General features: G+C 41.0%; 3 protein-coding genes and 1 non-coding gene across 5 annotated transcripts; 2 read left to right on the top strand and 2 right to left on the bottom strand.

Moving 5' to 3' along the window:
* The first annotated feature begins 21,786 nt into the window (after positions 1-21,786).
* Positions 21,787-30,491, top strand: LOC144536268 (uncharacterized). Its single transcript, XM_078279310.1, has 7 exons — positions 21,787-21,974; positions 23,123-23,325; positions 25,617-25,718; positions 25,883-25,978; positions 26,130-26,240; positions 27,673-27,796; positions 28,057-30,491. The coding sequence occupies exons 1-7, from the start codon at positions 21,947-21,949 to the stop codon at positions 30,096-30,098; spliced, it is 2,706 nt and encodes a 901-aa protein (XP_078135436.1). The 5' UTR covers positions 21,787-21,946; the 3' UTR covers positions 30,099-30,491.
* Positions 30,492-32,241: 1,750 nt separating this feature from the next.
* Positions 32,242-32,314, bottom strand: trnar-ccu (transfer RNA arginine (anticodon CCU)). The gene has a single exon. It is a non-coding gene; the product is annotated as a tRNA-Arg (tRNA).
* Positions 32,315-32,429: 115 nt separating this feature from the next.
* Positions 32,430-50,981, top strand: wdr45b (WD repeat domain 45B). 2 transcript variants are annotated; one of them, XM_078279840.1, is made up of 11 exons: positions 32,430-32,978; positions 34,293-34,367; positions 37,247-37,403; positions 38,045-38,146; positions 38,708-38,795; positions 41,306-41,400; positions 42,116-42,306; positions 42,736-42,821; positions 44,402-44,503; positions 44,630-44,751; positions 48,531-50,981. In XM_078279840.1, the coding sequence occupies exons 1-11, from the start codon at positions 32,955-32,957 to the stop codon at positions 48,635-48,637; spliced, it is 1,149 nt and encodes a 382-aa protein (XP_078135966.1). In that variant the 5' UTR covers positions 32,430-32,954; the 3' UTR covers positions 48,638-50,981. The 2 variants fall into 2 exon arrangements, with proteins under 2 accessions (XP_078135966.1, XP_078135967.1); XM_078279841.1 differs by lacking the exon at positions 37,247-37,403 and having other exon boundaries at positions 32,436-32,978.
* Positions 50,982-56,747: 5,766 nt separating this feature from the next.
* foxk2a (forkhead box K2a) lies at positions 56,748-65,360 on the bottom strand. Its single transcript, XM_078279839.1, has 9 exons — positions 64,865-65,360; positions 62,942-63,136; positions 62,632-62,773; positions 62,234-62,380; positions 60,742-60,935; positions 60,443-60,645; positions 59,941-60,198; positions 59,662-59,844; positions 56,748-57,235 (listed from the first exon to the last, which is right to left on the bottom strand). Exons 1-9 carry the CDS (start codon positions 65,158-65,160, stop codon positions 57,009-57,011), a joined length of 1,845 nt encoding a protein of 614 aa, XP_078135965.1. The 5' UTR covers positions 65,161-65,360; the 3' UTR covers positions 56,748-57,008.
* Between the last annotated feature and the right edge of the window lie 6,729 nt (positions 65,361-72,089).

Below are 72,089 nucleotides of genomic sequence, written 5' to 3'. Positions count from 1 at the left end.
TTTAATTGTCCTACGTGCCACTGCCCGTTTTCCTTTGATAATCCACAACATTCTCTCGTGACAGATTCTTTTTCAGTGCTCTAAATGCCTTGTTTGGTTCTTTTTCAGCTCTGCTACATTCCTTATTCCACCAAGGTACCACTTTCTTCCTTCCCTTTGTTGTTCTTTGTGGAATACTCAAAGATGCTGCATTCAAAATGTGTTCTGTAATTTGCTTTGTGCATTCTTCTATGTTTCCATCTAATGTAACCAGGTTAACTGACTCCTCACAGCATGACCTAAAATTTCCCCATTCTGCTTTGTCAAAGCACCATCTAGTAATTGTAACCCCTTATTGGATACAAATGTCCGTATTAACTACAGTGAGAACTGGGAAATGGTCACTGCCTATGGTAGAGTTACTCTTAACATGCCATTCACACATATTCACTAAACTGTCTGATACCAGTGAAATATCCAAACATGATGTATTGCCCCTATTCACATCTATTCTTGTACCCTGTCCATTATTAAGGCATACCAATAATCTTTCTTCCATCATGTCTTCAACTATGTTCCCATTATGGTCTGTGTGAGTGCCACCCCATAGGCTGTTATGTGTATTAAAATCGCCACACCATATTTCTGTCCTGTATACAGTCCCTGCCATTTCATTTAATCTGTCAACAGTTAAAGTTTTGCACGGGTTATAAAAATTAATATGACCCTCTTTTCTTGGACTACAAATCTCAACCATTATACACTCCATATCCTCTGGGCACGGGAGCTCCCTATATGCCAGCCCATCCTTGAGAAAGGTAGCACACCCACCACCATTTTGATTATTAGGCCTATCATACCTTAAAGAACTGAACCCTGGTATAACAAAATCTAGTTGGGGTCGTAAACCAAGTTTCTTGTACACATACTACATCTGGAACAAATTCGTGAAGATACTTTTTAAATTCTTGACCATTAGCTATGAGGCTTCTGGCGTTCCACTGTAGTATGTCAATTACCATAATTAGCGTTCTAACCCTCAGCTTGCACATTTTCCCCATTTTCAGTTACTGTCAACAATTCATGTATCTGATCTGCTTTAATATCACTTATATCAAGGAATCTTTCTGCTGCCTCCACAATAGCCTTGATTCTATCACTTTTCTTTTTTAACTGAGATGCAACATTGATAGTGTGACATATGAAAGCCACAAAGTTTACCTTCTTCACTACCAATGTATCATCACCAACTTTGCACTTGTGATCACAAGTAACCTGTGTATGGACTGGAGTCTGCAGTTGGGCTTGATTAACTGATACTATGTTTCTTTGGACCATTCTACTGGTGTTTGTTATTTGATCCTGTTGCATACGATACTTTATTTAGAATCTTAACCCTCTGGCCTTCTCTGGCTTCTCTCTGCACTTCACATCCTCCAAACGCAGCACTATGCTCTCCTCCACAGTTACAGCATTTAATCTTTGCATCCTTGTCACATTTACCATACTCATGCTGACCACCACATCTAGCGCACCTTAATTTTCCTTTGCACTGCTGTGCTGTGTGTCCCAATCTTTGACATTTATAGCACCGAAGAGGTTTGGGGATGTATTCTCTCACACTGTAATTTATGTATCCCAGTTGCACTGACTTAGGGAGAGTTCTCTCAAATTGAACTACCACTGATAATGTTTCCTTTAATGCTCCATCTCGTTTACTTTTTAGTCGTATGGCTTCAATCACTTTACCTCCCTGAATCTCATTTTTGACATCTTCCATCAACATACTCAGTGGGACTCCAGAAATCACTCCTCTCACTTTTGCCATTGCTCCTGGGATGTGTGCCTTCATCCTTTCCCCTTGAAGTGAAGACATTTTGAGAATCTTTTCTTGTTGTTGTTTACTGGTTGCATGTATCAGTATTCTTTTATTGCTCATAAACTGAGCAAATTCAATTTGACCAATCTCTTTCTCAATCGCCTTGGTAAGTTTAATCGGGTGGTAATGTCCACCATCCTGACCAAAGTCAATAATAACTTTCCAAATGTTTTCTGGAGCATTGTCCACATTACCAGTTTTCTGTTCCTCAAGCTGATTAGCTCTCGATTTCTTGTTTGTATTTCCCTCGCCAATTTCACTATATTTCGACCCACTTTTCTCTATTTCTTTCTTTTAAAGGCCTTTTCAATCTCGATGTTCTGGATATCTTCCAATCCATGTCATCCCCATCTGAACTAGTTGACATGATGTAAATTGCAAAACTGAACGAATCAGAGAAGCGAAAGAAAAGTTGTGTCCTGTTCTCTTTATATATTTGATACTGTCCAACCAGTAAAACATGTCCTGTTCTGTAGACATGGTCCTTATTTATTTATTCATGTTGTACCAGTCCAATATGACAGTCAGTTGAAACAAACCTTGTGTTGTATTTGTTATGAATCTATTTTGATGCGTTTTTCAGTAACTTTTGTAATTTTACATATGTTTAAAAATACCGAAATTAATATTGATATCGCAATATTCATAATCGATATCGCAATATCACATTTTGTCAATATCGTGCAACCCAAAGTAACAACAACTGCTCAAACTAAAAAGAAATCAAAAAGTAAATAAACTCTACCTTGTTGGAGAAGCATCTCCTTCTCCTCGTGACGTTTCAGGACCTCCAGCCTCTTCCTCCTGTGCCCGTCCTTCGTTGTTTTTACCAATCTAAAGTATTTCTTGATATCTTGGTTTCTTTTAATTTCCTCTTTTATTTATTTCGACAGGAGGAGGAAATACTAGCCTTTGCTTATGCCTCTTCAATCGTCGCTCCAGTTTCTCGTGACGTCGCTGGGTCTTTAACTCTTTAATTTTCTGCCGCTGCTCGTCCCTCAGCTCCTGGCGACACAATTTTGGGCTCTTCCTCAGCTGCACCTGCTGTTCTTTTAGCAGCCACAACTGCCATTTTCTCTCCTGCTTTATCCCGTGCTTTTTCAGCCGTCGTCTCCGTTTACGGGAGGGACTGTCCTCCCCTGCCCTACAGGGAGACGGACTGCTTGGAGAGCTGCTCCTTTGGTCGCTCATTCTCATTCTCTCTTTAACGTGGCGTTACCTGTGCAGGGGATCTAGCAGTCTGCCCGCTGGAGGGGGTCTGGGTCATGGCCACCTTTGACACAGATGCCGTCACGGGTGGTGACACGATCAGTGTTAAATCCACCGCTGTCCTAGGAGCTGCATAAACAAATAAGAAGTCAACACTTAAAGACATGAAATCTGTATCTTTAAGAGAAAACGGCTCAAATCTGCAGGTTTTAAAACTGCACCACAAACAAATGTCATCTTCAATTCATGGAGATGAATAGATTATTTAGACATTAACACAAAATAAAACCCCTCCCAAACCCGTCCATTACAACCTAATAAATCAAATAATTACTAATAATATAATATAATAACTGCACTTTAACTTTTACTCGGTAACAACAACTGCTCAAACTAAAAAAAAAATCAAAAAGTAAATAAAATCTACCTTGTTGGAGAAGCATCTCCTTCTCCTTCAGGACCTCCAGCCTCTCCCTCCTGTGCCTTGCCTGCATTTTTATTATGGAGTTGAAGTATTTAGTAAATTCATTTCTTTTTATTTCCTCCTTCACATCTTCGTCACTGCTTGTCCACTAAAAAAAAAAAAAGATAATACATATTTTATTTTTTTAAACTTATATTTATTGTTGTTTTGTTTGTTTTTGTACAATATTGAAAAGCACAACAAGACATGGAACAAAGAGAGCACCTACAGAGTAGGGCTGCAGCTAACGATTATTTTTGGATTCTAGTATTCTAGTGATTATTTCATCGATTAATCGGATAAAAATGATTTTGCGTTATTAAACAATACCAAATAATGCATAACGGAAATACAGATTTTTATTAACACCTTTATTGGCTATCAAAACTAAGCCCATTTAGTGCATTAGTGTCACCTGACAAACGGCTGAAACAAATGAATAACAATACAGTAATGTCAACTTACTGTGGAATATGTATAACATATAAAACTAGAAAATTCCGCAAGAAATTTTGACAGTGTGCGTACTATTTGGTGCACATCTGAATAACACTAGCTAAGTATTAATAGTAGTAGCTGTATTGACGTACATAGGTCACACTGTCACTGAGAGAGACAGAATACAATTGTTTTAACAATAGCAATAGGGAATGGATGGCCTTACAAGACACCACAAGTGCAGCGTAGTACCACTTACCGTTTCTTTTGATTTTTTTTATTTCTCACAATGTATACTTCCATACTTTAAAAAGTGCAAAAGGCTACTAAAAACCAGGGATAATGTGGTAAAAATGTTAGAGACCTCAGAGAAAACAAACTCAACCACAAGGAATTACAGTTACATTATTTATTTACAAAAAATAAAAAATAGACATTTATAATTAATAATAAATATTTTTCATAGCATTGTCACAATGCTGGCCCCCCCTGGCAGTCATCGTCTATCTCTGAAAATTACACAAAAGGAAAGACATCATTAATGGCAATATTAAAGCAGCGACAATCAATTGTATTTTAATTCAGTCAGCACGTGTTAGCAGGAAGTGATTGTTTAAGGTTAGTTCACCCATATCATTTTACATTGTTCAACCATACCCTCAAAAAATCGGGCGGCATCAAGCCTTGTAATTTATGGCCTCGATGCTGTTTTCATGAGTCTGCCACATCATCAGGGTCAGCAGCTCCGGTGTTGTAGGTGTAGGGCTGGTGGGAGGTTGAGGGTGGTCGGAGGTTTGGGGGGGTGGTGAGGTTGTAGGTGACATCTGATAACACAACACAAAGTTTATGAAACTTATCAACTAATAAAAAGTAATAATCTAATCTAATCTAATCCGAAATATTCTTTTGCTGGATGTTGAGGAAGGCCTCGGCATCTAGCAAAAAATATCACAAATGTGATAAAAACTTTAGTTCATAAATGTTTATTAACATTTATTATGAATACTGATCTTGAAAGGAGGTTTCATTTAACTTACCGCAAAGCTGTGTAAGGAAATTTGAAGATGTGGAGAAAAAAAAAGTTAGTGCTTCTAACTATACAGTGCTATAGACCATTTGCAAACACGTGACCACGACCACGTGACCACGCCATGATGGACGGCAAAATCACCGGCAATAACCAAGGGGGTAAGCTTTGCTTCAGAACGCGAACCTCCTATGGCGCCATTTTGATGCTACCAAACGATAGCATTCCATTGACTGCCATTCATTTTGACATCACTTTGGCAGCGAATAACTTTACATCTGAAGTGTTTAAAGACCTTTTTTTGTCCATTGTTTATTTCTAAAGAAACACGACAATGTATAAAAGGCTCCATTACCTTGTATCTCACGTTATGGCTCCGTAGCAGACGTTTTTATAAAAAATAGGCTAACGATTGGGTCATAACCACGTGACTTATTGTCGCACAGACGTATAGTAAGAAGCTCGCAGGCAGTTTTGACTTACATTAGCTGTTTAAGTTTAATTACTAATGTTAACTAGCATTTTAGTTAGCAATAATTAGCCTGTACCCATATTATCTCCTTACATATACCTACGCTCTCCGTCTCTGCAAGATTCGGGAATGATTTGAGATTTCTCTTGGCACAGCTACCAGAAGACTTACATCTTTCAGACAGGTTGCTCACGTCACATTTACGTTGTCTCTCTCAGTTGGAGGCTGCGCAGTAACGCTCAGCGCTCACCGGAAAAGTGCTTCTAATATCCTTCACTGGTCTCCGTCCAGATCTGTTAGTCCAGTTTTTATACTGTCTATGGCAATAACAAGCTAAACAGTAGTAGACGAACGGAAAGTTTCATAGTTTCAATCAGTTTGAAATACATAATACTAAATAAACTGTATTTATGGCTTTATGGCTTCTTCTATTGAATAACAAGTTGTCGTGCCGTTATCGGTCATGGTAGGGAATCTGGTAGGTGCTCACAAAGAGCAGTATTTGGAGAAGTTGGAGATAGCAGGATTGGATACCGACCCTTAATTCTTCCTCCCTCCGTTTTCACGGACCTCATTAAATCGCCAAGTCTGCCCAACTTCAGTCCACACGTTCTGTACCACTATGTGGTAAACGGGGTATCCCCATATACTGGTGCTGATCTGTACCACTATGTGGTAAACGGGGTATCCCCATATACTGGTGCTGATCTCAAAGCTTTTAAAAGTCTGGATGCTTACCAGTTCTTTGTAACTGGCTGGGTTACAGGTACGCGAGGCTACGCTAACGGCAGGGGGGGGGGTACCTCATAATGGCAAGATAAGACATCAATCTAGGGTTTATTTTGTATTAACATCTATTCTTTACTTGAGTAAAGATTTATACAACACGTAGCCTATGTTTTTAGAGGACATGGTCGGTCGTGGCTACCCACATACCGTTGTTCACTGGGTGTGCCAATGCAACTTTCTAATGGATGCCTGAACGCATCCCAGCTCTGGGAAGTGCAGTCATTAATTATCTATCACACGTTAATCCATGCAGTAAATCACGGAGTGTCTATGATCAGTAGTAACCACACGTAATTGTAACATCTAGCCATCTTCTTATCTGTGATTATATTCGCTGTGTAGCCTATGTTAAGATTTGACCGGTGGATATTATGACGCGATGGGCAGCAGCTAGCGAGCAGTCCAAAGCTAGCTGCAGCTAGCTCGTCAGCTAACCGGGGTAGGAGCTCCGCAGACCCGCATTTAACTCGTTTTTTTGGCCTTTTTGAAGCTAGTTTCCGTGCTATGTCATCTTTAATTTAACCGATATTTTTTGTATGTGTTTTTGTATGTGTTTTGTAAATGATCAAGGGAACAGTTTTTTTTTTTTGGATATGTAGCTAGGTCAGTGAATAACCGATGTTAGTTATGTGGGTCATCATTGGGTTGGACCTGTTAGCAGGAACAGCTGGTTAGCACGGCAGCTAGCTAGCTGGTTGAGGATAATTTTATTTAAATTTAAAAACAGAAAGGCAATACATACACATGCTTGTGTTGGTGAGGATTACTCTGCAGATTGTGAATGTGAGAACACAAACACTAATGAAAACGTACACGTTTGGCTTGCCGTCCGTCTACAGCATAGCTCTTACGCCGTCCGTCATGGCGTTCATAATTTGCGCGAGTGGAGCGTGACGTCACGTGCAAAGGGTCTATAAGCAGATTATAACACATTATAGATACGGGCTTCATAGAAAGTGTTACCAAAAAAACAAAAGGGGTTGGGATCCCAGCCAAAAGGAACAAAAAATGGGGAAGTCACCAAGTAGTCCAGCAGCCCAGAGCCTTTTGATCAAACGAAAAGAGTACCAACATTTGAGCACAGGGGCATCCAGGGGATGACCTCTCATATGCAGATATGGATGTCTGCCGGAGCCCCACTGCTGCGTTTGGCCCCTGGGGGCCTCAAAGAAGGCTGAAAAAATGTGTTCGATCTGTTAGGAATTCGTAGGTGTACAGATCTAATTATTGGCAAATTATCAAAGATGTTTTATCAATATTAATAAAGTTATGAATATGGTTATTAATAACTTTAACAAATCGACAAACAATCAAAACGGGGCACCACCCTGGAACTTCAGGGGCCAATAACCGAACTGTCTCATTAGTGGTGTTCCCTTTTAAATACAGATCTTAACTTGGTTAATCTATCTGATATTCTTTAAAGGAACAAAAGGAAGGGTGAATTCGAGCACTGACCTGTGTTCAACCAGCAATTATTACAATAAGTACACAAATCATCACAGACAACTGCTATTTAAAAAATATAGTAGAATTTATTAACTTGTTATTAATCAATGGCCAATCAATAATCCTTTGATCAATTAAAACCAATATACCCTTTTTTAAAGTACAACAAAACAAAGCAAAAACAAACCAGCATGTGTCTGTATGAGTGTGAGTGTGTGTGAGAGAGTGCGAGGAGGAGGGGGTGTCGAAATGTAGTCTAGTTCAAAGACTACAAGAATGGCTACTCCCGTGAGCTGTACAAAACTATTTTGCCTCAAGAGGGCGGTAGTGGTGCTGGTTAGCTTTCAGGCTAACGTCTTACAGACCAAAGAACACACTAGCTAATTTGCTCTGGGCTAGTGGTTTAGCTATTCACGCATGTGTTTGCGTGTGTGTGTTTGTGTGCGTGAGGTTAGTGAAAGAAGAAAGGGGAAAGAAAGAGACACACTTAGATCTTAGTTATCGATAATGACCAGCCCTCTCAGTCACTCAGGTCTGGACTAACGTGAAATTAGGGCAGACTCTGAGAATTTCGTCTGACTTAGGGGTCGTTCATTATAAACACTCCGGTGTGCTAAACAGCTGATTCTCGGCAGAGATAAAACGGCTCCGCCGGTCTACACAGACCGCGTGGTGGCGTTCTTGTCGCCTTGCGGCTATGAACAGACAGACCGACTGAAATTATTATCTCGCTGAACAGTAACTAAACTTCGTGGAAGGAGCTAGCAATGTAGCATTTACAGTTTACCTAAGCTACATTATTCAACACATCGTCAACAAGTACCCTGATCAAAGATACATTCACAGCCAAACAGATTAATAATCAAAGCGTGCAGCCATAGCACTGTATTAATCAGATCACATTAATGGTAACACAAACAGCAACAATAGCAAATTACTCATTAATAAACACACTATTCCTCTGCCCAGAAAACCTTCTTACTGTGTGTTCAGTCCGTTCGTGTCTGTCCCTAGCTTTCCACGCTAAAACAGAACGGGTCCATGTCGCTCGTCAGCGGCAACGGAGAAACTTGCTGGACCCCAGGGCAGCGGGGAACAAGCCAGAGTCGACTTTGAAGAAACTACGGTGTCCGTGTCCGATTTCCTGTCTGTAATTGCTCTCAGCCACAGACTTGTCCTTGGTAGTAGTTTGCCTCCTCTTTAGGTTTTCTTTTGCAAAATTTGAAACTTTTCTTCTTTGGATGGGCTTCAGGAACCTTTTCTTGTCTGCCACACATTCCTCTTGGAACTTCACACACAGTTCATGGCCAGTGGATAGGCTTCCAGTCTGATACTCCTATGTCACTTATGATGCTGCTCTTCCCGTAGCTATATTCAGGAGGTATGGAGATGTTGATGCTGGAGAAGAAAATGATCACATGAGTCTGTAATTGCATTGATCAAGGCATCCCTAAGGTGACTGTCTTTCTGTATTCTGCTGGCCTGAAGCTGTGCAGCTGGCTGTTCCTCTGCCTCCAATCCTGTCAGACTCCGCAACTCTGTCACAGACATTCCTCGCAGACCTGAGGTAATACACCATCTTCGTATTGCATTGTGTGAATGAGTGAACCTCACAGTGCCCCTCATGGGTGATGCTGCATCTCTATTTACATTCTGCTCCAAGGTCAAGTATGTGGGGTCTGTATTTCAGGGGTGTTTGGTGGACCTTAAGCAGCAGAAAATGTGTCTGGCATGCTGATGGTTGTACTTTGTGGATGTGCACAGTTGGTTCAGAAACGGTTTGAAGTGGTACTCTCAACATTTAATCTAGGTCAATTGTATAATATTGTATATCGGGGCCGCATTTGAGGGGTGTCTGACAGGCCCTTTGCAGCAAGTAATTTGTCTGGCATGGTGATTTTCGGGTTCGGCGGGATGTGCTTTTTCATTTCAAGGTGGCAGACACATAAATAAATTACAAGGCTTGAGGTTGCTATTTTTTATTATTTTTCTGTGAGGTGAAAGAAACTGAAAGTTGTTATATCCAGTTGAGATGCCTTTTTTTTAAGATTACCAGATAGATAGATATATAGATAGAGTAGCACACCATTCCCGATCATTACACACGTTTTGATGTATTTTGTGTGCACATGTTGGCAACGCTCTGTGACTAGAAGCGGGACAAAAATGTGGCGAAAGATGAAGAATAATAACTAGAAAATTCCACAAGAAATTAGCAAGAAAAAAGTACTACAGTTTATTTTTTTATCACAATGTATACTTCCATACTTTGAAAAAAGGGGAAAAGGCTACTAAAAACCTGGGATGATGTGGGAAAATGTTAGAGACCTCAGAGAAAAGAAACTCAACCACAAGGAATTATAGTTAAATTATTTATTTATAATAATAAAAAAAATAGACATTTATTATTTATAAAGTTATTATTTAAGGTTAGTTCACCCACATCATTTTACATTGTTCAACTGTACCCTAAATTGTAATGGAGGAAATGAGTCCATTATAGTGTCCTGACTAATCTGTATAGTCCACAAACCTCTGGACACTACTTTTTTGTTATACCGTTAGAATACGTAGGAAAGCTTTTTTGCACACCTCTTTTGTCGGGCAGGGTTAGGGTTAGGATATGATCAAAGTAGCAGGTCTGCTTGCGTAATGGTCAGTGTGCAGGACTTTCTTATACCTTTAGAATAAAATAGTTTCCAATGAAAACTGTTCACAACAAGATATGTGAATTATAACAACCCAGAAACCCTGCTTTTAAGGTTTAGACAGGAATTATAGCGCTTTGCCAAGGTCCCAAAAATCTTTGAAAGGAGCCAGTTTCCCTAGATTAGCAGTTGTTGACAGTATTCTTGTAAACCGATTATATATTATTATAATTATATACCCAGTGGAGCAGAAGGGCAAAAAGCTCCCCACTAATAGGGAACGTGAGCTGGGTTTAGACAGGAATTATAGCGCTTTGCCTAAACTGTTTACAAAGTTGATTTTCCTTCCCCCCCTCCGATCACACACGCAGGAACTACCGAAGACGGCTTTGAAACCAAATGCCAAAAATGAACATATGTGAATGGCAGGCCAGATACGACACACAAGCGCTTTGCCCAGGTCCTAGAAAACGGCTCTATGGTCATTCTGTCAGCAGACACATGAAAGAGCATTGAGGCCATAAACTACAAGGCTTGAGGTTGCTATTTTTTTGTTCACCCACATCGTTTTACATTGTTCAACCGTACCCTAAATTGTAATGGAGGAAATGGGTCCATTATAGTGTCCTGACTAATCTGTATAGTCCACAAACCTGTGGACACTACTTTTTTGTTATACCTTTAGAATAAAATAGTTTCCAATGAAAACTGTTTACAACAAGATATGTGAATTATAACAACCCAGAAACCCTGCTTTTGATTTCCCCGCCCCCCCCATACATACAGCAATAATATGAAATGCAAAAATAACAATAGCAAAATTAACTGTTTTGATAACTAGTCCAACCTTTACTATTTTAACTATACAAATAATGAAATTGAACCTATTCCAAACCTTATCCATTCTGTCCTCTAATTCTAAATAACGAATGCAGTAAAATATGAAAATTTTGCTTATTCTGTGGGAACACTGGGAACCTAAAAAAAAAAAAAGAAAATAAAATGAATTGCTCCTTAATTAATGTATGTATTGATGACCACATACATACAATCTGCTTACTTACTGAGATGTCACACTGCAAAAACTGTGATCCTTTTTCAGGTTTCACCCTGTGAAATAAATCAATTTCAAATGATAATTAAACACCTTGTGTTAAAATACAAAAGTTTACAACCATCTAAAAGCAGAAACCTATGATTTATTTTTTGCCAAAACATGTTTTTTTGAAAATGTCCTACCTGAAAAGGTGACGTGATGAGGAAACTGGGTTGTGAAGGTGTATGAATTGTTTGTCTAGAACAGATAGAAACCAGTTAGCATCACAGCCATGTAACTGTAATAGCTTAACAAAATGTACTAGTATCAGAAACATTGATTCAAGTATTATTTATGTTGTCTATAAGTCATCATGTAAAATGTACTGCATAGAACTTGCACTGAAGGAAGAACTGGCTGCATTTTAATAAATAGTTAAGCTATATGTGATCAAATGTGCTGTTTTAGAAAAAAAATGAATGTATTACTAATGCCATAATCTAATCCTTCCAAACATTGTATAATAAAAACGGATCTTGTAGAAACAGTTTAAATTGTATTGGAAAGATGAGCATTACTCACAGGTAAAGAACTGCTCAAAAGCCGTTAATCTGTGAGTGGAAAAAAAACATTAAAATTTGCCAAAGAAATGCTCCATAGCTGCAAACATTAAAATGGTATTTTTAATGCTACTGACTACTCGCCAATAACTGCTCAAAGCCGTCAAATCGGTTATTGAAAGACAGCATTAAAAACTTCCAAAACAAAATGCCCTGCGTACTAACGTTAACTATAATACTATAACTATAATACTTATAATACATTAAAAGTTTGTTATGACAATTCCAGCTCTGAAAACTAACGCTAGCCATAAAACACACACACACGCGCGCACGCACACACACACACACACACACACACACACACACACACACACACACACAGATATACATGCGCACACAACCGCACATAGTCACACTAAGTAACTTCACAGCAACAGGTCAACATATCAGGGAAGAGACATGACCAACTGCAGTTAAAGGTTGCCATGATGACTCCTGTCTCTCTTCTCCTCCTGGTATTTCTGGTATGATTTAGTACAGTAGGCAGTGCGGCAGTTGGTGGAGATTAGGGGTGGAACGGTACACTGAAGTCACGGTTCGGTTCATACCTCGGTTCAGACATCACAATTTGGTACAATGGAGGGAAAAGCATAACAAAAATACAGAAGGCAATTTTTTTTATTGTGCATGTCTCAGGCTGTACCACCTAGTGTCATCCAGTCTCTCCCCTGAGCTAGCTGCAACAGCCTGAAGCGTATAAAGTAAGATGTAAACAATAAGTAGGCTACCCCACATCATCTCCAGACTCCATCTGGAACTTGTAAACAAAATAAGACAATCAGCTAGTAGTGTGATATGGTAGACAAGCGCTGCTCTCATATGTGAATGCACAGAGCAGAGGTGTTTTGTGGCGTTAGCTTCACATGCTAACAGTGGAGCTAGCAGCTAACAGTGGAGCTCATAGCAGAGCAAACAGCGAAGCAAACAGTGAAGCAAACAGCGAAGCAAACAGCGAAGCAAATGGGCCTGGAAGCCTTTTGTGGTCGAGGCAAGAAGGGTTACAGCTACAGTACATCCGTGTTTGGTTGTATGTGGAAGGGAGTAGTTTGCTTCGTGTGGACTCACTGGACTGACTCGACATGTAGGCGGAGCTTGGGAGCTCCAGAGCTAAGGCGGGGCTACAGATTAGGTGGCCCTAAGAAACACGTATGTAACAGTAGTTCCACATTACATTAATTCATTTGCACGCAAGTTTTATTTATTTTTATACCGTGTATTCTCCGTGTAAATTCATGTACCGAACCAAGACGCCTGTACTGTTTTGGTTCAATACGAATACATGTACCGTTTCACCCCTAGTGGAGATGGCTTCACTTGGAAGCTCACTGTGCCTCGTGGGAAAGTCAGATTGCCTCCCGAAGCACATTGTTAGAAAGGGCACAAGATTCCCTACATTTTGATATAAAAGTTATGTATGAAGATTTAAAACTGTGGATGGTATCGCAAGGTAAAGAAAATGTTGCTTCTGCCTTTTTCCACTCTGTCAGTTGGGCCCTGCCCTCTAAGTCTGAGCATTCCATCCCATACACACCAATGTAAAAATGGCAGAAAGACATTTGTTCTAAGCCTCAAAGAAGACTGAATATTTAAAAAAAGTACTAATGGGATTTGAAAGTTGAATACCAACCCTGAATGTATGAAAGATGTGGAACGTTTTAAAGTTTGAATGGAGTTTCTCGGTGAATGTTTGAATGAGTAGCTAGCAGTTGAAAATGTATGAAAATGTGTCAACTTTGAACATTCTGTCCATCCACTTTAATGGGGCAAAAATGCCCGCTAAACGTTAAATATTTCGGAAATTATGAATATTATAAATAATATAAATAGTAGCACTCGATTCTGAATCAAGCTGAACGTTTTGATGTTTGAATGTAGTTTCTATGTTGAAAAATGTGGAAGGAGTTAATGTGCAAAATAAGTGGTACGGAAGAATAAGAATAAAAATGTAGAATAACATAGTTGTGAATGCCTTCAGCATTCACACCAATAAGTATGGGGGCTAATAGTCATTCTGCCGATTGCTGCTATTGCAGCACATCGGCACACTGAATAACAGGAAGAAATAGCATTAATAATGCACAGTAGTACGTCAAAATAAGTAATTAAATAATAAATCAAATATACAAAATAAATAAACAACCAAGTAAAGCATCAGATCAGTCCAACAGTTCCATCAATTTGTATGTTTTCATTCTTCAGGAAGTTATAAAAAACGTCCCAAATCATCAATAACCTGTCAAGCCTGTTTTAGTAAAATAACTTATCCTTTCCAGTGCCAGATAGGAAGTCATTCTGTTCAACCATTCAGAGACTCCACAGACAGTGGGCTTTTTCCAAGACCTAGCAATACACCTCTTAGCCTCTAAAAGGCAAACACTCAGTAAGGATTTTTTATCATTTGAGAGCACCAAATTGACAGGGTAAATACATAACTTAGGATCAAGGCACTACTTTGCCAATAGTACGACCAACAAGGTTTAGTACCGCTTTCCAGAAGTGGGCAACCTGTAGACAGCCCCACATGCAATGAAGCAGTGACCCCTTCTGGTGGTTACATTTGATGCACGTATCGGGAATATTGGGGTTAAAGTGGTGCAGCTTGGCTGGTGTGATGTACTGTCTAGTCAGCCACTTATACTGTAAGAGTTTGGAATGCATGTTAACAGATTTGGTTTTAACCAGCAAGCAAGCCTCTGGCCATTCCTTCTCAGTAACCTTTCCTTCCAAGTAGTGGTGCACGATATATCGGCCGCCGATATAATATCTGCCGATATGGTCATTTTTTCACACATCGGTATCGTTCCGATGTCAAAATGTGCTGATGTGAATCATTCCTGTGTATTTGACGTGTGTGTAGGCTTAGATGTGAGTGTGTGAGAATTTAGATCTAAATCTGACCTGTGGAGGGCAGTAATACGCTTAACAGCGTCTATACTGCCGAAATCCTATAATAATAATAATAATAATAATAATAATAAGAAGAAGAAGAAGAAGAAGAAGAAGAAGAAGAAGAAGAAGAAGAAGAAGAAGAAGAAGAAGATGTGAGTGTGGGGGCGGGGATGTTTGTTTTTGTAGACGGAATCTGCGGCGAAGTGGGACAAAAAAAATCTACCGGGAAATTTCGTAGATCACCAGCCCCGTTCTCTTAATACATCCATGACCGGCCCTCGGAGGGCGGGGGAGAGATGAATGTTTGGAAATAAGAGGTTGCTGCGGCTGGCCGTACAGGTTAGTTTGACCAGCGGGCAGCAGGGGTGGCCGGAGCGAGCAGCTGCAGCGGCCGTAGCGGGCTATCAGACCGGCCGTAGCAGGCAGCGGCCAGAACGGGCGATCATTGGGGGACTGTAAACACCTGTTTCGTATGTTGTTTTTATATAATGTCGTTTTTATATATTTTAAATGTGTAACCACTTGAGCCACGGTGAAACGTTGTTTCGTGTATATGGTTGAAATGACAATGAAACACATTTGGGTTGAGTTGAATGCTGCCTCACTGTCTGTCTGTAAACGGTAGGCGTGGCTTGGGAGTGGAGTCTAAGCAGCGAAGCAAGTGCATTCTGGGATTTGGTGTCTTTCATCCATATGAGCCAAAAACACATTTTCTGGCTTATCTCGGCCTAGAAGGCACCAATTTCTATAATTTCAAGGGTTAGGCCTAACCCTAACGCCGCCTTCACACTGGCAGTTGAAATCAGCTCCGATACGGCTTTGAAACAACCGGAAATCATTAATTTCCTTTGGAGATTCGCAGAATGCATGCGAATGGGTCCAAACTGGGTCTGAACGAGTGCGGTGCGAAAAAAATTGTCAGTTGGTCATCCGGATGCGTTAAAAAAATTTAACTCTTGCGAAAGGCTACGGACGGTTCCTATCCGACAATTCCAGCGTTGCTATGGTACTGATAAACAAACCTGCTAATGCTAATTAGTTAGCTAGCAACAGACATCGAACTATTGACTATTGATTTAACCGACGTGACATGTCAACATCCTGGGCAACTTTTCTCCACGCAGCAGCCTTTCTATTTATATCTGTATAAGAGAGGTCATAGAGAATCGTACATTCAGACACTTATCAGTCGTTCTAGTCTCTCTGCCATTTTTGTGAGTCTCTTCCGAAGCTTTTCAATGGTGTAGTACGACGTCCGCTGGGGGCGTATTGCGTATTATGGAATTGATTTCAACTGCCAGTGTGAAAAGTAAAGTACTTGGCAGTTACTGTACTTACAGTTCAGAAGACTGCAAAAGCTAGTGTCTGTTCAGTCCAGTTTGTTCTGGCTCCATTTTCACATTTTACCTTTTTCAATACTTTTGGCTTTGGCCATTTAAGGCCTACTACTGTACTTTAAAGTTTTGAACTGTTGTACAATGTTCACAGAATACAGTGACTTGGTCTCAAGTGAGTTAGATGTTTATTGAGAATACTCAGGGTTGGCTTATTCATAGTGTGAATTCAGGACATACTTGTATCCTTTATAAAAATGTATTAATTTTTTCTTCTGAAAATCTGATGATAGTCATATTTTGCACACAGGTAACGGTGCCCAATATCAGTGATTTCTGAAAATAAATCACAAAAGTAAAAAAGAAAATGTGTTTTGGAAAATAGTTCTTTATTTGATTATCATAAAAATGTGTTTTCTATAGGGAGATATCGACATCGGTAAATATCGGTATCGGCCATAACAGCAATATTAATATCGGTTATCGGTATCGGTCACAAATTTCACATCGGTGCATCACTACTTCCAAGTCTATATTTTGTTTATGCGGCTCCTACGACAGCGGTGGATTTGGCATGGACCACGTCACCACCCGTGACGTCAGGACCACCCGGAGACCAGACGGCATCTGCATCATGACCCAGAACCCCTCCAGCTGCCAGACTGCTAGATCACCTGCACAAGTAACGCCACAAGTTAAAATATTAAAAAGAATATCAACAGATACAGACGTCTATCTCTGATCTCAAACGGTATTAATGATGCAGTAAAATGTTGAAATGAAAAAGATTATTTGCTCGTTTAGCAGGATTTGTGACTCCAACAGCACTATATATGGATAGATACCAGTGATACCACTTTATCTGAGCTGATCCTGGGTCAGACCCAGACAGGCTCCACAGCTGGAGCTGCAAACAGTTTGGGCTGTAAATGTTTGAATTTTCTGTTTCAGGATGAAGGAGATGCTGGAGGACAACAACAACAACTCGGCTGGTCAGTAATCATGTTCACACGTTCATACCACAACAGTAGCTCTATCAAAGATTTTCTGTGAACTAGAGTTAGCACATCACATGCTGCACCAACAGTATGAAACACTCCTCACTTCCTGTTTCCTAAATGGGCGTTATGTCTGGTGATGGTGCAGTGGATATGACACATGCCTTTGGTGTGGGAGATTTGGGTTTAATTCCCACTGCGATACATTAACCAATGTGTCCCTGAGCAACACACTTAACCCATAGTTGCTCCAGAGGTGTGTGGCCTCTGACATATGTAGCAACTATAAGGTGCTTTGGATAAAAAAAGCATCAGCTAAATGACATTTAATGTAATGTGTAATATTAGAAACTTACTCTGCTAAAAGTCATATTTATCATCAGGAACATTAGTTTTGTCAGGGCTTGTCTTAGCTTGTTGCCAGATCTGAAGAGAGTTTGTTCCTGAGACAGAAACAGGTCTGGAAAAAAGTACATTTTCTCCTGATGTGTCCGTCTGAAAAAAGCCATTTTAGTGTCAGAATGTTCTGGAGATATGTGGCTTGTAAAGAATGGCTCCAATATTTAGGTGAATATGGAGTGAAAGAATCTCTCATAATCTGTGTTCTCATTCACTTCTCCTGTTGGCAAGTTTATTTATATAGAGCACCTTCTCATATACAGGGGTTATTCAAATTGCTTTACAGGCAAATAATACAATGCAAGGACAGACACATTTCATGAAGTTACTTATAACAAATGTGAAACCTAAAATAATTAAAATGACTGTAAAATAGTTACAGTTGGTGCATGTCTTAGAAGCTGATTCCAGCAATGGGCAACATAATGGCTACAAGCTGTTTCACTGTTGGAATCAATACACTCAGGTAGGGCTGGGCGATATGACCTAAAAAATAAATCCCTGATTTTTTTTCACATTTGGTTTAGCTTGAAACTGTTGAGCTGTGTCTTCCTCTTCCTCCTAAACATACAGATCAAATGTATATACTGCATATTTTTACAGCAGTGTGTCTGCTCCAAACAGTATTGGAGGTTGGCACTGTGATATGAATGAACACCTAAAGTAAATATGTAATTACTAAATGCCAACATGTGGACTTGTGTTGTCTATAGTTAACTGAAGGGGCGTGAAAAGAGATGAGAGGTGGAGGAAACCCTGCACTGGTTTAAAAAAAAAAAAATGAGCGAGTCCTTCAGTTTTACTGATCCAATAACATCAAGAACTTCTGGCAGCTTGTGTGGCTATTGTTTGGGACAGAGCTCTTCATCTGTTGGCTACTTTAAACTGTTGTAATTTGCTCCTGAAAGTCACTCGGGCTGCAACTAACAATTATTTTGAATTGGTGAAAAATGTGGATCAGGGTTTCCCAAAGCCCAAGACGATGTCCTCAGATGTTTCGTCCACATCTCAAAGATATTCAGTTTACTGTCCCAGTGGAGAGAAGAAACTAGAACAAGCTGACATCACACAAGTTTCACTGTTTTTGATTCAAACGGATTAATGGATTTTCAAGTAGTTGAGATGAATCTAAGAGTTGAATGTTTGTAGTAGAAACCCCTGATGTTGTCATTGAACTGGTGCACTTCTCCATGTGATCTGGTTAATGATGCAGCTGCGTTGTTTGGCCACATGAGGACGCTGTTGTCCAGCATTAGCTTAGTTACAGCAGCAGAAGGTCGACGATTCGATCCCCAGCTGCAGCAAAGATGGATGTCAGAAAAAGGTAATTAAACAGAGACATGATAACTGGAGAACAGTGGGAGGTTTAGTAAACCATGTAGAAAGATATAGCGGTAATGTATCTAAGACAACTGAACACTAGTGCTGCCAGTTAACTTTTCGTAGACTGTGGTTGCACTCAATGGTTCTGGTTCAGATAACTATTATGATTTGGCACCATAAATAATATTTATGTGTGTATATATATATAAACATTTGTTTTTAATGAGTTATTAGTTTAATCCTACTTAAAGCCTACGTGACATTAAATGAATAATGTAGGATGGTTGCTTGACATTATCAAATCCAATGTTTGAATCCAGCTCTGCGAAGCTGCACTCTTAGCTGCTACCTTAAGCTCCTCTCTCTTCTTCTCTCAGCTTTGTTGTGAAGGGACATAGAAACTAACATTAGGCTAGACATTTATTTAAAAATATAAAAGTTTATTATATCAACCAATCGGGACATTCGTTTATCATCTCATAACAAAATAAGCTAAGGTGATTTCTATCAGCTTTCACTAACATAAGGTTCCATCTGATTGTTGCTCTAACATATTGACTGTAAACTATGTGTAATGTAGCACGAGTTAAGAGTCCCAAGCATCCCATCCCTGAGCCTCTCTTCTCTACAGAGACACACTAATGGACCGGATGTGACGTAGCTACGTTAGCCTGCTGCTGCTACATGGGCTGCTGTTAGCTTTAGCTCTTAACATAGCATTAGCTATATTATAACTATCCACAGGGCATCTGTCATCATAACTCATGTGAAGGCAGAAGGGCTTTCCCTCTCTTTCACATGCACTGCTCCGTGGGTGAGAATAGAAACAAAGTCAGGGGGCAGAGGGCATCGCTGAGGGCAACATAAATCAACACAAGATTGAATGATATGGCGATTTAATTTGATTTAACTTTACTTATGATGGGCTTATTATATTGATTCAGCCATAACAGGAAAAAAAAGAAAAAGAAAGAAAAGTTTAGTTTAGCTCTTCCTCCATTCAGGTCAACAATAGCCCATAGGTGTGCACATCCCTGCATTGGTCCATAAATAGAGATGTGATCAGGTGAAGCCACCTTACTTTGACTTAAGCAATGCGTTGTTCTGAGTGTCTCTCTGTGTCCTCAGGAGGCCATCCTGACCACCATGACCTCATGCACCATGGCTTTGGTTTCACGTTGCCGTTTGGTGATCTGGTGTGGGTTCCCTTCACATACACCCTGCAGACTTATTACCAGCTGGTCAGCCATCCCAACCCCCTGAGGAGTGCGATTACTATATTTGACAGAGGCGGACAGAAAATATACTTCACTATGAAAAAATTCCAAAAAAAATTTAAGATAATCTTCAAAAGTGTTTGTGCTTTGTATTTGTAGTTAATTTCTAACAGTTTGATTTGCTTTCACTAGCCATACAATCATTTTTATCTGGTGACCCTGTATTAAAGACCATCCTAAATGAATCCACAATGTTGTAAAAGTAAATAAAATATGAAAAAGTACACTGTATGCATTTATTTTCTCTGCTCAAAAATATTGCCGAACTTCATAAAGGCCTTAATATAAATTATATATATATAGTATTTTATTATGATTATAAATATATATATATACTAAACAAAATTATAAATGCAACTCTTGTTTTTCCCCCCATTTTTCATGAGCTGAACTCAAAAGATCTAAGACTGTTTTCTATGTACACAAAAGGCTTATTTCTCTCACATATTGTTCACAAGTGTGTGTGTGTGTGTGTGTGTGTGTGTGTGTGTGTGTGTGTGTGTGTGTGTGTGTGTGTGTGGCGCGCTGTGGCTCAGGTGCTAGAGCGTCACCTACCAATCGGTGGTTCTGGCCCTGCAGTCCCATGTCGAAGTGTTAATAGTGGCATGTGAATGTGTGTGTTGAGCAGGTGGCTCACTGTACGGCAGCCTCGGCCGTGTGTGTGTAAAAGCACTTTGAGTTGTCGTTAAGACTAGAAAAGCTCAGTCCATTTACACGTATGTGTAATTGAGCCTGTACATCAAACATGTATGTATAATGTTTTTATTTGATGTTTTTTGTGCTCTTTGTAAAAAAAAAAAACACCATAACACTGTGCATGTTTTATTTATTTTTATAAAGATGCCATGTTGGTTGGGTAATCAAGTTTTGGAAGATTATACCACTGGGCCTAAATTGCCCCCCACCAGGCTGAAGTCTCTGGGAATTATTTTGTAATGTATTTTTAAGACTTTTCAAACTAAAGTTACATTGGGACGGCTCGGTTGGAAACTTTTTTTCAAATCTCTCCAGTCAGTTTGTAGCACTGACTTAACAATGTAGGAAGGTACCCGGATAGCTCAGTTGGTAGAGCGGGCGCCCATTTATTCCTCGACGCAGTTGGTGCGGGTTCGACTCCGACCTGCGGGAAAAACAATGTAGAGCCCTATGGAATTTGTCTTTTAGCTTTTTTAAATTCTCAATTTCGCAGTTCTGTCCATGATTCTGTTATTACAGAAACTGTTGGGCTCTACATTAATGCTTACATCGTAATGACTGCCGCCTCTCGTAAAATAAAAAGACACTTGCCACCGGCCTAAACAACTTTTCTGGGGGAAACTCTGCCACCAGACTAAAGCTAGACTTGTATGTCTCTTGATTTATAAACAAATATACAAAGGATATGAAAAAAAATATGATAACATTTTTTATTGTATTGTTGTACGACAATTAAATCCAACTCAAGCTTTTTATTTGAAAATAGCAGATATACATGAGAGAGAGAGAGAGAGAGAGAGAGAGAGAGAGAGAGACTAAAAAGGAAGATGCGGAACTCATCAAACCCCGCTGCTGTCTCTCGTCGGATTGTTTTTACGGACGGAACGCAAGCCAACCGTTGACGCACAAAGATCTTCGCTCTCTTGAACACAACCACCTAGAAAATATTTAATTTGGCTTCGGTCAAGCTACGGATAGTATTTCTCTTACTGTAATGTCACTACAGTGAGTACATAGGATGGACGGAGGTATTCCTGATGTACCTGGTGAGTATATTACTTAAATATAATATTTATATAAACGGTCACAGGCAGATGTAGCTAGCTATATGGCTAGGCCGCAACGCAGCCCGCGCGCGGGAATAGCACTGAAAAGTTAGTCAGGAAATAACGTTAAGTATAGTTGAGGTAGCTCACTACATAACGCACAACATTAAAATGGAATTTAGGAAGCCATGGATATACCTTTGTTCACCCTTCCGTGGAAACCGGTAGCTAGGTTAACGCTGGCGTCACTACATGAAGAGGCAGTTTGGGATACGTGCTAATGCTAGCCATGTCAGCTAACGCTAGCTAAACGAACGCTAGCTGCGTGTTTTATGTGTTATCTACTGGCTTCCAGTGAACTGCGACAACCCCTACCCGTTTGCATGGTGTTTGTAGCTATATTTACAATGTATATGTGTGCCACCGGTTATCGTCGTTTACGTTAACATAAGGTCAATCTTACGTTAGATCACGGAAATAAAAGGGAAACACATCCGCTTCAAGAGCTTGGCATCAGTGTGTTAAATTACCATCACCTTAGACCACAGTTTTGGGATCAGTTTATTGATTTATGATTGGTGCAACGGGATGATGCTCAAGATGCTAACGTTAGACGCTAGCTTCACAGATGTGTGCGCTAATGGGTTTATTTGGGTTATCTGGGTAAACTGATTGCTGTAACGTTACTTCTGAACATAAAAAAAATAACACTTTTGCAAATACAGTTACGGTGTGAGCTATGGACAGTGGATTTGTTTGTACTTCTGGTGTAATTCTGTTACTGAGCTAACATTAACCATCAGGTTCTTTTGAAGAGGTAAAGCCCTGGCCACTTTTAGAAAACCCCGAAAGCCGTTTAACGGGCCTAAAAAATTTTTTTTCCCATACAGATAGTTTTTGTTTTATTTACATAGGGTTTGTGATATTCCCTCGGAAAATGGTTTTGTTACCCCAATAAAAATGAAGAATTTAGTTTACAGTGTTTACAATTTGAAAATGTAAGCCCTGGCAACATTTCTGTTGGAGAACCCATGGTATCTTGTATAAAAAAAAAAAAAAAAGTGTATCAATCTGCGAAATGAGTCTTGCTCTAATGTGAAAGTGGTGCCATGTCATCTTTTTTTTAAACTGTATTTCCCTGCGTGCAGGTCCCTCTCTTCCCCTCTCCACCCTGCGCCTCCTAATCCCCCCCATTCGGCTGGTCTCTGCAGCCATCTGGCAGACGGTGGAGCAGAAATTTGTGACGGATTATGGGCTGCTTGAGGAGTTTGTATTCATGGTGACGGAGATGGTTCCTCAACTTCTCTCCACGAGGCAGCGGGCCGAACTCATTTTGGGCCTCAGAGCACGGGTGAGGAAGAATTGAAGTTATTGTTTGGAATTTTTCTGGGGATAATGGGGCGTGGCTGCAGCAATTGGCAGGTAAGGCAGTATGATAACATGATGAAATCAACAGAAACACACTGGAATCTATTCAGCTTTATTGAAACTATATAATTAAATACAATTTAAAAAGCTACAATGACAAAACATACCTAAGACTTATAGACATACTCATATTTATACACAATTTTAGACTAGTGAGCATTTTTAATATGCAAGATAATCAGCTACTTCTTATTCCCAAACCAAACAATCAGAATACACCATTAAATGACACCCAATACACCAGTCTGCATTTTTGTATCAAGTTTAGGAGGGGGGGGCACACGTGTCAGCACTATGGCCAAATCTTGTTTATAGTTTCGGTATTATTGGGACTACAGAAGAGTAGCACAGATAAATCACATACCCTTGCTCTCAAATACTTTTTTTTTGTTTACATCGTAGTGCTGTCATTCACCACACATTCATCTCAACGATGCAGAAATTGGCCTCAAACAGCCTACAGTTTGACACTGATTTTATTAGACCCCAGGGCCCCACACTGCAACAATCTAGTTGCATTTTGTGACCATTTATGGAAACGCTACTACTACATTTTATAACTAGGAGCACAAATTCGACTTGCAAATATGCCCCCCCGTTTTGGTTTATTTTTCTCGAATCCTCGTGGTGTGAAAACACCAGGAGTGTGTCGCTGTGTGTTGTCTATTTGTTATCAAAGCATTTATCAGTAATAAGTTAAGATGGAAAAAAAATAGTGTGTAGTGTTGCATGTAGATTTAAGTGGTCCTCCAAAATTCTCAGTAGGTGCTCTTTTGATGTCTTTGTCCTTGTTGGGACTAATGTAGCCAGCACCACTCCTTTACAGCGGCTAGCAGCCTCTGCTTTTATGTCTACCTGTGTCTTAAGATGTCAATCGGGAGGTTGTCACAGAGCCACTGTTTTTGTTTTGCTTTGAGGAAAGACATTGCACCAGGACTGTATATAACTAAATCACTCATATATTGCATGCAAAACATTTTCAGTCAGTGTGCCAGTGTTCAATAATCAGAGACATGGTAGTTATTTTAGAACCGGGGCTGCGGTCCAATAGTCCTTTTTTAGCTTAGGAAGTATCCTAACGGAGAGAAATGACCCCGAAGTATCTCAATGGCAGCCATCATAAGAGCATAATTCTCTAAACTAAAGGCTTGGAAAGGTGCTTCAATGCCTACTTTCTTATCTCCTTTAGCAGAGGATACACTGGACCATCCTTTACCAAAAGAAAGGAGGTAATGCCATCCCACAATTCCTTGCAGCAGCAACATTAAAAGTGACTCATCACCATTTGCCTATTCATATTTAGAATATTATGGTGCGCAGTCGCACCAGCAACCATTATCCTGTCCGCACTGTGCATATTTTCCATAAGACCTCTTATTATTATAATAATAATACACACATCTTATAATAATAATAATAATACACACACCTTATTATAATAATAATAATAATAATAATAATAATAATACACATCTTATAATAATAATAATAATAATAATTAATTTAAATATCTTTCTGGCTTGAATGGTTTAATAAACTGATTATTGCAAGCAGTCTGCTCCTGTCTCTGACTCGTAGTGGAACCTTACAGTGAGCATGGCTTTACAGAACTGTGAATGAATGGATCGTTGAATCTAAAGTTACACAGCGCACCGACTATTGGTTTATTTTTTAACCCAGTGCAGCGTCCGAAACAAGTTCACCCATTCGCCCCTCAGTCGCTTATTTAGATATATTGGTTGTTGTTTTTTAAGTTACTACATATATATGATTTATTGGTGTGAAAATATGAATATTGTGCAGAGTGCGCGGATTGTCTCTGATGATGTCCGAATAATATATCCTGCTTAAATAATCCACCCAAATGGATTTTTTTTTCACCTCCCCTCTACAGTCCCTGGAGGCTATTGCTGTTGAAGTTATGTGTTGTATTGATGCGTGTTTTTCTTTAATGGTTTACTTAAATGATTAGAGAGGCTGCTTTCAGTTATTGTAAATTGTGAATTCTCCTTCACATCTTTCCTTGACCTAATGGCATTTTCCATCGCGGTTTAGGAAAAGACGTAGGACGTAATAATATTCGACCGCAGCCCCGGTGTGAATGGAAACGGAACAGCAGGCAGATGTGCACCTCTGGACTGTGTTGTTTTTTTTGTTTTTTTTCTTCTTCTTCCGAATCACTTGTTCATTGTTGCTGCTCTCCTCTGATTGCAGCTGATCCTGGAGCTGTGTCGCTCTGAGGAGACCGCTGACCTCCACATTATTCAGCCACATCTGGACCGAATGCAGAACCTCAGATCTCTGTGGAACGTGGAGGTGAGTCTAAACCTGTAGTCAACATGAAATATCTGGAGTCGCTGGTGGTTGGGGTTTTGCATGTATTCACATCACTGTTATGTCAGTAGTGATCTGTAGTGCTGAAGTGTTTGATTTTAGTGTGGTGTTTGTTCTGCCACTTTTTAAAGCATCTTTTGTTGCAGACCGATCATCCAGAGCAAGAAGCATCTGACTCGCATTTCATGGGCCTTGTCCAAAATCTACTGAGAGATCCTGAAGAGAGAAGAAACTTCTTCCAGGTAAGTTTTGGTTGTATACTTTTGTTAAGGTGATTGATGGAGTTTATATTGTACAGGGAACTCTTTGTCTTGTTTTGCCCCGTATTTGAGAAGTCATGTTTTGTATGGACGGCTCAGATATTTGACATGTATGAATTTCTTTGTGTCCCAGGATGTTTTCCCCGGAGACTTTGGCCCCACATATGACAAAGCAATCCAGACACTGATGTGGCTGTTTCTGTCCAGACTTGAAAAGCTTCTTCCCACCCAAACTCTCCAACAGGTAGACCCCAATGTCAATTCAAAAATATGTTATCGCACACAGCATATTTCTACTTCTGTGCTTTATATTTCTACTAGGGGTGGAACGGTACACAGAAGTCACGGTTCGGTTCAGACATCGCGGTTTAGTTCGGTACAATGGAAGGAAAAGTAAAACAAAAATGCAGAAGGCCATTTTTTTATTTTATTGTGCATGTCTCAGGCTGTACCACCTAGTGTCATACAGTCTCTCCCCTGAGCTAGCTGCAACAGCCTGAAGTGTGTAAAGTAAGATGTAAACAATAAGTACCCCACGTCATCTCCAGACTCCGTCTGTAACTTGTAAACAAAATAAGACAATCGGCTATAAAACTGAAAATACAGCATCTCTTATTTATGAAAGTGCAAATTACATAGAATAATAACAAAACTAAATTCTACTTCGACGAGACCTTCCCCCACAAAAGATAAAAGAAAGTATTCTTGCTGTTAAGTGCGACAGGCATACCTTTCTAGTTTCCACTCTGCCACGACCTCCTGTAGCTTCTCAGCTAGGTGAGTGCTTGTGTGCTGCTCATACAGGGGCCGCGTCTGTAGAACTGACGCTTTAATTTCCCACTCGGTCAATAAAATGAGCAGTTACCGTGAGAGAGCTTTCCATAGCACGCAAAGTCCAACCATCAGTCGTTAGTGAAACGGAGGGTGCAGCTGACAACTCGTGCTCCATCAACGTCCGTGTTTGGTTGTGTATTGAAGGGACAGTTTGCCTCATATGTGGACGGGATGGCATGTTGTAACGAGGTTTTGAGTACATACGGCAAATAGTTGAAGCCAGGTTGCTCTACGAGTGAATATAGGCGCATTGAAGATGACATGTAAATTCCTGTTGCTTCAGTTATTTTATTTTTTTTTGGGGCCCTATTTGTATCTAAAGGCTGGTTAAGCACTGTAGGGATGAGAAGTTGTTTTTTGTGTCTCGTTCCAGTGATTGGCACATCTGGGTGATGGCGTCGGATATGCGTTAGCATGTTAGATGTATTTCCACTACAGATTAGGTGTCCCTAAAGAAACGCGTATAACAATAGTTCCGCATTACATTAATTAATTTGCACATGAGTTTTATTTATTTTTATACCGTGTATTCTCCGTGTAAATTCATGTACTGAACTGAGACACCTGTACCTTTTCAATACGAATACGTGTACCGTTCCAATTTGCTTCACAGGAGCAGTTTAATTAGGTTTGGTGCTTTTGTTTTTGCATCAGATTGTCACAAGCACTGAAGGGCAAACTTAGCAACTTTTTTTTTTTTTTTTTTTTAAACTTAAAACACAGGCTTTCATCGCAGTGTGTTAAATCTCTTGAAAATGTCAGTTGTTTGAATGTATTTTGACCGTACATTTGGAAAGTGCAGTGCTGTTGCCTCACATTAGTTTTCATTTTGTCTTTGTCAGATTGCATCTCTGCTCGGGGATGCCTCCTCGGTCCTGAACGAGTGCATGGAGACTTTTGCTCAAACTGAAGAGCTCAAAACGTTGCTGGACACTCAGAAAGACCTCGGCCAATTACAGGACATTGGTGAGCTTATCAGGATTTAGCTACGCTATTCACAGAATATTATAGCTACTCAGTGCTCTATGTTTGGTCCAGAAACAAAACACTATTGGACAGTAAAATTCTTTTGAACCAACTCTTTTTCATTAGGCAAAGGTGTTTCAGTAGCAATATTTGCATACAACTTTATCCACTGGAATAGGCCTGAAGATAGTCGTAGTGCCTTTTTAATCGGAGTCTTTTATATTGTCATTTTTACACTTACTGTAATCTCCTCTTCACAGAATCTTACATTGTTGACAGTGGCATCCTGTCAGCCCTGTGTCTCCCTCCTGTGGAAAGAGTTGTGATCGTCAATGAACAAACGGAAACGGATGCAGAGAGCGGACTCATGTATACAGTCTGCACGGAGATGGAGGTGGAGTCTGAGAACAAAGAGGTGTACGTGGAGGGAACTGGGAACTCTGAGGAGTGTGTGCAGACCGAGTGGTTTGGTCTCGGCAGCGAGGTGAAAGCAGAAATGGACAACGTGGTGGTAACGGATCCTGTCGAGGGCGGCGTGGCCAGTGAGAGTGAAATGGCAGACGACCAATCGGGAACCCTGATCATCGGGGAGGACGGCCAGGTGTCGGTGCTTGAAGGCGCGGAGAAAAAGCCAAACAGACGTGGGAGGAAAAAGAAACGTCCCGAAGACGAGGACTATGAAGTGCAAAGCAAAACGAGACGCAAAGACGAAGATCCAGACTATGACGTCTTGTGGGATAGACCCGTGCGAAAGAACCGCGGCCTCAAGATGAAACGTTACCTGTCACAGTGGAGGAAATCGGGAAAGACCCAGGGCAGTGAGACTGCCAACAGCACTTCCCAAGGTGCAACCAAGAGCAACGACCTGGACGATAGAACATGCAAAGTGTGCGGCAAGGTGGTGAGTCGTGCCAAGTTCTTAGAGCGTCACATGAACCGACACTCGGAGGAGCTGCCGTTTTCTTGTCCTGTGTGTAAACGGTTTTATAAGAGCTTGCGTTACTTGCAGCAACACAGATGTCCAAATCAGACAAAGGCAAAGCCGGGCAGGAAAGCAAAGGTACAAGAGACTGCAGCCGATGAGGGTGAACAATCGTCCAGTGGGGTTCCGTGTGAGGCAACCAATGAAGAGCAGCCGTCCGGCAACACAGCCCAGGACCCCGATTACTCACCCCCTGCAGAAGGGAGGCCTTCCAAAGAATCGGGACAGAAAAGCCCGGAGGGCAACAAAAGTATGCTTGAAGGTCCGTTCTACTGTCCTCACTGCAGCGTCGAGTTTAAGTGCAAACAAACTTTTAGGTTCCATTTAAGAAACATTTGCTACAATGAGCAACAGGTGGATCCCGAGAAGCCTGAGGATGTTAAGCATTGTTTCAGGTGTAATGAATGTGACAAAGCATTCAAGTACAAATCGACATTGGATTCCCACAAACAAACCCACAACCCGCTCTACTGCGAGGTGTGCATGAAACTGGTACGTGACTCGGAGGCGTTAGCAATGCACAAAGAGTCCCACACTCCGTTTCAGTGTAACCAGTGTGAGGAGAATTTCCCTGTGTTCAAGTCCCTTCACAAGCACTACATCGACGTCCACAATCCAACTGAGCCCTTTACCTGCACCCACTGTGAGACAACCTTTGGCAGTTTGAAGCGATTCATCCGACACGAGTGGAAACACACCGGCTACCAGCCGTTCCAGTGTGCCCATTGCAGCAAAAGATTCCGATCGTACTCCGACCTCGTGGAGCACCAGAAGAAACACACTAAAGCGTATCCCTTCCTCTGCTGGGAATGTGGCAAGAAGTTCCGGCACGGTGTTACACTGACGAGGCACGTGGAGCGGGTGCATCACTCCGGCGAACCCGTGATCGAGAAACCCACGCCGACCTTCACCTGCGCTCAGTGCGGCAAGACCTTCACTTCCAGACGATGCCTTCTGAAACACGATAACTTCCACCACAAAGGGCTGCGTTTCCCATGCGAGCACTGTGGAAAGGGCTTCTTTGGGAAGGATGCTTTGGTGAGGCATACGTTGATTCACACGGGCGAAAGGCCTTTCAAGTGCGACGACTGCGATAAGTCTTTCCGATCCGCCGCAGAACTGAAGATACACAGGAGGTACCACACTGGGGAACGGCCATTTAAGTGCAACATCTGCGAAAAGGGTTTTGTCCAGTCGTGCTTCCTTACCTTACACATGCGAACCCATACGGGGGAGAGACCATACGTTTGTACGGTGTGTAGCAAGGGCTTTTCAAGCTTGCATGGCTTAAAACGACACAGGAGACTTGTTCATGCGTAGTTAATGTTAACATACTAATTCACATAGGGATTTTCTGGTAAACGTTCCTTTACTGAAGGAGGTCAGAGTTCAGCATTAGATTGCACACCAGAACTTGAGGATTTCACTTCAGCAGTGTGGATGTTGACTGAGATGGGGAGTTAAAACCAGGTTTTTCCAGTTGAAGGACATTTTCCTTAAAATGTTAGCCACATTACCGTCTCTGTGGCTGTCACAGCTTGGATGGTTGGAGCTGTGTAAATGTATAGTGCGTTATAAAAAAATGTAACTTTTGTATTTTTTACAGAAATGTTTGCTGTAGTTACATAAGATTTGTATGTATAAATGATATAATCCTTGATTCCTTGGGGAATTGATTTAATTTTCTTGAATAAATTGAACATTCAAATCCAAGTGTCTTTCTCAGGGGTGAGCTCATTCATATGATTTTGAGCATTTGAGTTGCTTGCTCATTGTTTCTTGTCAACAAAAATTTGGGCTGCAGGAAGGAAACTAATATTGTAACCACTAAATAGGTACTGTTCAGGTACATTAGGCCATTTAGTACTGAATCAGTGTATATGAATGTTGCTTAAAATTATGGTTATTAAATTACATATCTGCTCAACCATGTGAAAGGAAAGCTCTTGATTGGTTTGGGCTATTATGTGGAACAGGGGAGAAAGTTGCCTGGTTAATGTCTATTTTTTTTACACCCTACAGACATTTTGACATGTCACAGTAGAGAAAGCGCAGGTGTAAATAAAATGAATGAGTTCTAAAGTCCATTTAGCTCCTCCAGTTCCAGGATACTAACACTTGAATAGTATGGGTCTGTTGTTTATGTTATTAGTAACACCTTTGCTTTTACTAGTATAAGTCAAAATGCTCCGTATAAAACCATAGTACAGCTCTGAAAATGATTAGGAGACCACTCCAAATTCTTAAATCAGCATCTTTACATGCTTGGCTACCATTTCAACGCATGCACACTTCATTCTACTTATACTGATTAGAGGATCAGCTGAACCAAATCTTATACGACACTGAAAAATTATAAAAAACACTGCTGTGGCCATCACTATCCTCTTGCAATAGCCAGCCAGATGGCATAAACAGTGCTAATAGTACATGAAATGAATTGGAATTATAAAAAACGATCCTCCTAGGAGCAGGGCTGAAATTGTGCAAATCTATAATATCAGCTTTTATCAATGAGAAGCAAGGAAGAGCCCGGCTGAGGTTTGAAAATGGATGGTCACAAGCCTTCAAACAAAGCTGAGCTGCTTGAGCGTATGCACCAGGAGCGGCATAAAGTCCCCCAACAGCAATGTGAAAGACTGGCGGAGAGCATAACAAGATGCATGGAAGCTGTAATTGAAAATCAGGGTTATTCCATCAAATATTGATTTCTGAACCTAAGTTAAAGCGTTAGTATTGTGTTTTAAAATGAATATGAACTTCTCTTTGCATTATTCGAGTACTGAAAACACATTTTTGTTATTTTGACCAGTTGTCATTTTTTGTAAATAAATGCTCTAAATGACAATATCGTTATTTGGAAGAAGTAAGTAAGTTTACTCAAACGCATACCTATAAATATTAAAACCAGAACATTTTCAGGTGCAAAGCTTTACTCAGGAGGAAGAGATCCCCTGTATAAAGTCAGCCATAGCAGGAAAAGCACAGGTGTAATTAATCCTATTACCAATGGCTGCGTCATTGTCAGTTCAGGATTCTGTATTGCTGCCTCACAGGCGTTGCCTTCTAGGACACTTAAATATAATGGAGCAATCTTAGGTACAATTGTACACCCCCCCCCAAAAAAAAAAAACATGTTAACGGCATGATTTTCGAATTCATTTCATCCATCCAGTTGATTTGTATTCAATTCTTGTAATGCTGCCAATACCTTTATAATCAAGGCACATTAACGGTTATGTAAAGTGAAATTGCAGCACTAAATGAATGCATAAATTACAAAATAAGTATTAAATCAATAGCCTAGTTGACCGTTTTCCAATTCCATGTATGAATGATACTTGTACAAGTGTATTGCGGTAATTACTTTCTTTCTCCCGTTATAACGGCTATTATGTGCACATTCAGCAGCTTTGAATATACTCATAAATATATCAGAATAACTGAAACCACAAAAACTTCTCACCCCAGATGGGACTCGAACCCACAATCCCTGGCTTAGGAGGCCAGTGCCTTATCCATTAGGCCACTGGGGCTACATGTCAAAGTACTGTGGGTTGTCTCATTAAAAACATTGCTTTTCAAAGGATACGTATATTTCAGGTAGACTACTAAAATAGCTACATGTAAGCTCATGGTGAGATGCCACGTCACTCACCACAAAAGGCTCTAAACTATCAGTATTTTTCACTTGAATATTTTTAAATCGCTGGTAAATTAACTTCTCAGTCAACACTGGCGCTAACGTTAACGTTACACTTACGTTACAAGATCATCTCTACAGTATATTGACCTGCTGATGACAAACTATGATTCACAGGTGATTTACTCATCGAAAACGGCAAAGTCGTAGCTCCTTCCTGAAACCTTCCTCAATCTCAAATGCACTGCGATACGTTTGCTACCATATATATAATATATTATACCAATATATCCAGCTGACAGCGCGCTCTCTCTCCGCTCCAGACAGGAACCAGCCTCCTCCTCATCTGTTGTTTTCTCTCTGCCAGAAGCCGACTCCAGAGGAATGGTAGTAGTTAACAGTTAGCTCTTCAGTAGCTCTTCAGGCACCAGCTGGAGGATTGTTTACTTGTTAAAGTGATTAGTTGTCTTTCGGTTGTCCTGTTAAAAGAATGAATCTACTACCGTCCAATCCTCACGGGAACGGGCTCATTTATGCTGGATTTAACCAGGATCATGGTAAGAAGCGTCGTGGATGCTAAGCTAACGTTGCTAAACCAGATCGTAAATTAAGCGTAGCGTTATCTAACAACAGCTTTACATTGTTTATGCTTTTAAAAGTCTATGTCGATGCTGCTGATGCTGTGTGGTAGTAGTGACACCAAAAACGGTAACTTAATGTTAGCTTTAGCTGGCCAAATAGCTTCGTTGGCTCAGTTAGCCAGCTAACGTCACGTTAGCTTCTTGTTTTCAGCCAATACATACCGTTATGTCAGCTAACCTGACTAGATAATGTTAGGGGGACATACACATGTGGCCAAGTACTGAGATAAGAACAGTGTATGCAATTACTCATGTAGGTCATCTTAACTTCCAAGCTAACGATATTAGCCGACCATTGGTGACCGCTAGCGCTAGCTGGCTAGGTAACAGCTACCGTTATTATCGCGTTATTGGGCTTATGTTTGCTGCTGCTGCCCAGGCTTTTATTAGGCTGATCTGTTTCTGTTAATCTGTAACGTTGCATAATAAAACTCAGCACTGTTAAAATGTTTACATACATTTACACATGCAGGAAAGTTAAAGTATTCTTCTTAATTGGTCAGTCTAACTAAACATGAAACGACTGGTGCCAACTAGCTATGCCAGAACTGAGGGCGGTGTGACGTTATTAAGGTAAACTGACCAAAGGCCTCATATGAGCACTTGAACTACAGTATCTATCTATCTATATAGATAGATACTGTAGTATCTATCTATATATATCTATCTATCTATAGATAGATAGATATATCGTCATCATATGTTTACATACGTTGTGTGTCAGTTTTACATTAGATTTGATATAATTTATTGATCCCAAATTGGGATATTTCAGTGCTACTGTAGCAACATATAAGACACACATCATACATACAGAATATACAAGAAATAATAAATAGGATAGAATACAAGAACAACTATTAAAAAAAACGATACAGAGGATAGAATGTGCACTTGTATATACAAGTGGCAAATAAAAATGTACAACTACCTAAATAGTATTTATAAAGATGTTAGTAAAATCTATGTTTGTGCAATTTGCACTTAGTGCAGTATTGTGATGCATATGAGTCTTATCTAACACTCAGTGATGACCTGTTAAAAAAGTTGTATTGCCTGTGGTAGGAATGATATCTTGTAGCGGTCAGTGCGACACATGAGTTCCAGCAGAGGTTAATCATTTGTCCCAGGCTCTCTGTGTCATTTGAAAGATATTTGTGAAAAGCGGCTCCTCTGACAACAACTGTTGGGGATGGATTTCTGATGTTTCCTCACTGTGTCTCTCTCCAGGATGCTTTGCCTGTGGAATGGAGAACGGATTCCGTGTGTACAACACAGATCCTCTTAAGGAGAAGGAGAAACAAGGTAACATGCTCTGTAGACATCAACGTTTATATTTGCTAGAAAATACTTTTTCACATTGATCACATGTTCTGTTAGGGTGTATACCTACATACAAGTTCACTGAGCAGTCTGCCAAGTCTCAACAGTTTGATACAGTTTGGCATTTTCCCCCAGTGTAATGCAAGCCTGGTGGCCCACCGGGCCTAAGTTGCCCTCCACTAGGCCTAAGCCACTGGGGGGGAATTTAATGTACTTTTAAGACGTTTTTTAAACTACAGTTACAGTGGGGCGGCTCGGTTGGAAACGTAGGCATAGTCATATTTTCAAATCTCCAGTTAGCTTTTATCACTGACTTAATGTAGAGCCCTATGGAGTCTGTCTTACAGCTTTTTTTAAGTTATTAATTTCGGGATTCCATCCATTATTTGGGTGTCACTGAAACTATTGGGCTCTACATTAAGCTGCCATCAGTCTGTGACGGGCCCCAGCCGGGCCCTCATTGAAAAAAGACACTTGCCACCGGGCTAAACAACTTTTCTGGGGGAAACCCTGGCATCCATACAGTAATGGCGCTTTTCCATTACGTGGTACCTGCTCGACTCGCCTCGACTCTACTCGCCTTTTTTGGTTTTCCATTACGAAAAAAAGTACCTGGTACCTGCTAACAGGTACTTTTTTTAGTACCACCTCAGTCAAGGTTCCAAACGAGCTGAGCCGATACCAAAAGGTGACGTGAAAGCGACAGACGGGTGTCCTGAACAAACCCGCTATTTTTAAACAGTTTAACCAGCTGTTTTTTTTTTTTTTGCTGCCTCCAGCTTTATTTGAAACTAAATGTGTCTTCTGGCAACAACAACACACCTTCCACGTTTTGTGTGTGTGTGTCGCGTTAGGTCACGGCAGTTTACTGCGGCGCCGCTTGTTTTACAGTTCTGCGGAGGCTCCAGGCAGAGCTTTCGCCGTAGCCTACGTACACACACACATGCTGGCTCGACGCACACACCAGCGCACAAGTATAAACATCAGGCCACTTTTACATAGGCTACGGCGAAAGCTCTGTGTGGAGCCTCCACAGAACTGTAAAACAAGCTCAAGTGGCCTGATGTTTATACTTGTGCGCTGGTGTGTGCGTCGAGCCGGCATATAAGACGACCAGCCACGCTGAGGCAGTACTAAAATCTGCAATGGAAAACGGACGCACAGTGTGTCGAGTCGAGCAGGTACCATGTAATGGAAAAACGCCATAAGAAAACCATTAAGACATGATTTCCCGACCAGGGGCAAGCAACACTATTGAACTGTGAACACGTTTTTGTAATTACATTGCACATGTAAGTCATTTAAGATGTTGCATCACTTAATCGTTAACCGACATTGAATTAGGTAAATTGTTAGAAGTAACCTGGATATAACTCCAGTTAACCAGTTTTTACCAAAAGCCAAACCTGTTAGAAGGCAGAGCATGCACAGAATAGAAATCCAAGTTACCTAGCTGTTACCTGGTATCTGTCAGCACCTGTGAAGCCCTCTTATCAGGCTTGGCTATTGGTCAAAAATAGAACAACAATTTGAAAACACACAATTCACCATTATGGTGTCATTGATGCGTTATTATGGATCCCACGTAACTTCTAGGCAAGTCCCGCCTTACGAAGCAGCCCGATTGGTTGGGGTTAGGCATTGACCTCAGGTGGTTAAGGTTAGGGTAGCCGATTTGTCAGGGGATAGGACCTGAACAAATCGGGTTACGTTACCTAGCGTAGGCACGGACGCCTGGCCAATCGTAGCATGTGAATGCTATTGAAGGGCGGGTCTTGCCTCGAAGTTGCGTGGGTTCCATAATAACTAATAACACGTCATTGATGCATCTCATTCCTGTATGAACTGGTGTAATTCATTGAACTTGAGTGTTCAGAGCACATGATATGGACAAACTGCATCCAACGATTCCTTTTTTTTTTTTTATCAAAGATTCTGCCCATTATTTTCTCAATTAATTGAATGAGTTTGCGCTATGAAATGTCATAATGTAGTAAAGCCTGCCAGTTGCCAAATCCCAGAGCCCAAGCTGGCGTCATCATGTCTTGGTTTTTATCCGTCCCAACAGTCTAAAACCCAAAGATATTCAGTTTACAATGATATAAAACAGAAGCACATTTTAGGGGTTTTGAGAGGCTAGAACTAGGCAACGTTGGCATTTAGGCTATAAAAATGACTTTAACAATGAACCTATTATCAGAATAGTTGCTGAATAATTTTTCTGTCGATCAACGGATCAACACGCTGTGCCCGGTTTGCCGTACGTGTCACTAATGTCAGAGGAAAAGCTGTTGTATGTTTTGATGACATGGCGCCTGTCGCCCGCAGCTCTTTATCTGACATCCTGAGCAGTTCACTGTGGATTCTGCTCCTGTTTTACAACCCTTCATTTTGCAGCACTGTCGCTTGCAAAAAACAATCCGCCACATTTTCATGAAGGCGTTACAGTTACAGTATGATTAAGGTCTTGTTGTTAAGCGATCAGGGCGGTCAACTTCATTTTTCTACCTGATATCATCAAGAACGGTTTGGGCTGTTCTTTGGTCTCCTGGATATTTACTCTGATCTCATTTATTTCCTCCAGAAAAGTCTATAAGCCTTTATTATTATTGTTTCATCTTTTGAATTTGATGAATAATGACAAGAGGACAGGAGCTAGAATTTGAAATGTTGGCATACTTTTTGATGATTCACATAATATCCTTGTGCTTATGTATAATACATGTACTACATTTACGGTAGTAGTGCAAACAAAATGCAGTTTGTTGTTTGAATACAAATATCCTGTAGAAGAAAAACTATGCTTTTTGGCTTGTGACTGCAGAAATATAATTCAAACCAAGCAATTCTGCTGCACACAGGAACAAAGTATTGTGACAGAATTGAAACTTCTGAAGGATATAAGAGGAAGTCTTCCCCCAAACAAGGCTGGAAATGTGACTCAGCACATGACCGGCTCCAGAGTGACTTTTCTAACTCCTCGGATTGAGCTGATCAAGGACTCGTTCACAGGACCAAGTATGGTCTTTTTTTTTTTTTTTTTTTTTTTTCCTGTGCTAATCCATGTGCAGTTCTTTGACGGCAGTCTTTAAAGCCTCGTAGCAGTTCTCTTTCTTGTACATGGAGCGAGGGAGGCAGAGAATTTCTTGTCATTGTGGTTTTCTTGTGGAGGCCATTAGAGATGAATTCGCAAGGCAGTGTTATTTGTACAGCACATTTGAGCAGCAAGGCAACTCCGTGCTTTACGTAAAACATAAAAACATAAAGCATTAGGGAGCAGTTAAAACAGTTCAAAATATAAAAACAGCTAAAAGAGAATAAGACAGGTATGACATACAAGAATAAAAGTTACAGTGCAGTGTAAGAAATGAATAATTATTTAAAGAAAGGTAGCATCAAAAAGGAAAGTCTTCAGCCTTGATTTAAAAGAAGTGAGAGCTGCAGCAGACCTGCAGTTATCTGGGAGTTAGCTCCAGATATGTGGAGCTTAGAAAGTGAAAGCTACTTCTCCATGTAGCAGTGTTTAGAAGCAGTGTACATAATGTTACTTGAAGCACGGTTTACACTTAGTGGTGATGAAAAGGGCTGCGTTTCTTTTCTCAGTGTAACCCCTAAACTTGTTATTATCGATGTTTACTACCAATGACGTTGACTTTCAGAGTTCCTGGAGGGCGGGGTCGGCCATGTGGAGATGCTGTTCAGGTGCAACTATTTAGCACTAGTGGGAGGAGGAAAGAAGCCAAAGTACCCGACCAACAAAGGTATGTTTTCTCTACTGACATTAGCAATGCGGATTGCTGTTCTCTTCCCAACATCAGCAGTATTGCTTTATACTGAACTTATGCCAGGCTTTGGTTCTGATAAATGATGGCTTGCAGTTCTATTTTCTGCTGCTTATCCAGGTCTTTTTTATTTCATGAATTATATCATTAGGAAAAATATCAGCAAAAATATCACGGTATTGCAATTACAGCTTTAAAATGTATTATTTTGAAATGTCTGGGGGGGACATTGTATTTTATTTTTAGAGAGGGAGAGGGATGTCTAAACTGCACTTCCTGTTCTTGATGGCTCATAAAAAACAGCTCATACCGCAGGAACGGTATGACGGAACATTGGAGTGGCTTTTTCAAACCGTGGTATACCTTGAAACTGGGACCCTTTTTAGTGCTGAAAAAATGGGATATAATGAATGTCAGGTCATATCATCCCAACTGGTTTTCCTTCATACTGCGTGATACTGATATAAGTATGACACTTGGCATGTTTTGTTCATGCGGCTGTGTTGAGTATTCCCTTTTTTTGTTTTGTTGCTACTCTAGTGATGATCTGGGATGACCTGAAGAAGAAGACTGTTATTGAGATTGAGTTCTCAACAGAAGTCAAAGCAGTGAAGCTTCGGCGTGACAGGTAAAACGGCTGGTTTATGTGTCCAGGGCAGGGTTTTCCAAGGGGTCTTAAAAAGTCTAACATTTCAAAATCAAATAAAATTAAATAAAAAGTATTGTGTTCTAGGTCTTACAGGTCTTAATTTCCCTACGTCCATGTAACGCTACCTCTAATGCTCACTGAAATTATTTTTTTTTATTCCGTGGCGAGGTAGTTCAGTGTGCCGATGTGCTGCAATAGCAGCAATCTGAACACATTTTTGTCCTGCTACTAGTCACGGAGCGTTGCCAACACATGCACATAAAATACATCAAAACGTGTGTAATGACTGTGAATGGTGTGCTATCAGTTGAATAAAAGATTTGCCGCGCGTTTTCATGTAATCGGCAAAAAAAAACGCTGCGAAATTTTCCACAGACTTTAATGGGAAATCTTCGGGAAATCGCTTAACATAGCTCAAAACAACCCCTCTTTGGGGGCATACTGTATCGGCATACTTTAATGTAGAAAAATAATTAAAAGTTTAAACCGAAGACAAGACTTTGGCCTTTATTGGGCTGAATGGGCATTCTGATATCAAGCACGGTTTCTACCGAATCACAGTTTATGTATCGTCCAGTTTTCAGACCGTTTCGGATTCAACAATGTGTGTGTATGGGGAGAGCCAGAGGGGAGGACTGCAATTTTTCCTTTTTCATTCATTTCATCATACATCATGGTTGGTCAAAATGTAGGAAGTCTTGTGCCGGTCGCAGACATGTAACTATGGAATCCACCGGACTTAAACTTTTGGCTCTGTTCATACCAACTGCCGATAGAAAAAATGAAAAGAAATATCTGGAAGGACGCAGACGGTTCCCTGTTTGTTACCTGCTCTGTGCCGTTTGGACCCACGGTTTTTGAATTACATAACAAACTTAAGAGGTATAATTATCATTAAATGGACATGTTTGACCCATTAAAGATATTGTCTCCCCCTCCCTCCTCTACTCCCTCACTGCGGAAATCAGCATAGCAACAAGTTCTGACACACACACCTCCTATCAAGGAGACTCTTTACTGTAGGCCGTGTTGTCCTCTCTTTTCCGGACATGTCAAACAGCAGATGTACTGTTAGCCAGTGTTATTTGGATGTGCACCAAAGTAGGCACACTGTCAAAATTTCTTGCGGAATTTTCTAGTGTTTTCTGTCGCTCGTCCAAATGTAATTTCCTGTATTTTTACAGGTTATTTCTCTGTGTCGCTTTTATTCAATTTTAATACGTTTATTAACTTTGTAAGTACTTTTGTGACTCTGCATTTTGTTGTACTTTTATGTCGTGATATAGGTCTTAAAAAGTCTTAAATTTGACTTGGTGAAACCTGCAGAAACCCTGGTCCAGGGACTGTCATCGGGCATTTTTTGTCATTTGTGACAGTTGCAAAATACTGTTTAGATATCTTTTTGTGTCGGGCATACATAACTCTTTCTAACATGTTTCTCAGTCTTAATCACACAGTAGTACTGTGGTAAAGAGACGGTTGGCACGCTATGATGCAGGGACAATTAGGGCTGCACGACATCAGGAAAATATGCAATATCGCTATAACAATATTAAGTGTGATAAGTTAAGGGTAACTACGGGTTTTTTTCAACCTCTAAGTGACTGATGGGAACAACAATCTTTGACATTGGTCCAGTATTAAGCGAGTTCGCTGCAGTCGGCAGCGGTGAAACAAGCTACAATGTAAGTTAATAGGGCAATTGTCCAGCTTGTATTTACCTTCACAAAATTGCTCATTTTGCCACTGACAGACTCAGATTATTATTCTAAGTGTCTGACAACATAATGGAAAGGATCCCTACAGAGAGAGACTTTTAAAACCTCTTTGAGACCTTTCTGTTTAACCAGAAACAGCTCTGAAGTGTATTTTACGATGCTAAAATTATTGTTTTTTTACATGGAGTCTGGTGGGTTTAGCGAACGCAATTTCGCGGATGTTGTTATGTTTAAACAAAGGATCTTACTCTTTAACAGAAAGGTCGACCTCATTAGAAAAACTTTCCATAATGTTGTCAGACACTTAGAATAATAACCAGAGCCTGTCAGTGGCAAAATGAGCACTTATGTGAAGGTAAATACAAGCTTGACAATTGCCCTATTAACTTACATTGTAACTGCCGACTGCAGCGATATTGCTTAATACTGGACCAATGTCAAAGATTGTTGTTCCCATCAGTCACTTAGATACAAAAACATAGGAAAATAGGTTGAAAACAACGGTAGTTACCCTTTAACAGATAATAATAAAGTGTACCTAGTTCTGCCTTTCTGCTGCTTTCAGTATTCTGCTAAAATACAACAAATTGCTTGTTGAATCCAAAAAATGAAAGGCAATAATTTCCAACATTCTTTAATTGAACAAATTAAACATTAAATTGATTATAAAAAGCAGCACTAAAAAAAGAACGATAGTTATATTTTTTACGTGCAGTTTTCTGACATTTAGTTCAAATGTTAGCCTGTGTGTTGGTTCTCCTTTGTTCTCAGGATTGTGGTGGTCCTGGACTCAATGATCAAAGTCTTCACCTTTACCCACAATCCCCATCAGCTGCATGTGTTTGAGACCTGCTATAACCCTAAAGGTCAGTCCAAGACTTTTAATTACAGATGTTCTAATACCATTTATTCCTTTCCAATACCGTTTCCAATACCTGAACTTGTGTACCGGCCGGTACGGAGTACTGATCTGATACCAGTATGTTAAAAGCTGTGTGCTACTATCCCTGTATGGATGTGATAGGATTGCTATCATTGTTGTTCGGCCTGGCTCAGGTTAAACCTTTTGTGAAACCTAAAGAAACACAAACAATGAACACCATAGAACTTTTTGTTATCCAGTTTGATAGTCAGTCATAACGGATAAAGGACATACAGTAAATAAACTACATTTAAAGTAGATTTTCTTCTGCTACATTAGGTGGTATCAGATCGGTGCATAAGCGCCAGTACTTGTTGATACATATACCAGCATTTTAGGCAGTATCAGAGGCTTTTCTGATACTGGAATTGGTATCAGAACATCTCTACTTTTAATGAGCTTGTTCTCCTCTGTGCACATACTTCACCTCTGGAACCACACAGACTCTTTAACAAACGTGTACCGCATGGTGTAGCGTCTTTTAAACCCACGGAACATTATTTTAAGTTATAGTCAAATCTAGTCCCAAAGCTTTCCATTTAATGAGTCGGTATAAATGTGCCGCATCTTTTAGCAAAGCACTGGAACCATGAAATACAAATTGTTCATGTGCACATTATAACCAACCTTTTCCCTCTGTCCCCCCTTGTTCTCCTCAGGTCTGTGCGTGCTGTGTCCCAACAGCAACAACTCCCTGTTGGCGTTCCCTGGCACTCATTCAGGCCATGTGCAGATAGTGGACCTGGCCAACACAGAGAAGCCCCCAGTGGATATCCCCGCCCACGAGGGGGCGCTGTGCTGCATCGCTCTGAATCTGCAGGGCACCAGAATAGCTACTGCGTCAGAGAAGGTAAGCCATGCTGAAGAAGGGCTTGGCAATATATCAATATAAATCGATATGGTGATATGAAACTAGATATCGTCTTAGATTTTGGATATCCTAATATGACACGTGTTGTCTTTTCCTGGTTTTAAAGGCTACATTACAGTAAAGTGATGTAATTTTCTGAACTTTCTAGACTGTTCTAGCTATAGCCAACTTAGTCATTGTATCCACATTTCTGATGATTATTAATCACAAATCTCATTGTGTAAATATTATGTGAAAGCAACGATTACAATATCAAGCCTACAATATCGTTATCGAGATATTTGGTCAAAAATATCGTGATATTTGATTTTCTCCACATGGCCCAGCCCTATGCTGAAGTTAATTGAATGTTTTTTTGAGTTTCTATTCTTGCTGAGTTAATACTAATCCAATGCTGTGTTTCCACAGGGGACTCTAATTAGAATTTTCGACACATCTGCGGGTCAGCTCATACAGGAGCTGAGACGAGGCTCTCAGGCTGCCAACATTTATTGGTGAGCATTGAGCAATAACACTGTTCACATCTTTACCTTACAGCGTTACAACCGTTCTGTCCTTTTGTCCATGTCATCAGATGAAAACACCTAGCAGGGCAAATATTTCAAAGATGCTGATGACAAAACAAAAAAAACAATCAGCTTCTTCCACTTGACAACAAAATCGAGTACTGCTCTTCCCACAAGCACATACGGTATGTTGACAAGTTGTAGCTGCAGTGCGAGTTGCTACGTCAGACATGGACCATCACCACAGGCTCCACTCCAGTACTGTGGAAGGTGTATGTTACGCCTCTTTCATTCAGAGTTACTATGAGAGTGTTGGTGAACATTATATGCAGGGTGCGATTTCCCCCTTTCTGGTCTACATATACCTGCCTGTGTTGAATTACTTTTATTCCCGGTGGGGACAAAATGTATCCCCTCCTCAAAGTGATCAATGCTGCTTTACCGAAAGACCATATATTATACACCTAAAATAGCAGTATTTTAAACTAAGTAAAGCGGTGTAACGTGAACAGTCTATAGTGCTATAGAAGAATCCGAGCAGCAGTTGCTGGTTGTATTTAGCGTCCAGAGCTCCGGGACGCCGGCTACCAGCAGCAGTTGTTTAGCTGCCAATAGGTGACTGTGAGCCGGCCACAGGCACTGCCAGATGATGGTCCTTTCAGGGGCCGTGGTAGTGGAGTTCAGCCAGAAAAAGTGAGCGTCATGCAGCGCTGACAGTTACGTTTAGGCACAAAAACGACGCGTTTAGGAAAAAGATGGTGATGATGGTTTGGATTAAAACACTCCCGAGGAACGAATGAGCGTTTCCTGGGGGAAAGTATTGTGTTTTTGCCGCGATATGTCACACTGTGTTTCATGTAGACACCACATTGTGCTATTTCATTTTGAGATTATTTTCCATTGAATACTATAGTTCATAAAGTGTTTTGGCACGGCTGGCCGGGTATATCCATGGTGGTATTGGAAGGGGGATTTAATTCTTGCATGTTTTGTTGTGCATGATCAAAAAACATCCCCCCACCGCCTACATTGAAACCACAACAACAGCAGTTACAACTTCAGGTTTTTACAGCATAACATGTAAATGGTCCTGATTTAAAAAAAATAAAAATCTGAAGAGGGCAATACAAAAGCTGCTTTGCTGACGATAAAGATAGATAATAAAAGGTAATTATAAGCTTTGTTTCAAGCCAGGCTAGAACTTTTCACTTTTCTACTCAGTGTAGCAGTAAGTAAAGACATTGAATGCATTAGTGTCATACTTGGCGGCGAGGTCACACACTACTTTTTATTGCAAAGCTGCACGCTGTAGTACTGCTACTCACTCTGCAGCCAGAACTTTGCTACACTTAGGTCTTGAGGTTTTTTAGTTTTTTTACCAAGTGGACCCACTCTGAGAATGGACTTTAATGATAATCCTGTAATAATAGTAACCCTGTTTGTATAGGAAGTGTGGTCAGGCCTTTATAATAGTGGTGAGCAGTGTCACCACTGTACTATCTTGTGTCTCTGTGTTGATCTGAATGGATCTCAATTGTCATAATTTCCATCTGCTCTGTCTTTTTCAGCATTAATTTCAACCAGGATGCGTCCCTCATCTGCGTGTCCAGCGACCATGGCACAGTGCACATCTTCGCTGCAGAGGACCCCAAAAGGAACAAACAGTCAAGGTTAGTCTACTAGCACGTTAGCTAGATTAGGATAAATACAAAAAACAACTAAATGTTGATGTTAAAAAGTGAAACTGACTTTGCCTTCCAACCATGTCCTGATTGATTGTGTCCTTCTCTCTGCAGCTTGGCATCAGCCAGCTTTCTTCCCAAATACTTCAGCTCCAAGTGGAGCTTCTCCAAGTTCCAGGTCCCCTCAGGCTCTCCCTGTGTGTGTGCCTTTGGAACAGAGCCCAACGCTGTCATAGGTGAGTTCACTTTGGACTGTGCAGCTTTTCAGGATACAAGACCGTCTCATCTCGTCACTCTAAAGCGTGATTTATGCTTCTGCGGGGGCTCCACGCAGATCTTTCGCTGTAGCCTACATAAGTGGACTGAAGTTTATACTTTTGCGTTGGTGTGTGATCTCTTTAAGAGAGACAGCAGGGCCGTCGTGCGTTGCAGCGACGTGTAGTTACATTTTTCGAGAGGTGACGTCAGGCTACGGCGTAGGGTCGGTATCTCCACGTACCTATGTTCGTAGCCACGGCGTAGATTTAACGCAGGAGCATAAATCACGCTTTACTGACCACAGCCACTCTGTGTGGCGAGCAACCTCAGGGCTTAAAATGGCCACATAGGCCTGCGCTCTTCTCTGTCATCAGGGTACATCTACAACAATGTCAACAACAATATTTTTACACTTGTCTTTTTTTTTCTTCCTTCAATTTAAATAACGACTCTTCGTAGCAGTAGAGTACTGGTTGAGCACCACTGGTGGTACGTGAGCTGCCTCTAGTGGTACGCAGATGGAATCTCTGATATAGTTTTAAAAAATGAAATAAATTAATTTAAAAACAATACTATAGGACGTGGCCGAGACGGTTCAACACAAACACAAAAGCCACAACACGTATGCAAAAGCCACAACACGTATGCAAAAGCTACAACACAAACGCAAAAGCTAGTGAGTGTGTTGTTGACAAACAGAGGTGGCGGATGAGCAGGAGGAAAATTGTTGTATGTTTGAGAAGTAAGTGAAACATGGTTCCTTGCTAATTTATGATTACTGTCGCTACGTGATTGTCACAATTACTGTAAGCAATGTGTTGTTCAGTATCTTTTTTATTTTCATATGTATGAACGCTGTGTGTGTGTGTGTGTGTGGTAAGATGAGGACATGCAACAAAACCATAGTGTACAAATGGTAATATACAGTCTATGAACAAACCCTTTTACATGGCTTTAAATACAGTGTAACACAAGAGTCCACAGTCTGAATTCTATTTATTTATTTATTTACTTATTTTATTTTCCAGTAGTAAGCCCGAAGCAAGGTCATGGTTAAAATTCTGGGTTTATTTCATTCAGACCAACCGTGTATGACCGTGAACATAGACAGTGTATGTGTGTGTGTATGACATATTACGCCCCCTAACACTGTAATAGGCAGCATATTGACGGTAGCACAATTAGCATTCACTTTAAACATCCGTTTACCGTAGCCATAACTACACACACACACACACCAGTTACCAGTCGTGTGTGTGTGTGTGTGTGTGTGTATATATATATATATATATATATATATATATATAAAAACACACACACACACAAACTATAGACTTTAAACGTAGCACCCACGTGTTAAAAGACACTGGGCACCATTAAGATTAACGTTATAGCTGTAGCTTCTTAGCCTAAATGGCAAAGTACATACATATGAAAATAAAAAAGATATTGAACAACATTGCTTATTTGTGATAATCATGTAGCAACAGTAATCATAATTACCCAGGAACAATGTTTCACTTACATCTCAAACATACAAGAACTTTCCTCCTCCGGCTCCATTTGTCAACACACCACTCACTTCCGTTGTCGCTTTTGTATTTGTGTTGTCGCTTTTGTATTTGTGTTGTAGCTTTTGCGTTTGTGTTGTAGCTTTTGCGTTTGTGTTGTAGCTTTTGTATTTGTCTTGAACCATCTCGGCCACCGTATTATAGAAATACTACAACGTTTCCAATAATAATACTTAAAATATGGTCAGTTAAAAGTAATTTAAAATAAGTGTGTTTAAGTGTAATATTTTTTGTTTCGATATCAGCTACATAGTTACGTTCATGAACGGAGTGCGCATACATCCATAATTAGATGTGGTGGCAAGATGGTAAGCAGAGGTAAAATGAATGGTTCAAAAACACTGCAAAGTTAGGCTCTGAAATATTTGGTCATCCTGAATCTTCTATTGGCAGTTAGGGCCATAAGTTGTTAATCAACTAATAATTGTTGGCATGGTTTTAATGGTGAACATACATGTAGCAGAGTGAATCCTCTACTGTATCTGTGGATGGCCTTAGTGACTACCTTACCTATAGGCCCAGTAAGCAGTGGGGATATATTTGCAAATAATATGTTGGATTCATGTTAAGACTTTTGAAATAACGTTCAAAAGTTAACAATAATTTGGCGGCCTCCATGCATTGACTCTGAGGACCCCCTGTTGAAGATCCCTGTTCTAGTGAGTTCAACTTAGCAGATGAGAAAACTAAGAAAAGGTAAAATTGATATATGAATTCTGTAATTGTTTTCTCTTTTTGTTTTGCTTTAACCAATAAGTAGCGAGTGGAGTATCCTTCACAATGTTTTAGTCACGAAAGCTCTGGTAGATGACGTTTATGGCACTGATAAAGAAATATGTGGAAATGTGTTCTATAAGTCGACTTTAAACGAGATGTACAGCTGTGTCAATCTCATTCATGCATTATGCATCAAAATCAAGACAGTTAGCTTCCTAGCTATGTAGGAAGATGACATCCCCATTCTTAACCCTGCAGAGAGCCATCCATACTGTTCATTTTCTATAACCCATTTCACACGAGGTGCCTGACTGAACTGAATTTTGGTGAGGGAAAAGTGAAGCTGTATCAGTACTCGATCCCATCCAAACCTGTAGTCTGACTGCTGATGGTCTAATGGTGTTTTTGATATGATGGGGGCAAAGAGAAGAGATGTGGATTCTGACAGTGATATACAGTCAATGTCATGTCTTAAAGGGTAACTACCGTTTTTTTTATTTTCAACCTGGACCCTATTTTCCTATGTTTTTGTGTCCAAGTGACTGATGGGAACAACAATCTTTGACATTGGTCCAGTATTAAGCAAGAACGTTGCAGTCGGCAGCGGTGAAACAAGCTACATTGTAAGTTAATAGGACAATTGTCCAGCTTGTTTACCTTCACAAAAGTGCTTGTTTTGCCGCTGACAGACTCAGATTAATATATTAAGTGTCTGACAACATTATGGAAAGGATTTCTAAGGAGGTCGACCTTTCTGTTAAAGAGTAAGATCCTTTTTTTAAACATAAAAACATCTGCGAAATTGCGTTTGCTAAACCCACCAGACTCCATGTAAATAAACAGTAATTTTAGCATCGTAAAATACACATTCAAATTCAACAGAAACAAAATAAAACTATGAAAAGCCGTTTTGGGTCGTCTTTCCACTTTTCCAACCATCACAACTCTAGTTTTGGTTGAAATAAACACATAGTTTACTGATTTACAATGTGAAAATATGTTGGCTCTATACAAGTATTGCTTTTTTAAATGGAGTCTGGTGGGTTTAGCGCTAGCGACTTCAGAGCTGTTTGTGGTTAAACAGAAAGGTCTATATCTGTAGGGGATCCTTTCCATAATGTTGTCAGACACTTAGAATAATAATCTGAGCCTGTCGGCGGTAAAAACAACACTTTTAGTGGACCAAACTGACGATGCACATTTGCCCCATAGGATTACATTACAGCCCGGTCTGTGGATGCCGGTTACAGCAATCACGCTTAATACTGGACCAATTTCAAAGATTGTTTACATCAGTCACTTACACACAAAAACATATGAAAATAGGGTCCAGGTTGAAAAAAAAATGGTAGTTACCCTTTAATTAATTTGACTGTTCCTGATCTCTGCAGCATGGTCCACTGCATTCTAATAAAACTACAGAACTGTCAGGGTTTTCTGAGTTCCCACTCTGGTTTCTTTCTTTGCAGCTATTTGTGCTGACGGCAGCTACTACAAGTTCCTGTTCAACCAGAAAGGGGAGTGTGCCAGAGATGTGTACGCCCAGTTCCTGGAGATGACGGACGAGAAAATATGACCTTTGACCACACCCACACCCCGCTACCCCCCTCTCCGGAAACTTGCTATGACACAGCCTGGTTTGTTGTTTCTTTACTTCTTTTGGAGGAGATCTCCCAGGCTGCACTTCTCCTTATCTTGACAGACTCTGTAAGAGAGCATCAGAAGAAGGGAGGACAAAGAAAGAGAAGCACAGACTGGGCAGGGGGGGGAGACCCCTTACAGCCAAGAGGAACGGACGGAAGCACCAACAGGGACGCAGACGTTTGTCTGTCACAGACTCCTGAGGACTGTCTCTGGACAGAGGGACTCCCAAACCAAACACTAGCGAAAAGAGAGGAAGTTATTTTTCTGAACGGACGACATGCCGCTTTTTAAGACGTCTTCCGAAGAATTTACAAAAGGGCAGTTCTTTTTAATCACAGATGATTGTGATAGTTAGACGGATTGAAAACTATTGAGATTTTTGTCAACTTAACACCACCTTACCTAACTATAGGGAGTGCCTCGAGACTGGAGAGAATCTGTATGTGTGCACATATTGTTGTTGTCATATATACATGTGTGTGTTGTGTATATACCAATGTACCATATTAGGTGTCCCCAGAGCAGAATCCGAACGAGGTGACATAGAACCGTTTCTTATATTCACTGTACAAACACACCGCGCCAGACCGAACTTCTAACTACACGCAGCTGTACAGAATAGTAGCAGAAAAAAATGTCACATGTATATTTGTTTCCCTCATTACCTTTTTTTTCATACACTGTGCAATATGTTTTTTGTTAAGAGCTTGCGAAAGTTGAGTGTTTGTCGTCTCTACCTGACCACGAAAGCTTTAAAAAAATATTTAACATGTATTGGGAAATAGTTACGCATTTGCTTTCTCGCCGAGAGTCGTGAAAGATATGAAGCCGGTTATCTTAGCTTAGCATAAAGCCTGGAAGCAGCTCTGCCCGAAGGTAACGCCTCTAAAGATCACTAATTAAAACATCATACCTTCTTTAATCCTTACAAAAACTGAAACGTAACGCTGTGCTTCTACAGGGGTTATGTGCCCGACTATTTTTTGTTTTAGCTGGGAGCAGTGACTTCCCAAAGTTGTCATTTTTACACTTTTTTTTTTTTTTTTTTGTTCAGATAGACGAAAGAGAAAAGTGTTGGCATTGGACAGTCAGGCCAACTCTTTCCCCAGGTTTCCAGTCTTTATGCTAAAGTAAGCTGCTGCTAGCTTTAGCTTCATATTTAACCCTACAGACAATAAAGTGGTATCGATCTTATCATCTAACTTCCGTATTTTCCGCAATGTTGAACTGTCTTTGAGAGTTTGTTTCTGCTTGAGAGCTAAACACACGCACGCTTTCCATCTTAAATCACAAAAAGCTAATGGATTGGATGAGATTCAGCAGCCTAGATCAACTGTAAAAATGTGAATATTTAGAACTTGGTTCAAAACTGCACTTCATGTTTTTAATGTTAAGCCATTATTAAATCCAAAAGTCTCCTGAAGGATGATTGGTTTTGGTTGGCCAGTGTGGCTCTCCAGTCCCAGCTGTATGCTCACTTCTTATCCTGACAACACGTGTCTGCCTTGTCAGTGTATCTCCATGAACTGCTTCACCATGCCCCTCGGGGCATCCATCCATTCCAGGGTTTCCCCCAGAAAAGTTGTTTAGCCCGGTGGCAAGTGTCTTTATTTTCGACGAGGGCCAGGCTGGGGCCAGTCACAGACTGATGGCAGCATTAATGTAGAGCCCAATAGTTTCAGTGATAACAAATAAAGGACGGAATCGCAAAATTGAGAATAAAAAAAAAAGAAGCTATAAGACAGATTCCACAGGGCCCTACACATTAAGTCAGTGCTAAAAGCTGACTGGAGATTTTAAAATACATAAAAAAATAACTCCACCAGGCTTTCAATACAATGGGGGAAACCCTGGATTCTGCTAATGCTAATCAGGGACTCTGAAGTGCTTCGTCAAACCCCGTGGCCATAACCAGGAGATGTGTTCAGCGTGGATCCACCACAGCGGAAAATGTTAAAGTGGAACTGTGTTAATGTTTAATGGAATATTTCTTTCTTTTAATTTGTCCTGTTAATTGACAGCATTTCTCTTTCATTTCAAAAACGCATTTTAATCTTTGTGGCTTTCTGCATCAGATTGTACGACGGCCGGTGTCACTCTGTTGAACATGCACAGCACTTGGCGGTCACTGACCCCGTGGGGAGGCTGCACAAACTGAAACGCCAACTTGTGTCTGACACACTTGGAATGATTGTAAAACCTGCATTTACATTTGTGAATAAAATTTAACATCTGCTTTTACAGTTAAACTGTATGGGCTGATAACATGCCTACTATATTGTGGAAAACAAGTGCCTCTCTGTTGTACTGAAACTGAATAATTGGACTGGACCCTATTTTCCCATTTTTGTGTGTAAGTGACTGATCTGTGAACAATCTCAGAAGTTGGTCCAGTATTAAGCGTGAATGCTGTAACCGGCAGCCACAGACCGGTCTGTAATGTAACCCTATGGGGCAAATGTGCATTGTCAACTTGGTCCACTAAAAGTTCTGTTTATGCCGCTGACAGGCTCAGATTATTATTCTGCAGGGTTCATATGTTTTGAAAAAAACTGGAAAAGTTATGGAATTAAAAAAATGCAAAATTCCAGGCCTGGAAAGGTTTTGGAAACCTAAAAAGACCCAGAAAGTTTTGGAAAAGCAATGGAATTTTTTTTTTAACACAGTATAATATGTGATTAATAAATGTATTTCACGTCGTCCTAACCTCACCGTTATATCCGGGGAGCGATATTATGAATCCCACTATGAACCACATAAATTGTCATTCATTTTATTGTTAAACCTCTGAGGGGAAACTTTAACACAGATTTTTATTCTTATTGTATAATGTCGACTGACATTTTCAGGAATACATAGTCATGGAAATTTGCCAAAAAGTCATGAAAAAGTATTAGTTAAAATGCGTATGAACCCTGATTCTGACATTACGAAAAGGATCCCTACAGATATAGACCTTTTTAAAACCTCTTTGAGACCTTTCTGTTTAACCAGAACCAGCTCTGAGGTGACTAGCGCTAAACCCACCAGACTCCATTTAAAAAGCAATACCTTTAGCGTATATAGAGCCAACCTATTTTCACATTGTAAATCGGTAAACTATGTGTTTATTTCAACCAAAACTAGAGTTGTGATGGTTGGAAAAGTGGAAAGACAACCTAAAACAGCTTTTCATAGTTTTATTTTGTTTCTGTCGACTTTGAATGTGTATTTTACAATGCTAAAATTACTGTTCATTTACATAGAGCATGATAGCTTTAGCAAATGCAATGTCGCGGAGGTTATTTAAAAAAAATTAAAATAAAAGGATCTTACTCTTTAACAGAAAGGTTGACCTCCCTTAGAAATCCTTTCCAAACTTTTGTCAGACACTTATTATCTGAGCCTGTCAGTGGCAAAACAAGCACTTTTTTGAACATAAATACAAGCTGCACAATTGCCCTATTAATTATCTATTGCAGCTTGTTTCTCTGACAGCAGCGGTCTTTCTTAATGTCGGACCAATGTCAAAGATTGTTGTTCCATTAGTCACTTACACACAAAAACATAGGAAAATAGGGTCCAGATAAAAAAAAAAAGAAGTTACCCTTTTAGTGCCCCATAAACATTTTAGAGGGTCTTAAAGGAAAACGCAGACATATTGGGACAGAGTTAGATAAGTCCATACATACCCTTCTCATCTCCGTGCGTGTCGTAACTCTGTCTGACGCACCCACCGCTAGCCTAGCTTAGCACAGATCCTGGAGGTAACCGGCTCAATCTAGCCTACTGCTCCCAATAAGTGACAAAATAGGGTGAGGAGCAGAGAGCAACAACGGTGCTTTTCAGGTGTTGCCCTAATCACTCCGCCCAAGTAGCAGTGCTTCGCCTTCTGAGAATATAGCTATTGCATATAGCTATGACCCTATTTGTACAGACTGTGACTATACAAATCACAACATGTAAATAGGAAAATATTGGCGTTATTTTGTCACTTATTGGGAGCAGTAGGCCGGTTACACACTGGATGCGTCGCGTGAGCGTGTTGGAAGCGTTTCCAGGCAAAATAGAATAGGAAAAGCTGTTTGTCATTTTGACACTAATACATATTAATAAATGAAATGTTGATATTTTAAAGTCTCTAGGTTTTGATATAAATGCAGATATAAATGTAATAAAAAAAAAAAAATCGATTTTCTAATATTGCACCTGTCAATACAGAACAAAATATTCTGTAGCCTATTTTGCCGTCAATACTGCCGACGTTGTGTTTGCTGTAATCAAATCAGTATATATTTATGTTTAACATGGCATTTCATTTAATCAATGGGAAACATACATGTGTACAGACAAGGTTAGCAGCAGCAGCAGCACACGTGTCATACATGTTTCTGGTGTGTAAAGACATAGAAAAATCCACGTAGCCGCCACGCAACTGACAGGCAACAGAAACGCCACGCAGCCAGTGTGTAACCGGCCTTAGGCTAGATGGAGCCGGTTGCCTCCAGGATCTGTGCTAAGCTAGGCTAGTGGTGGGTGCGTCAGACAGAGTTATGACACGCACAAAGATGAGAAGGGTATGTATGGACTTAACTAACTCTGGGGGATACGGGGAATAAGCTAAGTCCCAATAAATCGGCATGTTCCTTTAAAGGGGCTGTACTTAACATTCAGAATTAATATCACAGCAAACAACTATTAGCCATGTCAAGATATAGTGGAGTAATGAATTAAGTCCCTCTCCCTCTGTGTGTGTTATGATCAGAGCTTCTCTGTGACTTGTGTGTCTGTAATGGATGAGTTGGGGAACGGTCTGTGAGAGACATGTGGAGGCAATCCCTGCCCACTTCTTTTTTTCTGAATAGCGAGTACAGCCCTTAAACGTCCAACTGAGATTAAATAGCTTTTTTGTCTGCTCCAGCAACAAAATCACTTGTTCTCCTTTGAGAACAAATCCGAAACCAGAAGGAAATTAAATTTGGTTTCATGATGGCGCCCCCCTAGCATTAATGTGGTGAAAGTTCCATCTACATAAATGTAGACCTTATTAGAATACAGCCAATCAAAATCTTGCATAAAGCAGTAGCATCAGCGTTGTATCAGAGGCAGAGCAGACAGCAGCTACACAGCCCAGCCCACGTTAGCTTCACACTAAAGTCTCCTTCGTATCCAACTTACAAACATGAACACGTCTCGTCCTCCACCTTAGCTTAGCTTAGCCACCAAACATTAACAGAGGAAAATCTAAAACAAATTAGCTACTGGCTGCTGTCAATCAAACAGACACGCCCCTCTAGCCCAGGGGTTGGTCTTGAAAATCTGATATTTAAAGTGCCCATATTATGAAATTTTTTTTTTTGGGGATTTGGGGTGTTATTTTGTGTCTCTGGTGCTTCCACACACATACAAACTTGGAAAAAAAAACAAACATCCATGCTGTTTTGAGTGAGATACGGGTTTCTGAAAATGTCCTGCCTTCAGTCTCCGGGTGAGCTGTTCAAAATCGGCAGGGCTTTTTATGTCACTAGCCGAAACGAGGTGGCGCTAGCATGCTAGCTTGTTCTGAATGTCAAAACACTGCTACAACCATAGTTCAACATAATCTACAAAAGAACTACTTACATGTCCCTGTTCTGCAGGTATTCCACGCAAAGTTGGAAGTGTGCCCTCGTTTAGAAGAAGTCTCCCGGCTAATCCTGCCTTGTACTTCTGAAGTTGTACCTAGCTTACCTAGCTACTGCGCATGTGCGACTGCCAACAAAGATGTTACAGCAGTGGGAGGTCTCACTCTGTAGCTTAAACAGAGACCTGACAGGGTGAAAAGGGGAGTGTTTTTTGAAAATTAAACCATGTAAACCGATCTGGTACAACCTCAAAATAACATTATGAACCTGAAAATGAGCATAATATGGCCACTTTAATATCTCCGCTGTTATACAGATAACGTAACCACCAGTTATTTAATGTTGTCCACTTCTCCCACTGTGAGGAAACTGAGTTTTTCCAAGGGGGTAAGCTTCTCCTCGGAAAGCGTAGCTCCTATGGCGCCATTTTGTTTCTAACAAGCCATCACCTCCTGTTAGCATTCCATTGACTGCCATTCATTTTGGCGCCACTTTGACAGCAAATAACTTTACATCTGAAGCGTTTAAAGACTATTTGTCCACTGTTTATTTCTAAAGAAACACGACAATGTATAAAAGGCTTCATTACCTTGTACCTCACGTTATGGCTCCGTAGCAGATGTTTTTGTAAAAACAGGCTAACGATTGTGTCATAACCACGCGACTTACTGTCGCATAGTAGAGAAATTACCGTACAGTACAGGAGAAGCTCGCAGGCAGTTTCGACTCACATTAGCCGTTTAAGTTTAATTACTAATGTTAACTAGCATTTTAGTTAGCAATAATTAGCCTGTGCCTATGTTATCTCCTTACATATACCTACGCTCTCTGTCTCTGTAAGATTGGGAATGATTGAGATTTCTCTTGGCACAGCTACCAGAAGACTTACAACTTTCAGACACGTTGCTCATGTCACATTTACGTCATCTCTCTCAGTTGGAGGCTGCGCAGTAACGCTCAGCGCTTGCCGGAAAAGTGCTTCTAATATCCTTCACTGGTCTCCGTCCAGAGCAACGGGATCTGTTGGTCCATTTTATATACGTCAATTAGTTTTTCCTGCGTGTCTCTAGAATGCCGAGGCATTTTTCGATACTTCAGAGGCAATTCGGTCGGTGCCTAAAAAGTGTTGAATTCAGTACCCAGCCCTAGATATGTTGCCTTTGTCTTCTTTCCTCGTTTGAACAAAAAGAACAAAATAAATCGTTCACACAGACCGATTGTGAGTTTGCATTTGCCCTGCAGAGAAGGCTTTTACTCAAAGAAATACAAACTAAGAGGTTATGCGTTTTAAATAAATTTATAAAAAAAAAAAAAAAAAAAAAAAAAAAAAAAAAAGCATTTACCCACTGAAGCAGAACGAACACCTATCACTTGTTTTTCCTCGTGTAACATAGAATACAATCTGAATAGACTGGTTAGTAGCCGGAACAGAATCAAATAATTAAGCCAAGAGTTGCCAACTTCAACACAAAAAGGTAAGAAACAGCCCAGGATGACGGGGAAAAAAAAACAGCAAATAAAATTACAAAAAAAGGGAAGAAAAAAACAAAACAACTAAGAGGGTTAAGTGCAGCACTGGTCAGAATCATACAGCGTAGATTCAGTCGAAATTTTCTTCAGTTCCATATTCAGATAATCTGCTCAAGTACATTGTCTCTAGATCCGTAACATGCAAGCTCAATTAAGTATATGGTCAAATACGCATGGGAATATACTTTTTTATCTCATAGGATATTTGTAAAATATGAAAAAACAAATCTGTAGATGAACAGTGATAACGAAATTCCATTTGCATGAATGAGCAGAAAAAGAGCATCCACTCCATAGATAGTGTTTTCTTTAAAAAAGGAAAAAGGAGACTACATTCATTTCACTGAACAAAGAGTCCACATACAAAAACAACAGAAAGAGGGTTCCCAAAATATCATGTTGGGATGTTTCAATGTTCTTAAGGACCCCACTTATAGCTTTTAGTTATCTTAATTATTACTAGATAGTATCTGTGCCTTGGGAAACGGAGAAACACTCAACAAAAAGATCCAAAGATACACTTGTACAACGGAATACTGCAAATCTACTCACAACTGGGTTAGGTAGGTCGACATGGAGGCTAGCTGCCGAAGATGGGAATGTCCACACGTACGTACACACATTTCCCTTTAGCGGAATACACTACTGGTGATTTCGCTTGGTTGCTTTTGTATATCGACACACAGTAAAAGCGCTTGTCTGTAATGCTACCAGGATGAGGCTCCGTTCCATCTTTAGGGGAGTTTCAGGACTCCTCGCTTGTCCAAAAAGTCATTTTGGATATTCTTGAAATCAGGATATTTTTTTGTAAATCTGTGTTCTCTGTCTTTCTTCCTGTGCTTCTTCTTCCGTGGCGTCTGGGTCTCAAGCTTCGGGGATTCACAGTCATAACAGCAACTCTTGTTTCCATTTTTTTTTTATTTTTTTTTATTTTTTTATTTGGTCTTTAGTTTTTGCATCGCGTTTGGTGGTCTTAAATATATGGAAGAGGATCGGGAGGGGGGGGGGTTGAGGTTTTTTAACATTCTGTAAGCCCTGCAGGTGTTTCCCAGTCGCTCTTCTGTTTTTGGCACCTTGGAGTAGATGATGGGGGGGGGAGACAGTGTGTGAGGCTCAATGCGTACAGGAGAGCAGGGGTCCGGAGGCAAACCGGGGGGGAGGGAGGGGAGGCTACTTGTCACCGATGTGTTCACTGACCCCTGCTTCTCCGGCTCTGTCCGTGGTGCCGTTGTTATTGTTGGTGGTGGCTGGAGCAGCAGCAGCTTTTCCCTCCCCCCCCTCCGTCTTCACCCTCTTTGATTGGGGTTGCTCCTGCAGCGCTCCGTTCTGCCTCTTGGTGGGGAGGGAGGCGGAGGCGGAGGCGTGGGCCGCCAGGAGGTGCAGAGGGTTCGCAACAGCTGGTAGAAAGAAGACAGGTTGTTGTTAACAATGAGGAGCGACACATGGGAAAGGGATCTGAGCAAGGGCGTAACTTTGGGTTCATCAAACGCTTCATTTTCTGCATTCTGGTGAATTATTTTTCTGCAACAATTTGTGCCTTTTCGGCATCCATTTATGGTGCAAATGTCTTTATTTTTGTAAAGGAAATTATAATAGATTTTTGGGATGGGTTGCCCTGGCCAGTTTGTCCCCCCCCCCCCTGTAAATTACACCTATGGATCGGAGTATTACACTGGATGAGGAGTGGGACCGAATCTGTAGGATTATTAAAACTATGTCACGCGATGTGATGGTGTGATGTGATGGTGCGCCTCATCCAGTTCAAGATGATGCATCGCTTCTATTGGACTCCCTCCAGATTGTTGAAAGACACACCAAATTGTTGGAAATGTAAGACAGAGGACAGCCAATTACTTCATGTCCTATGGTCCTGTGATAAGGTCCAGGTTACATGATAACCTATGTGGGATTGCAGGGACCCAGGTTCCATTCAGCCCTAGATTATTTGTTCTGGGAGATGGGTCAATCCTAAATGGGATGGATCAGCACACAAGAAGCTGGGTCCAGACTAGTTTAATGATCGCCAGACAGATTATTTTAAGAGGATGGAAGAATGAAGGGGTGCCATCAATCCAGGAGTGGGCTTGTGAGATGGCCAGGGTGGCGGCGTTTGGAAAAATGTCATATAAACAGTTTGCCAGATTGGATGTCTATATTAGAAAATGGGGGAAGTACCTGAACTTTCTGGAGGGCTCCTAAGAAGCTTTGTGCTGGGGAGAGACTGTATGATAGGATTATGGTGTTGGCATTTATACATATGTTCATGGTTTATGGTCTGTTTGGTTACTATTCTGTTGAATGGTCTGCAATATTGTAGTTACTGTGTCATCTTTTCTCGATTTTGGTCTGGGTGGGTGGTGACAGAGTTTCTGCAGGTTTCACTAAGTCAAATTTTAGACTTTTAAGACCTTTATAAGACCATTATGAATGTAGTTTAAGCCTTTATCACAACATCAACTAAGCCCTAAACTCATTGTTTTTTCAAGCCAAGTATCGCTAAAGCTGTATTTTCCCAGAGCTTAAGAATAAAATCTGTTTTATGTCCGTGGTACAATCGGAAAGAGACTCGCGCCAATACCACGAAAGCTGATTAAAAAATTGTTAATCACAAAAAAATACAATGAGTGACATCTACGGTGGCAGAGACAAGTATAAAGTCCCTTCTTGTAGCTTATATCTATAGGTTTATGGAATGATCTTTGACCTCTGTCTTGTGCTTTTATGACATTATAATGCTCTCACTTTACTGACCGTGCTTTGTCGTTTTCCCACTTTGCCTTTTCTGGGCTGCGTTTATTACAGTTACTGTAAGAACATGATTCAAAGACTTAACCCCCTCACGTGGGTCAATGCTGAAACATCCTTCAGCAAATACACACATTACATAAAGGACCCTAAAGCAGTGCATGAAAGAAGGCCGCTACATGTAAATTCAGTGCGAGTGCAGGATAGCGACCAACAGGCTGGAGGTGTACGTGCATGGCCATGAGCTGCAGTCCAGTGACGGAGGAGCTGCGCTATGAAAACAGGGTGTTTCACATTGCTGTCTGTGAGGAACAGTAAAGAAGAGAATACTGTCCGTCTTTGTAAATAAGACGCAGTATTCGTCTTTTTCATGCTGTTCCACTGAGCGATCATTGGTGGGGGTAACATACAAAGAAGCCCATGATGTGCCAGGAGATGCAGGGAAGAAGGAAAAGAAACACTGAATGTAAACCCAACGTCTGTTTGCAAGAAAACTCCACAGGCACGTGTTAAGAGCTCTGAGAGACAGGTGGCTGCTGGGAGAGGAGAGCGCCACTGTTGCTCTGACACCTGGAACAGTATTTGCACACTGCTTTGCTCTAGACCTGCGTTTGTGTGTGTGGTTAGGGTTGCACGACATTGACAAAATGTGATATTGAGCATGAATATTGCGATATCGATAGTCTTAAACATATATATAAAAAAACACCAAAGTTATGTAGTCTCCCTGAGCCAAACTCATGTTCTATTCCGTCTCTTCTTTGCTTTCGCTCCACACACTCGCTTTGCAGTTCGCACTCCTTCTGTCCTTTCGCTTCTCGGTCTCTCTCTCCCTCCCTCTTCACCCACGCTGTCGAAGTGTGCCATGTGACAGGGAGACTGGCCAATGAAATATGCTGGCTCTAAATTGATCACAACACACAGCCACCGGCACATCTCTCCACAGAATAAACAGAATATTGCATACTTTTCGGGACATTTTCAATATTGCAAAAACGATATTGAGTCGATATATCGTGCACCCCTAGTGTGTGTGTGTGTGTGTGTGTGTGTGTGTGTGTGTGTGTGTGTGTGTCACCTGTGCTAGCAGCAGTACTGATGGGGACAAGGTGGGTCCCATTCTGCGTGATGGCCTTTATGGGGAGCTGGTGCTGGCCGAGTGGGGCTTGTTGCACGATGGTTACCGTGGTCAGCGGGGTGGCCGCAGAGCTCTGGATGATGCGGCTGACTCCGCCTAGCGACGAGGCCGTGATGGATGGGACTGCACACGTGGGAGAAACACACACATACAGTCTCAACACAATGCTTCCTGACTACGGGAGGGAGGTAGACTGCTAGAAATAACAACACGTCTCACGCTTGATCTCTTGGTGCTCGCCACCTCCGTTCTCCTGAGGTTCTGGGCCCACTTTCACAGCGGGCTGTCCGCCAACAGTTGCCATGGTGACGGTTGGGATCTGGTGGACGACGTGGACCGTCTGCATGACGGGGGCGGAGCTAACGGACGTTGTTACGATGGCGGGCGACGCCACGGTGTAGGTCACAGGCTTCATGGTCGTTTGAGGCATCTGGCGCTGCACGGCGATCAATACCGGCTGGTTGTTGAGGGGGGAGCCTATCAGAAGGGGGGAATGAGGGGTACAGGTTACTGACAAACTCCTTACTCTACTGCCATTCACCACTGTCACAATGGACAGAGGCACATAAATACTACACGCCATCACAAAACATGAGGGGACAGTGAGCAGCGTTGCCAATTTTTTTTTTCTCCATTTTTACCTCAGAGTTAAAACACAAAGAAACTACAAAAATGTCCTTTTTGTCCTGAGGACAGAATCTTGGGGAAGGGTGTGCTTTACCAGGGGAGTTCTGTGCAAAACGGGCCTCTTGGATGACAGCGAGTTTGGGCTGGGCTGTAGTGGTTTGGGCGGGGGCTGGCGGTGGGGTTGGCTCTGGCTCCATGGGGACAGGGGAGCCCTCTCTGGACAGGCTGTCTGGGGTCTGGACCCCACTGGAGTGGGCAGACAGCGCTCCTGTGTGGCTGGGAGACGCCGGAGCGCTCCTGGGACAGGAGAAGAAAGAAGTTTGATTATTGACACATGTTCTTGCCCCACAAACTGAAGTAACACACTCGTGTCTGGATGACAGTGTTCTCTACCTGGAGGAGAGGGGCCCCACAGGGGTCCTGAAGCAGGGCACTCCCCGCGGCCGCCGCTTCCTGAACGCTTGTTCTACCAACTTCCCCTCCGAGGCGGGGTCGATCCTCCAGAAGGAGCCTTTGCCCGGCTCCTCCTGAGAGCGGGCCACTTTGATAAAGTAGCGGTTCAGGGACAGGTTGTGGCGGATCGAGTTCTAAAACACCAATACATACACAAGACACACACGCACACACACACACACACACACACACACACACACACACAGAGCGTTAAGTAAAGCTGTACAATTCTTTGAAATGATGGGAGTGTTACATCATTTGTGTTATATAGTGATAAGATAACCTTTATTGTCTCCTTTAGGAGAAATTTGTCTTGGGCAGTCAAGAGAACAAAAATGGCGCTGCATCGCATAGAAACGCACAATAAACATACAATTGTCTCATACAGTCTTAGAATATTCCCCATGTCTTTGTGGTTTGGTGGAAGGAGCAGCGGGAAAACACAGACTTACTGGGACTTTAGCTTATTCACCTTATCCCCCAGAGTTAGATGAGTCCATACATACCCTTCTCATCTCCGTGCGTGGCAGTAGGCTAGTTGGAAGCGATTACCTTTAGGATCCGTGCTAGGCTAAGCTACCGGTGGAGCTGTCGGACAGAGTTACAACACGCACGGAGATGAGAAGGGTATGTATGGACTCATCTAACTCTGGGGGATACGGTGAATAAGCTAAAGTCCCAATAAGTCGGCGTGTTCCTTTAAAGAAAGTATGGTTAGATAACAGGCTTTGCAGAGACGCTAGCACAATGTGTTCAGTACTTCGCGTGCTCCACCCGTGAGAGAAGAAAAATTCAACGGTACCTTTACCAGCTTTGTAATGGTCCCTTTTTGTTGACATTGTTGGAAATGTGAAGTAGTCAAATAATTGAGTGCTTTCATTTTAAAACATTCAATTGGGATGCCCCGATTGATCGGCCGCTGATTGCTATCGTGCGATATTCAGTAAAAATTTTCGATCGGGGGACGGGCATTAATGCGTTCTGTAGAAAACGGAGAACTTTGGATCCTTTAATGATTTGTTTGGGAAGACGGTTGACTTATGGGGGGGGGGAAAACTGATCTAAATTTCTATGTTTTGTTGTTCATTGATGAATCCCCACAATGTTTGTTGTTGTACTCTGGACTGGACATACGACAGTGAGTTTCATGACGCAGGTCTACTCAACATGTTGGACCCATTCAGGAGACAGCTGTCCCACTGGTGGTCTTATTTCCTGAAGCGGGGGGGGGGCATCTTCAAATTCACCTGCCAGGTATTTACAGTTATATAAAAAAACTGAGCAAAGCAGCAAATCCCCATGTTTGAAAAGTGCCGCAGCTTTTTCTGCATTTACAATGACACATGACAACTGATCATGCAGCCCTGATTCATGCATTACTATACAACTACTGCAAGTGTAAGCAATGGTAGCACGTAGTGAAGACTCTGACCTGCCAGCCTTTGTCGGCTGTTCTGTAGTAGGGGTAGTTCTTGGTAATGTGGGTGTATATTCCATTCAGCGTTAGCTGTTTATCCGGAGCCATGGTGATAGCTTGGACTATTAGTTGTGCATATGAATACGGAGGTTTGGAGTCATCCTGTGGAAAAGAAGGAAAAAAAAAAAAAAGTTTAATGGATGAGCTATTGTGAGTAAAATGTGTTTTGTTAATGAAATACGCTCAGGTCATGTTTTCTCACACAAACTCAGACTTGGCAAAGTTCAACCAGGTTCTGTACTCCAAAGTCTATGTTGTGGTGAGCATTGGGCAATCTTTTAGACTTCAATGAGTAACCAGGGATGTCATATTTTCATTGCCCAGTTCTATGCATTAGACTGCCCCACTCTCACCTTTGGGCTGTCTTCACCTGAGGCCTCTTTGTCGTTTTCTGATTGGGAGTTGTCTCCTATGAGGTCAGAGGCCAGAACACGGCCTGTCCTGTAGCTGGATAGCCCCGCCCCCCGCGGACTTGACGGACAGGAGTTTGCCGCACTGAGAAATTGATAAAAACAAACAAAAAAAACATCTGTAATTCTGCATACATGTCTGGAACAATGACCAGACAACCACTTCAATGACAAAAGTTGGACAGTGTTATTATTGTGCCCTTAAATAAAGTGTTTTGAACATTGCACACAGCTCAAACGAAGCCACTCTCACCTGATGGTGCCGGTAGGTGAAGGCAGTGGGCTCATGAGGTGGGCAATGTTGTCAGGAATGTTGATGGTCAGTGGGGAAATTTGGGGTTGGACGGGCTTGACCGGTGATTCCGGCACGTTCCTTGGCTCCTTCTTGTCACTGGACAGGGCTGTGAACGTGATCTTTATACTTGTGCTGGGGAACCGCAAACAACACCTGGGAACCAAAGACAAGCACAGACAAAAAACATAAAGTGTGTGTTTAATGTCAACACGTGCATTTAAATGACTATGCAGGGTTTCCCCCCAGAAATGTTGTTAAGACAGGTGGCAAGTGTCTTTTTTTTACAAGGTCCGGCTGGGGCCAGACACAGACTGGTGGCGGCATTAATGTAGAGCCCAATAGTTTTTGTGAAAAAAAAAAATAAAAAAATAAAAAAGCTATAAATCAGACTCCACAGGACCCTACACATTTGAAAATACTGTATGACTACGTCCAACTTTCCAACCAAGCTGCCCCACTGTAACTGTAGTTTAAAAATGTGTTCAAATACATTAAAAAAAATAGGCCAGATGGGGGGGGGGGGCAACTTAGGCCCGGTGGGCCACCAGGCTTGCTAAACACTGGGGGGAAACACTGCTATGATTATATTTGTCTACATTTGAATACCGATTAACTAAGTGGGAAACATAATGCTTATTACAATGCCATTGTACAGATGGACAAACAAGCCTCCTGCCTGGCAACAAGGAGGTCTAACTGAGGCCGAGACAGGACCACTGAGATTCAGTTTAAATATGGATGTCTACCATGACCATTATGTAACAGATCATGTCTAACATGTCTCATTTATTTTTAATAGGGTATATTTGGACCAGTTGCTGACACCTTCCAGTGAATTACTACTTTGGCGTGGTGACAACATTCAAAATATCCTACCTAAATATTTTAATATTTAAATATACATTTGGCACTAAATGCCAAATGTGAGTTACCACAACAACTATTTGACATGAGTTTGGGGGGGTTTACAACTGAAAGAAGAGAACAAGCTGAGCAGTGTAAACACACCGACAGGGTACATGAGGCCAAGTTGACATTGAGCCTGATCCAAATAACTACAGCACTAACCTCAGCATCACACGTAAACATTGTGTACATAACATGTATTCATAACCTCTCTCTTATGGTTGGTAAAATGTGCTGCAGCCTGTGGTGCAGCATGTCAGAAGCATTACCTGTGCAAGCAACAAGTTTTACAAATGTCACGAATTAGCTTGTGTTGCTAGCATGTTAGGTGGGACAGAAGCAGTAGCTCTCTGGGTTTGAGAGCAACTCAAACCAAACTCCGTTACATTCGGCCATTTTAAGGTTTCTTATTTTGCTATGAGTAAACACAGACATTGGGGAACATGTATTACAGACAGTTTTGAATAGTTAGGGGCCACTATGCAATTCGGCATGCATGGAACTTCTAGACAACAGTGTACTGATGCTTGCTCTTGGAGGAATTGTGTGTCTGTAAATTATATTGTGTTCTAGACCTATCTGTAAAGTGCACTGAGATAACTCCTGTTAGGATTTGACACTATAAATAAAACTTGAATTAAATAGAATTAATTCTTAGCTGGAGCGTGACTGACGTCTGCTTAGTGGACTATACTGTATGTATGCCGAATTAACCAGATCCTCAAACGATTGCCACAAGGTCATGGATCAAGTAAAAAAGGGTGTGTTGTGATTGGCAATGGTCAACGGCAAACTGACACATTTGGCATGGAGATTTCATGACGTTATCGCCATCCAAACGCGCATCACGCATCTGACCGGTGTTACTTGACACAACACGTGCAACATCACTGCGGGACAACACAACAACAACAACACACGAACCCACAAATCAGCACATTCCACCAGAGCAAACAAACTGGCCATCAATCTTACATTCTTGGAAGCTGGAGGGGGGGCGCCCCTCTTCTCTGGAACACCCCATCGACAAACACCCCGTTTTTTCCGAGGCATCGAAGATAGAATTCCCCCGTGCCGGGGCCATCTTCCCCCGCAGTGAATATCTCGAGGTGCCGCCGGGAGATGAAGCTAGAGTGGCCCATGCTGACGTCCACCGAACCCTGCGAGGAGTTTCGGCCGATGGTCACCGACCTTTTCTTCATCAGATACTCGAATTCTCGGCCCTCCAGCCGGGCTACAGCCGACCCCGACATCCCGCTTACCACCGCCATCTTCAGAAGTATCTGCTGGAGATTTGGAGGTGTGTTTTGCGCGGAAACGTATAAGCGGTTGTAGGGAATTGAAGGGGGGATATTTTTGGTTTTGTGAAAAAGGGGGATCCAATTTTACACCGTGGAGAATTTGGCTAGGAACGTGCCAGACCGGGGACACAGCGGCTCCGACCCACCGCCGCGAAGAAGAGGAAAAAGAGGAGCGTCGGCCAATCAAAACCGGCCAAACGGACGGAAGTACCGCGACAGACAATCCGTTGAACCAATGGGAAGCCGATCTGGGTATGCAGATGTGTGGTGTTTACCAATGATAACAATAATAAAAATATTCGAAGAAACGAGCTCGGTTGCACTGCAGGCTGACACGCAGATGGATGGAGAGATGGAAAAACCGGCGCATTGATTTCAAGGAGGCGGGAATAGATGTGGGGAGGGGCCCATAGACAATGCCTTTCTACAGTGCCCAGAATGTTGTGTTTTACAATCCTTAAACCCACAAGAACAAATTTTTCTGGCCACTTGGGGGCAACAGAAACCATCTCTAAACACAAAACTGATATAATAAGAGAAGAGATATGAGAGCCTTTATTGTCTATAGAGGAATGCAATTGTCTCTCCCTGGTCCCGGTGCGAAAATAAAGAATAAATGAATGAACATAGGTGCAATCAACAAAATACAATAACAGGTACAAACATATAGTGCAATAAAAAAAAAGGTAGGCCTATACCATGGTCTGGGTGAATACTCAGTTCTGATTGGCTGCAGGGTGTCCATTAAAAACTGACTGTTTACCGTTCTACATGAATGAGCTACATTAAATTAAGATAAAATGTGAATCTGTTATTTCTAACAGTGCGTAGTGCTACAGTGCCTCATCCTCTGAACACCACAGTGTGGCGCAAACACACAAGCTGCAGGAAGTAAGTTACACTGCCCCTCTGAACTGACTTTGTTTCACAGCGATCATCTCTCATCCTGTCAGCTGTTCAGCTCGCTGCTTCAGACTGTGGCCGACAGTACACATGGCGGATCATTTGTTCCTGAAAGTCTTGATATTAATTTGTGGATAATGACATGGCTTTCTTGTTGTTAAACATACTGTCAGATTATATTTATTGATTATCAACTGTACACAATGACCATGTTGATCGACTTTGCTGACTTGGCTATCCTCTGCAGGGACTTGCGGTCTGAGTTTTCGCAGTTCCCATACATAGGGAAAACTGCACGTTTTTCATTAGAATGACATGACATGAATAAACGTACTATTACTAAACGTTAATAAACGTAACATGACAAAATTTTAATGTATGAACTCGTCCGTGAATACATACATTTTAATCGGCAATGGTAGTTAACCATTGCCGACAACAACTCCCATGATCCCGTGCAACTTCACAATGTAATCAAAAGTCTTTGTTTTACATTTATTGTTTCGATTGAGAGACCCCTAGCGGCAGAAAATTACATATTATACGTTTTAGTTATCACGGAGTCCCCTGACAAAAGTTCCATGGGTGACGTGATGAAGACCATGGCTGAATCTCACTTGCCTTAAATAGATAAATAGGTGTTAACGTTCTATACATTCAACAAATAGACATGTAGTAGTAAACATTCAGTAGACAAATAGTAATATAGACCCATACTGTACAATAGAGACAACAACATACATATAGGCTAGAGGAAGGATACCCGAACCGAGCCCGTCAGGATTCTCAGAAAGGCTTGCTGCAAAGCAAATCACTCCGCCCAAGTAGCAGAAGTAGCAGAACTTCGCCTTTCTGAGAATATAGTTCCTAGTTTGTTTACGGTTAGAAGACGGCTGTGTCTCATGTTACGTTGTTTTTTGTACACGCTGTGGCTCTACAAATCACAACATGTAAACAGGAACATGTTGGCGTTATTTTGTCACTTATTCAGAGCAGGAGGCTAGTTGGAACCAGTTACCTGCAGGTTCTGTGCTAGGCTAAGCTACCAGTGGAACCGTCGGACAGCGTTACAACACGCACGGACACGAGAAGGGTATGTATCGACTTGTCTTAAGTCCCAATAAGTCGGCGTGTTCCTTTAATAAAAGCGGGCTTTTAACATATGTGTCATTAGTATGACAAAAAAAACGAGATTTTAACTGTGTCGGGCTCGGGTCTGGCTCGGACATAAATATCTTAATGCCTGTCAGGGTCAGGCCGGGTTCTCGGGGCAGGAATATGGGCTTTGAGACGGCCTTCACAAAGGATGGACTGAACAACTTCCAGTTCAACCGAGGAGCGAGGAGATATCAAATAAGGGAAGTGAGGTTCAGCCTATGACATGTGGTTGAAGAAAGCGAGTAAGTGAACCTTGGTTTAAGACATTATGTCATATTATTTCCGAGTAGTTAATCCTGTCCTGTAGATTGCATCCAGAAACTGTATACACACATACTACACCTACAGGATTTACTTTGATCAAAATGTGTCATCTCATAATAAATAGTTTGACATATAGCTTACTTTATGAATTCATGTAAACATTCTTTAAATGCACCATTCATGACCCTGTTGTAATATTTACCACTGCATGAATCCAGTTCCATGCAGAGCTCCATGCAGCCAGGGTTTCCCTGCAGCAGTTGGTGTACTAGCTGTATGTCAATGTGTAGTACAGCAGTAGCCATGCTGCAAGCAGTGTGTGTGTGTGTGTGTGTGTGTGTGTGTGTGTGTGTGTGTGTATGTGTGTGTGTGTGTGTGTGTGTGTGTGTGTGTATTTGTGTGTTTGTGTGTGTTGACATGGTCACAGAGCAGACTGTGGTGTTCTTATGCCAATGGGTGGATGTGCTGCAGCTGCACTGAGAAACCCCACGCGCCATTTCGCACGTGTTCTCTGACAATGACGTAATCATATAGATATGATTATGTCATTTATGCACACTGTATTGGTCCTGGACGTAGCAAGTAATCTCAACTATAGGGCCCTTACTAGCTTTTTTCAGACTTTTCAACCCTATTTTTTGTTTGTCCAGTTGATAGTTAAAATATATATTCTAAGATAATAACATGCAAGATCATTTATAATGTAATTATACAGTCCATATATAATATTGTATTAGCTATAATAATTTATCTAACATAATACTTAATTGAATACGTTCTCTAAGGCCATGCCATGCTACTGTTCAATTAACTCAATACTTGTATGATTTTTAAAAAATCTTATCTTAGTAAAGAAAACAAAGATATTCCCACTACTTTCACTGTAAAACAAAACAGGAGAAATCAGATTAAAAAAGAAAAAGTTACAAGTTATACATGTAGTAAGTCACATCAATAAACATTTTTCAAATATTTTACTTCACCTATTAAATTGTTACTTTTAATTTATAATTGTTAAGTGCTCTGGTGCTGAGAAATATAATATTTTGTCTTACCATATGTATGTATGCAATTTCTTTCTCTATTTACAGAATCATAATTTATTTTACAATTTCTTCATACCAAGGTATGGTAAATTATAAGGGTAAACAATGTTCATTGTAAACATTAAAGTACATATCATTCACATCACAGCTGGACCTTCAGTTTGATCTTCATATATTACCTTTGCCTCGATGATATCCATGAGTGTTCACAACTTTAACAAAATGTGACTGTAAGTGTGTCTGCAGCTGTCGTTCATTTCACCTGTGTGATGCTGTGAGCGTTTACACGTTATAATGTCTCCATACTGGGACAATAGTCCTCTCTGAACTATTATTATTATTATTATTATTATTATTAGTAGTAGTAGTAGTAGTAATAGTAGTAGTAATAACAGCAGTAGTAGTAACAGCAGTAGTAGTACTAGATGAGTTGAGCTGAGCTGCAGTGAAACATCAGTCCAGTGCTGCCACCTGCTGCTGTTTTATTCTCATGCAGAGACATCTCTGCTTTTATTCAGCTAGGATCACTCCTGGTGTACTGTTACCAGTCGTGTATATATATATATATATACACACACACACACACACACACACACACATACACACACACATATATATCTACATGTGTACTGTTACCAGTAGTGTAATGTGTAGAGGTATTTAGGTATATATTGTTAATGATCCAGCCCCAAACTGTAGTTAGTAATGTGATACTTGACTTGACTGTAGGCAGTGGTGGAATGTAACTAAGTACATTTACTCAAGTACTGTACTTAAATAAAATGTTGAGGTAATTGTACTTTACTTGAGTCTTTTCTTTTCATGCCACTTTCTACTTCTACTCCGCTACATTTCAGAGAGAAATATTTTACTTTTTACTACACTACATTCATCTGACAGCTTTAGTTACTAGTTACTAGTACATTTTCCTGATGCTACTTACAGACTTTTACTTAAGTAACATTTTCAATGCAGGTTTTTTATGTGTATCAGAGTATTTTTACAGTGTTATTAGTACTTTTACTTACTTAAGTAAAGGATCTAAATACTTCTTCCACCACTGTCTGAAATTACACATAACAGCTAATTACTGATATTATTTCATATTAGAATATTTAAGGTTGTTTATTTGGCATTCATTTATTTCAATGAATACATATTGTGACAAACAATGTACAGTTTGTATTTTCCAAGAACGTGGGCTTTGATTTTAAGTCTTAATAAATCTTTACCTATTTCCTAAATGTGCCCCCCTTTTTTTGGGGATCTGTGCCCAAGCAAGGGGAGCGTTATGCTGCTGCAAACTGCTAGAGTTTGTTACCAGAGTGAACAGCTTTCTAACAGCTTGGTACACAGCAACCCTCCACTGAAACCACACTAATGAAATGCTTTCAGTCGAGTTAGTATCTCATTAAGGCACACCCATTTAGTGGAGGGGGAACTGTGATTTATAAGATCCTTAAACAAAGAGTTGTGTAATGAATTTTAAATGCGGACAAAGAATGGACTTCCATATCAGGTTTAATAGATTAGATTTATGTGGCTGTGATCAGAGTAAAACATTTACCTGACATTTAGTAACAGTGGACGAAATAAGTCAAATAGGGCGTGAACCCTCAGAACTGTGTGATGTGGGTTCACTCTCCACATCTGGACTTGCGACAGCTGTTCCGTGTGAAAACAACCAGGAAGATTTAGACTTAACCAGTGCTGGATAGTTACCAAGTACTCAATGTATGTACTTAAGTACACTTTTAGGTAATTTACTTGAGTATTTCTGTTTCATGCTACTTTACACTTGTACTCCACCACAGGCAGTGGTGAATGAATTACAGGTTTACATTACATGTCATTTAGCTGACGCTGTTATCCAAAGCGACTTACAATTGCTATATATGTCAGAGGTTGCACGCCTCTGAAGCAACTAGGGGTTAAGTGTCTTGCTCAAGGACACATTGGTTGATGTATCGCAGTGGGAACTGAACCCAGGTCTCCCACACCAAAGGCATGTGTATTGCCTTTGGTATGTATTTAAGCCAAATGTACTTGAATTACCAAAAGTAAAAGTACTGGTTGCAGAAAAATGTCTTTTGATGTATTATTATGTAACATTATTAGATTTGAATACTGATGCATGAATATGTAACCAGCATTTTACTGTTGCTGGTGCCAGTGGTTCCCAACCTAAGGGTCAGGCCCCTGCAAAGGGTCACCAGATAAATCGGAGGGGATGTGGGACGATTAATGGGAGAGCAAAAAAGAAAAAAGTTTTGCTTTAGACAATGTTATTGTTTTTTTGGACATAGTTACTGCTTGGTCATTTGTGAAATATTGAATCATTTAACCTTGTTGGGCGTCCTTAGATTGGGCCAGTTTTTAAAACCATGTGAGAAGAAGTTCAGAGGGTCAATGAACTGCTAACAACTCACAGACCACGGGGCCCAACTAACACTGTGTTTATAAGGTCTATATAACTATGCATTATATTTTATGAACGTATCATGTTTTTAAAGGTACATTGTGTAATGTTTTGAGTTGATTCTTAGCAAAAAACCCTTTGTTCTTTCACAAATATGTGCTCATTCATGTGTAATTACTTCCACCAACTAATCAAAGTATTCTCGTACTTGTAGAATCTGCCATTCACAATACATACGAGCGAGTCTATCGAATGACGGCAGCCATGTTGCGCCTCCATCTTTAAAATACATTAGCCAAAGAGGGACATACCTCCGCCTTTCGCGCTTTTACACTCAGTGGCACCGTGACGAATGCCAGGGGAAGATTACTCGCGACTGCCGGCAGATTTGAAAGCCTGTTGAAGATGGAGGATCACACCTATTCTCGAGGACATGTAACGGAGTCGCCAAGGAAGCGAATAAGTGAATTAAAACGACAACGCGACAGGCAAAGCAACAAGACCAAAGTTAATATTGGAGTGGTTTTTCCAAGATGGAAAGAGCTCATGAGGAGCAAGGATTTTAAAAGGGACGCCGAAGTTGCTTGCTTTCTTCTCGACAGGTAATTCAGCCTATTTGTGTAAATTCTAAGTTTTATAGTTGCTTGGCTAACTATAGCATGGTTGTGAGTTCCCTGGAAGACAACTCACATCATGCAGTTGTAACACAGACTAGGCTATATTACATGTCATTTAGCTGACACTTTCATCCAAAGCGACTTACAATTGCTATATATCAGAGGTCGTACACCTCTGGACTAGAGGCGCAACTAGGGGTTAAGGGGACACACTTGCTCAGGGACACATTGGTTGATATATCGCAGTGGGAATCGGTCCCGAGTCTCCCACACCAAAGGCATGTGTCATATCCACTGCACCATCACCACCCAGCTAAAACAGCGTGTAAACGATGGAGAGACTAAGAGCTAATTTCGGTTTCATTGACATTGTTCATACTTCTCAGAGAAATATATTAAATACACAAACCTACGTTACCTCTCTCCTTTGTCTTTGAAGGGCTTCCACTCTCTCCTCGTCATCTTTGGAGAGTGTCTCTTTAGTTTTTCTTT

This window comes from Sander vitreus, chromosome 21, assembly GCF_031162955.1.
Source record: "Sander vitreus isolate 19-12246 chromosome 21, sanVit1, whole genome shotgun sequence".
Taxonomy (NCBI): domain Eukaryota; kingdom Metazoa; phylum Chordata; class Actinopteri; order Perciformes; family Percidae; genus Sander; species Sander vitreus.
This window is presented reverse-complemented; position numbering and strand designations above follow the sequence as displayed.

Excerpts from the sequence above, each read along its gene's own strand:
- LOC144536268 (XM_078279310.1), top strand. The coding sequence starts at position 21,947 with ATGGACGGAGGTATTCCTGATGTACCTG. Across the intron at positions 21,975-23,122 it reads AGGTATTCCTGATGTACCTG|GTCCCTCTCTTCCCCTCTCC; the intron begins GTGAGTATATTA and ends CCCTGCGTGCAG. Across the intron at positions 27,797-28,056 it reads CGGCCAATTACAGGACATTG|AATCTTACATTGTTGACAGT; the intron begins GTGAGCTTATCA and ends TCCTCTTCACAG.
- wdr45b (XM_078279840.1), top strand. The coding sequence starts at position 32,955 with ATGCTGGATTTAACCAGGATCATG. Across the intron at positions 41,401-42,115 it reads GACCTGCTATAACCCTAAAG|GTCTGTGCGTGCTGTGTCCC; the intron begins GTCAGTCCAAGA and ends TGTTCTCCTCAG. Across the intron at positions 42,307-42,735 it reads TAGCTACTGCGTCAGAGAAG|GGGACTCTAATTAGAATTTT; the intron begins GTAAGCCATGCT and ends GTGTTTCCACAG.
- foxk2a (XM_078279839.1), bottom strand. The coding sequence starts at position 65,160 with ATGGCGGTGGTAAGCGGGATGTCGGGGTCGGCTGTAGCCCGGCTGGAG. Across the intron at positions 62,774-62,941 it reads TCACCTACCGGCACCATCAG|TGCGGCAAACTCCTGTCCGT; the intron begins GTGAGAGTGGCT and ends TCAATTTCTCAG. Across the intron at positions 60,936-62,233 it reads CAGCCGACAAAGGCTGGCAG|AACTCGATCCGCCACAACCT; the intron begins GTCAGAGTCTTC and ends TTGGTGTTTTAG.